This window comes from Eublepharis macularius, chromosome 1 (genome assembly GCF_028583425.1).
Source record: "Eublepharis macularius isolate TG4126 chromosome 1, MPM_Emac_v1.0, whole genome shotgun sequence".
NCBI classification, from domain to species: Eukaryota; Metazoa; Chordata; class Lepidosauria; order Squamata; family Eublepharidae; genus Eublepharis; species Eublepharis macularius.
Window position 1 is genome coordinate 43,912,612 of NC_072790.1, and position 72,089 is coordinate 43,984,700.

The 72,089-nt window shown below is 43.5% G+C and overlaps 2 protein-coding genes across 2 annotated transcripts; both read left to right on the top strand.

Annotated features, from left to right (window-relative positions):
• Window positions 1-23,469: 23,469 nt before the first annotated feature.
• NT5C1B (5'-nucleotidase, cytosolic IB) lies at window positions 23,470-37,906 on the top strand. Its single transcript, XM_054975154.1, has 6 exons — window positions 23,470-23,796; window positions 24,305-24,472; window positions 28,627-28,756; window positions 33,115-33,237; window positions 34,973-35,157; window positions 36,775-37,906. The coding sequence occupies exons 1-6, from the start codon at window positions 23,662-23,664 to the stop codon at window positions 37,135-37,137; spliced, it is 1,104 nt and encodes a 367-aa protein (XP_054831129.1). The 5' UTR covers window positions 23,470-23,661; the 3' UTR covers window positions 37,138-37,906.
• A 3,640-nt stretch (window positions 37,907-41,546) lies between these two features.
• RDH14 (retinol dehydrogenase 14) lies at window positions 41,547-48,925 on the top strand. Its single transcript, XM_054975155.1, has 2 exons — window positions 41,547-41,956; window positions 46,237-48,925. Exons 1-2 carry the CDS (start codon window positions 41,591-41,593, stop codon window positions 46,852-46,854), a joined length of 984 nt encoding a protein of 327 aa, XP_054831130.1. The 5' UTR covers window positions 41,547-41,590; the 3' UTR covers window positions 46,855-48,925.
• The last annotated feature ends 23,164 nt before the right edge of the window (window positions 48,926-72,089 follow it).

Consider the following 72,089-nt stretch of genomic DNA (forward strand, 5'->3'; position numbering starts at 1 on the left):
CTGGCCTGCCCAATGCTCACATGAAGCAAGGCAGTGCTTGGCCCTCCCAAGCTCCACGAGGCAAAGAGATGATGCCCAGCCTCATTTACCCAACCTACCTCTTCCTCCTACCTCAACCCTCCTCTTCCTACCTCCTACTTCTACCCACCTCCTCCTACCTCCTACCTCTACCCAACCACTTCCTCCTTTACCCTACCTCTTCCTCCTTTGTTCCTTTGGGGAGAGGAAAGAGCATGTTGAGGGTTAGGCTCTTTTCCATGGCCATTTTTCATTCCCATTCTACCCCTGCCTCCTCCCTCAAAGGCCAAAACAGCTTGGAAATGGCCGTGCCCTTCCTCTGCCTTTTAATATTATGCATCAAGGCTAGAAGGCTGGCTGACAGTATTTTGTGGCTGCTTAGCAACAACCACTGAGGGCATTTGTTTCTTAAAGTGACAGGAACTGCTTCTATTATTTGGAGCATGTTGACCCTACCTATGCATCCCCCCCCTTTCAGATTTTTCTGCAAACCTGGGGTATTACTCAGGTTTACATTGGGTTGCCAGCCTCCAGGTAGTGGCTGGAGATCTCCTGGAATTACAACTGGTCTCTAGGCCACAGAGATCAGTTCACCTGGAGCAAATGGCTACGTTGGGAGGTGGACTCTATGGAATGATGCCATGCCAAGGTCCTTTCCCTCCCCAAGCCCCTCTTTCTCCAGGTTTCTCCAAGTTGCACCCCCCAGATCTCCAGGAATTTCCGAAGTTGGAGCTGGCAACCCTAGGTTTGCAGAAAGATCCATCTTATCTGTCCATGGCCCTAGTCTCCAGATTTAAATATCCACATATTTGGCCATGTTGAAAATTACATATATTGATAGCTAATAATAATATTTAGTATTTATATAGTACCTTCAGTGACCAGAGTTCTTCACATATATCTTGTTTTAATACTGAAGGCTGCTGAGAGCCACTACACCTCCCCCAATTTCCTCTGTTCCCTCCAACACCTATACTATTGAAACATTATATGAAAACACAGGTTCCACAGCCCACCAAGGAGAAATATGGTCTCCTAACCCCGCCCCCCCCCCAAAACCCTGCCAGGTCTCCCTACCTTAAATCCAAGGGACAGGGACTGCCAGGTGAGCACCAGAGAGCACTGTGCACACCACCAGTTCTTCCACTCAGTGGGGCTTGAAGTGATATCACTTCTGGTTCAAACTGGAAGGGACAGTATCTTGGAGGAACTATTTCTTTAGGAATCGGCCCCAAACCTGAGACACTGTCAATTCTCCTTTGATCTGGACGTGACATCATTTCAAGCTCAGTGGGGTGTGTGCTCACCATTTCACCATGTGCTCCACCTGCCTTCCCACACCCTCCTTCCCTCACTGGCCAGGTGAGTGGGGATGCAGCAGCTGGGAGAGGAGACAGTGGCTTGCCCGCGTTCATTTAGAGAGTTCATAGCAGAGGTGAGATTTGAACCATGAACCTCCAAGATCATAGCTCATTATTTGAACCCCTTTAGCTATAGCAGCTCCTAAAACAAAATGGAGAAGATTACCTTATCACCAGCAATCAGCAACGCCATGCTACCTAAGAGCCACAATATAGGCACAGTGCTGGGAAGAATGCTGCATTCCTTGAAATCCAGTAATGATACAAGCTCACCTTTTGTTGTTGATGGTGACAGGTGAGTCTTTTTTAAATAAAGCGAAGAAATTGAGGAAGGTATCGGGACACCTTTGAAAACACATTCTGACCCTCTTCCATTCGTTCTGTGGCTGCTTTCTGTGTGTGACATTCTAGCCTCAGTTACCAAGAGATGAAATTTTGTTCTAAACTTCAGAAAAAGCTTCTTGTTTCGTCCATGTAAAGCACTCGGTAATTTTCAATGCAGTTAGCCATTAATCATTTTAAAGAGCTTTTAAATGAGCATGAAGTCCTTTGAGCCCTTTTGCATGTACAGGCATTGGATCTGGGACCTTCTTACAAATTGCTTTTGTCTGGCCTCCTAATGCAAAATCAACTCGAGAATGGGAGAAATATATCACTGTTGAGTTTTATTACGAGACAGAACTATTACAAACACATCACGGGAAATATTTTTGAGCTGTTCTATTAATAACAGCGGGGCCTGATTTTTTGATTTAAACTTACCCTCTTTTCACATTTTCTGTGATATTTTCCAGATATAAACTGTTATGATGAAGAGTCACTCAAAGGCAGGGGAAAGCTGCAATTATAGTGTTTTTTTCCCCCAAAGAAAGAAGGGAGAACAGAGAGATTGTTTTACATACATCAGTGAAGGACATACTAATAAAGATTGGTCTGGAACATTTCTTTTTAGGACGATTGACTTATCAGCAATAGCCATTGTAGCAAATCTGGAAATTACATAATTGCCAGAAACTGTAGATATTTAACTTGGCAACAGCTCTAGGTGTCTCTGATTTATTATTGTAACTATTTGGCTTTCCAGAGATGAAGACATGTTTAATGAAAGAACAGTAGAATACATGTGATCCAAGCAGTGAATAGTTTCAAAGGGGCTTTAAAATGACACTGTTGCGATCATGATAATCCAAATAAACTAACATGAACTTGTTCAAGATGGAAAACTAGAGCAAACTCGTCCCTGAATGAAAATACTGAAATCAATTACTCTATGCATTTTGCCAGAGAAATTTCACCAGAAAAGTGATTTTACCACAAACCATTTTTTGATTGCTGAGTAATATGGACGTGAGATATTAACTATAGATATTACAATATTGGTTTGGAACATATAATACTAATGTAGCTAGCAACTTGTTTTAAAAAATAGCTGTGTCATCATCTACCTCCAGACTAATTACATTTCAAGTTTATACCTAGTCAAATGACAGGTGATAACTTGGATACAAGGTGGGTTAATATTGGATTTTATGCTGTTTGCAATAATGTTTTATTATATTTTAACAGTATATTTTGTTGGAAGCCACTCTGAGCCTGTTTGCGGGAAGGGTGGGGTGTTAAGTCGAATAAAATAAATAAATAATAAATTGCTAACTACAATGGCACTGTATGTTCTAAACAAGTATAATAGCATAATATCTCATATTAAGATTATATTGCAATCAAGAAATTGTCAGTAAAGTCTCCGCATAGGTGACAAACAGTAAAATCCTAAGCAGAGTTACTCCAGTCTAAAGCCATTGGATTCAATGGGCTTAGGCTTGAGTAACTGTTAAGGAAGGATTGCCCTGAAAGTGAAGGAAGTGTCAAATAAAGTATACTTTAATTTTTTAAAAGTACAATTCATCTTTAAAGGGAAAGTATTTATTTAACATTTTTTTTAATTTCTCAGTAGGGTGAAACACCAAGAATTAGTCTTTTAAAAAATGTAGCCATAAATTCACAGTACCATCAAACACATAAACTGCATTCACAGATTAAATCTGGCACTTTCACCTCAATGAATGAGCTTAAATCTGCATGCAGGAATAAATCCCACTGAGTCAAAAGGGACTTCCTTCCAGGCACGTGTGCATAAGACTGCAGCTGTAATTAATTCTAGGAGCAATCTAAGCAGGTCTACTCAGAAGTAAAAAAGGTAAAGGTGATCCCCTGTGCAAGCACTGAGTCATTACTGACCCATGGGGGGATGTCGAATCATGACATTTTCTTGGCAGACTTTTTATGGGGTGGTTTGCCATTGCCTTCCCCAGTCATCTACACTTTACCCCCAGGAAACTGGGTACTCATTATACCGACCTCGGAAGGATGGAAGGCTGAGTGAACCTTGAGCCAGCTACCTGAACCGGGCTTCTGCTGGGATCGAACTCGGGTCGTGAGCAGAGCTTGGACTGCAGTACTCAGTGGAGCTTACTCTCAGGAGAATCAAAAAGAGTCCAGTAGCACCTTTAAGACTAACCAATTTTATTATAGCATAAGCTTTCGAGAATCATGTTCTCTTCGTCAGATGCATGGTACAGAAATTAGTCAAATATAGAAGAGGAGGGTCTCTCCTCCCCTCCTCTTCTATATTTGACCTTTTCTGTACCATGGATCTGACGAAGAGAACTTGATTCTCGAAAGCTTATGCTACAATAAAATTGGTTAGTCTTAAAGGTGCTACTGGACTCTTTTTGATTTTGCTACCACAGACTAACACGGCTAACTCCTCTGCATCTACTCTCAGGAGAGGGTTCTTTAGGATTGCAGCCTCTGTCAGTTAAACTGATTAGGGCTGTAATCCTAGGCTCACTGTTAGGACAGGGAATAAATCTCTTTGAAACTCAGTGGAGCTCGTTTCTGGGCTGAGTTCTAAAATTAGCAACCCCCTTGATAACCTACAATAGTAAAGCAGAATCTAGGATATTATTAATGGTGGATCACGCAGGACCAGAATTCCTCTTTGAGATATTTCTTGGCAGGTTCTGTGAATCCTTTGTGAGGCAAAGCTTCGAGTGGCAAAAGAAAGAAAACGGGGGTTAAAAGGTTACAATCCAGAACAATTTAGATGACTTAAATTATGAAAATGACAGCATCTGCAGACTGGGGAGATTGTAGAGACGTTTTTGACGTGGAGCATATGAAACGCATGGAATTACATAAAGATGCCTAGAGTATTATATGAGCCGAACTGTTAGCTTTGACATATTTAAAGTGCCAGGTTGTCAAAGACTAAATTGAATAAAATGTTTTTGTAATTCATTTTCATCAAAGAGATTTACTTTGGCAAATTGTTCAAGAGAAAGCTTTTCCTGTCCGATAAAGTTCACTCTTTGTGTCTAGCTTGGATATAGTTTCTTGAAAATACAGGTATTATCTCCTCTTTAATACCTCCTTATATTTCCCAGGCTTATCAGTTTAGAAGGTCAACTGGACTCAGCAGCTGCCACCTCTCATGTCCAAACTGCCGCAGAACCGTTGAAACCGTTGAAGATACATGCAGCTTAGAAAAGTGGGGTCAGAATTCCAAAGGTAGAGATTCTTTGACAGAAACCATCATAATCAAGCCAGGTTTAATCAGACAGATTAGGAATCCTCCAGCATCTTGATACAGATATCATTATCCTACCATAACTCTAGCAATATTTTAAATTAACTAAATAAGGAGCAGGACAAAACCAGGAGATGGAAATATTATGTGAGGAACAAGATGAGTTTCATTAAGGAGAGCAATGGTGCTCCTCAAAAGTGGTTTCTGGTGCTCCTCAAAAGTGATATTTAAAGTTCCACCCAAATTATGTCCCAATACCTCACCCATTCCAGCCCTTATTACCTATCTCCTCCCACTGAAGTCCCATCCTACATACAACTTACCTTTTCTAAGAAGGCGCTGCTCGAAAGGTCTCCTGGTGGAGGAGCAGAGGGTGGGGAGATTCTTCCTGAAGAAACTTTCTCTGGATCTACTTCATTTAGACTCTGCCTTTCTCCCAACGGGTCCCAAAGTGGCTTACAACATTCTCCCCTTCAACATGTTAGCCTTACAATAACTCAATGACGTAGATTAGGCTGAGTGAGCGCGTCTCCCAAGATCACCCAACAAGCTTCAATGGGCCAAGCTACAAGTGATGAATGACACAGGTTGGACACTTGTCAGGTTCCCTCAAGTTTTGATGGGAAATGTAGGCATCCTGGTTTTACAGCTTGGCTGTCCATTACAGCTGCAAGACCAGGATGCCTACATTTCCCATCAAAACTTGAGGAAAGCTGACAAGTGTCCAACCTGTGTAATTCGTCACTTGGAGTTTGGCCCTATGACAGAGTAGGGGTTTGAACTTGGGTCTCCCAGATCCTAGTATGATACTCTAATCCCTACAACACACTATTTATTATGTGCAAGGCCATAAAGAACCACATGCTCCCATATGAGCCTCCCACCGGTAAAGATCTTCAGCCCTTGTCTGTACACTTCTGCCCTCGTAGATGGAATGGATTGACACCAGAGACAGGGCCTTTTCTGTCATAGTATCTTGACTTTTGAACATCCTCCCTACTGCTCTTCACCTGGCACCTAGCCTTTCTAGTTTTAAGTGTCAGATGAAATTAGTCACTCAGGGTTTCTCTTGTCTGTTTGGAAGGAGTTTGGGTGTTGATTGATTTGCTTAGATTCCTTACTAACTTTGTAAATTCTTAGAAATTTTATTACAGTTTTAATTGTTGATTTATGAGAGCCTTGTGCTAAGAGTTTATGTGGGATATAAATAGTTTAATATGGAATAAAAAAAGAATCCATTCAAGTTAGAGGTACATAAGATTCTTCTGAAGTCTGTGTCTTTGTTTTTAATCCTGCTTTGCAGGCCAAAATTGTCACCCAAAATAGCTCACATCAGTTCAATATACATTGCTGGTGGGTGGTGCTGTACGGAATGAAAATGAGGAAGAAGCTCTGCCCTCAAACTTACAATCAAAGAAAATAAATATGCTAAGTAAAAAGGAGTTTAGAGAAAAGGCAGGAGGACGAGGGGAGAGATAAGTGTGACAATGCCAGAATGAAAGAGGTGAGCTGTCAACAGACTTTTGCACCCAGGCTGACCTCCTTCCTTTCTTTTCACTGGAATTCTTTGGGGGTGGGGTAGTGCAACCATACAGTAGCCCTTCATCTTCTGGCTAGTAGAAGAGCTTCCTTCTTCCAGCTGTGGAGTCACAACGCATCTGTTACTGACAGAGCCAAGCTACAAGTGACGCCTGACACAGGTTGGACACTTGTCAGCTTCCCTCAAGTTTTGATGGGAAATGTAGGCATCCTGGTTTTACAGCTTGGCTGTCCATTACAGCTGCAAGACCAGGATGCCTACATTTCCCATCAAAACTTGAGGGAAGCTGACAAGTGTCCAACCTGTGTCAGGCGTCACTTGTAGCTTGGCTCTTAGAGGAGAGCTCTGCCTGACAAAGGAGAGGGTAAGCAAGCTCCCTGTAGCAGTGTGTACTATCTGGCTAATGACTGGATGGTCTTCCTATTGAATGGATGGTCTTCCTATTGCTGTGGTGACCTTCCTAGGTGGGAGCATAATCTCCAAGTGGCAGAGGTCAAAATATCATTCTCTTTGTTAATGGAGTCACTGGCTTCTCTCTCTAGCTTTTGGAATGTGAGACCCATCAGAGCCCCGAGAAAAAGACGCTCCTCCAGTTAAAGGAAAGCAACAGAGAAACAGTCTGTGGTTCCTCTGATGTTTGCATTTGTAAAAGAAAGTGCCGATAATATAGCTGGAGTAAGCAGCGCTGCCTTGTACGGAAGGAGCTGCTACAGATTCTTTGGGGGGAAATCTGACGCAGGATTAGCACCCATGCTGCCTGTTTGAGGACTATACTTGCTCCCAATTGATTCTGCTTGCCTAAAACAGGTACTGCAAAGGCACCCCAAGTCTCTAGTATTCTCTCATCCAAAGGAAGCCAACACAGTAATGCAGGTGTTTGAAGGTATCATTTTGTGCAATTGACAGTATATGAGAAAATGATGAGACCAGCGCAGTTCCAAGGTTCATTCCCCATCCCTAGATGAATGAATGGGATCAACCATTAAGAATGGTTATTTGAGCATGTGAAGCTGCATTATACTGATTCAGACTATTGGTCCATTGAGGGGGGTTTGGGGCACGAGCTCTCCAGAGTCTCAGAGAGAAAGGTCATTCCCAGCACCTGTGATTTCTTTACTGGAGATGCCGGTGACTGAATGTGGAAACTACAATGCACACAGTAGATCAGTAAACTACTGAACTCAAACTCCTGTGCATTTGATGTAACACAAACAACAAAAACGTCTCTAGGGCTGTGAAATAATCTGCTTTGCAAAGGTCCCCTTTGGTTGTCTTGGCAATCTCTGTGAATGCAATCTGCACAAGCTATTACAAGGTCATCGTGTAGCAGGCAAACTTTGAAAGGAGCAAAAGGGAACAACTAAGAAGATACATCTTGAGCGCAATGCATCGGATGTTTGCTTCCAAAGGACCTCCTTGAGTACAGGGGGAAGGACTGGTCAAACACAGATTAACCACATGGCGGGCAACTAACACAAACATTCAAGCATCATGAAGGTTCAGCAGTAGATCAAGAGATGGAGCCCACTTGGACACTTCCACTAGATCAGCACTAGATGAAGAGGTGGAGCCAACTCGGACACTTCCTTGCCAGCCCAGTTGCTAAGCGACCCTGTCACCTGGCAACATGCTTGTGAAGTTCTCCCTTTCTCCTCCAATGTCTGCATCACACATTCCTTCCTTCCTTCCTCTCTGTGTGTTGAGGAGAGGATGGCACCAAGTACACCTCCTCCTCTGGAGCCTGAGATGCTGGAAGAGGCTGAGATTTCACAAAAGAAAGGGGCACCCTTGATAAGAAAAGAGATGGAAGAGCTGGTAGCAGCCCAGCGCCTTCGTGTAGCATCCCTAGCACCTCACCAGGAGCCCAGGAATCGGTGAGAACTATCATGGTGTACCGAGCCACACAAGAAAGCCCTGCCCTCCTTCTTTCCCTCTAGAACTGCTGTCCTTTTGTCTGGGGAATTACTCTTTCCCACCCTTTCCTTGTACCTTTCCCAAAAAACAAATCTTTCACCTGGGCTGTATCTCCCTCACCTGTGCAACTCTGGATGCTTCACATAAATTTCCATTATCTTTTTCTTACTGGGACAACTAGCACATCCAAAGAGTGGAATTCTACCAGGGAAACGACATGGAGAGAGGGTTAACTCTCCCTTTATCCAAATCAGAAGCCTGTTGAACGTTTCCCGGTAGAAGAGCTAATCAAGAGGTTGGATCCAGACTAAATTTTCCATCATTGGAATGGACCTTCCCTGCCCTTCCCAGCAGCAGCCCACTGATCGCCACTAAATGCTACTCTTGGGGAGGGCAAGGGACCTTGAAGAATGACGTAAGGGGAGTCTGGAGTGGGAAGGGAGAATTGGTGGAAATCGGCCATTTAGTGTGTTTTCATCTCGAGGATCTCCAACATCTTGCTTAATTTGGTCTTAAATTTCAAAGTAATCTCAAAGACTTGATTTTAAGATGATTTATTCCTGATCATTCAACCATTCATTAGTTTCTAAGAAACTAATTCTTAGAAACACAGACACACAAAGATGACCCCAAGGGTCATCTAGTCCAACCCCCTGAACAATGCAAGAAATTCATAGCTATCTCCTCCCCTAGTGATCAGCATTACCCTGGGCATATAAGAAAGTGCCACAAGAGCCTACCACTGGCTCATCCCTTCATGCCCTCTCTCTCTCCTGATCTGTGTACATTCATATTGTTCATTCATTCTTCAGCTGAACTCCGTTATGGCTACATATTAGAACTACCAATCCTGTCACAAGTTCCTGAAATCATTCTAGGCATCTGTTGTAGTGACAAGCAAGAACAAGTTCTACCGTTAGGCAGGATGGTCAAGCTTTGGGTGCCAGCCAAGAACTGCAGATCATTAGTTATTGAGCTTATTTTTTTAATACCGTTATCACAAAGGGGACACCATTTGGTATTTCTTCCTCAAACACCAATAGGTCTTGAGGCCAGCTCTTCTGATAAGATAGTCAAAGGCAAGTTCAGTCCTCCCTTCCTCAGTTGAGGCAAAATATTCAGCCACAGAAAGCAAATAAGTCTTACAGTAAAATCCTAAACAGACTTACACCCTTCTAAGCCAATTGACTTCAGTGGATTTAGGGCAGTCTACCTCTGTTTAGGATTGCATTGTTAGCCATCACAGTGACAGTTGGCAGAGTCTCAGTGCCCTGTGGTAAGAACCGCTTAGAAACATGCAGAAAATGTTTGTTTTAGATATTTCACATAAATATTTTCATACTCTTTCACGAAGGGTCATTTTTATAAATGCTAACATGTATTATTGTATTTGCCAAAAAATCAGCTATGAGAAACTTGATAACGTATCTAAAATGTCACTATTTCTGTATGGGAAGGAGGATGTAAGTGGAACAGTCTCTCCACCGCTATGCCCACCCACCTTCTTCCAAAAGTGGGAATTATATTTCTGTGACTGCTAACCTTCAATGAGCATGCATGCCCACCCATTCAAAACAGTGTTCCATAATAGGTTCTGCAGTCTCTCTTGGTCCCAGAAGAGAAGCCAGACATGGCTCTGGCAACTACACATTATCTCATATTCCATTTGCGGAACAAGAAAAAGGAAGTAAGGTAAAAAGCTGTGCAGACATAGCGCCATTAGTAATTGCCACAGGAAAGGATTAATAAAACGCACGGTATTTTTTTCACAGGTGTGTGCCACAAAGCAAAATGTTTGGAAATAACAAATATTTCATTCATTTAATTTGAGGATATCAACACTGTCCAGTGGTAAATTATGGGTCTTTGACCAGGTCTATAGCTACCATTTTGGTGACTGGCCAACTATAAATAAATAAAACTGACTTTATCCCACCTCTCATTTGAACACCTCAAGGCGGTGAACATGGTTTTTCCTTCCTCATTTCATCCTTACAACTAATTGACTGATTATTTGCTCAAGAGGGGGGAAAGGATGGGGAAAATGCAGTGGGGTGGAAAATGATAATGATTATTATGTTTATGTTTGTTAACCCATCCAATAATTTTTTTTTTAAAAAAAAGATCACTCACTCACCTCCACAGCAGTGTAGCAATTTGAACCTGGGTCTTCCAGATCTTAGCCCAACGCTCTAACCACTATGCAGCTTATGATTCTATCTTATTTGGGCATCTCAGGGAGCTGCAACCAGAAAGAGCATCAGAACTTTCTAGAAGTAAAACTGGCCACAGTTGGTTGAGCTCAGGCTCATAATTGCATGGGAGCATGTGAGGAAACAGACCCGAGAAATACATTACACACAAACACCCCCTTTGAAAATTCTCACTTTAATTTTTTTTAAGAGAAAGTGCGCCTGAAGCCCATTTCTTTATGGAGATGCAAGGGGAAATGTGCCAGTAATTTATCCCACCTGCTTCACAAGGGAGTGGAAGCTCCGCTGTTGGCTTCTGTCTGAACTCAAGGAAGCCTTTGTTGACTAGCAGTCCTAGACCACAACCACCTCTCCTTTAACCTTTTTTTTCTTTCTCTTTCTCTTTTTCTTTCTTTCTCTCACTTCCTCCCCCTTTTAATGTCAGTAGCAACAAGTGAAAGGACAAGCAGAAAGTGCCAGTGAAATTATACTACTCTGGAGTTGCTCAGTTTGTAGTAGGGAATTTTCCCTATTACAAACAGCAACTGCGTGATGGAATAAAGCTGGAAAAATAACAATAGTCTTATGGAGAATTACCCCCGTCTCAACTCATTCAAATAACGAATACGCAGCATTCTGAGTTGAGTTACACCCTTCCAAGTTCCACTGAAGTGAATGGGCTCAGAAGAGTGTAACGCTGATTAGGATGGCTAACGATGCCCTCTCTGCATAGGATAACCTGACACAGGCTTATACTACATTTCTCTTCACTGAGATCTGCTAACTTGGGACCTAGATTAGCTAGGAATATTCCTCACCTAGCTAAAAGGGAAAGCCTGCAGAAGCCATTATAACACAGACTAGCAACAGAGCCCCTTGTAAAAATACAATGAGCTCTAGCAGCAGGGCCTTGGGAGATCCGTGCCAAGGCCCCACAGCCGCGGCAGAGATGGCAGGAAGGCCATGGTTTGGGCAGGGATCCCCCATGCTGTGCCTCCCCCTCTCCCAGCCCCTCAGATGCCTGTAGGCAGCAGCACAGAGACCTGGCATGGACCTCCCAAGGCCCTGAAAAGGCTGTGGGGAGCCCTGCCCCAGGCACAGCCTTCCTGCTCCCCGGAGAAGCCCTGTGATGCAGAGTAGTAAGCTGCAGTACTGCACTCCAAGCTCTGAGTTCGATCCCGGCGGAAGCTGGGTTCAGGTAGCCGGCTCAAGGTTGACTCAGCCTTCCATCCTTCCGAGGTCGGTATAATGAGTACCCAGTTTCCTGGGGGTAAAGCGTAGATGACTGGGGAAGGCAATGGCAAACCACCCCGTAAAAAGTCTGCCAAGAAAATGTCGTGATGCGACGTCGCCCCATGGGTCAGTAATGACTCGGTGCTTGCACAGGGGACTCCCTTCACCTTACCTTTAGCTCCAAATGAATGCTTTGATAAAATATGAAGTCACATCCCATCCCAACCTTCATTAAAGCTTGAATTTTGAGGGTAGTTTTGCCAAATAGTGTGGGATCTCTGGACCGGGAGATACAGAGGAAAACAAAAGTTTTCAAAAACAGAGGAGATGGTGCATTAAGAAAGATTTTTGTTTTCCCTTCCCCAGAGAGACACATGAAGAGGGGGCTGGGGTCAGAACTGATGAGGAGCTGATCCGGGTCCGCAAGCATGTGGAAGAGAAGAAAAAGGTGAGAGTTTAGACTCTTGGTCAGGAGTCAAGGGTATAAACAAGTCTCCAGCAGGCAGTGAACCCCGTAGGTTTATCTACAGAGTTCTACTATGAGAAGTCCTGGGTCTAAAATAAGTTATTGTGTATGTGTTGCACTGCACATATGCATATCTTGCATAGTCATACTTTACTCAGACATGAATCAATACCATTGATCCATCAAAGTTAGTATTGCCTACTCAGACTGGCAATAGCTCTCCAGGGTCTCTGGCCTGGTCCCTTTTAACTGGAGGTGCTGGACATTTAACCTGGGACTTTCTGCATGCAAGCGGAGGGTCTTCCGTGGAGCCACAGCCCCTCCCCAAGTACAGAGTGTCTCAAGTACTCAAGACTCTTCCATGCTTTCAGTAGTGAGTCCTACATTCTTGTGAAGCTGGCTCCAGACTTTAAGGAACCTTGTGCAAGATCCACCCCTGTGCATCCCCTCCCGCCCGTATGCTAAGACTGGCAGCCTTTTTTGTGCACATGCTAAAGGAAGGAGAGAGCAACACTAGCAGGCCCCCTCAGCACCAGCAAAGCTAAAAATGTGACACAACAGTCATTTACTGTGTTCTTTCTGACATAAAACAGAAGATAATCCCCAAAGTCCCTGCAACATCACAGGGACAATATTACATTAACAACAACAACATTCAATTTATATACTGCCCTTCAGGACAACTTAATGCCCACTCAGAGCGGTTTACAATGTATGTCATTATTATCCCCACAGCAATCACCTTGTGAGGTGGGTGGGGCTGAGAGAGTTCTAGAAGAGCTGTGACTGACCCAAGGTCACCCAGCTGGCTTCAAGTGGAAGAGTGGGGAATCAAACCCCACTCCTCCACTTGAGTTCCATGCTCTTAACCACTACACCAAACTGACATTACTGGTAGAAGCAGGGCTTTTTTTCTGGGAAAAGAGGTGGTGGAACTCAGTGGGTTGCCCTTGGAGAAAATGGTCACATAGTTGGTGGCCCCGCCCCCTGATCTCCAGACAAAGGAGAGTTCCCTCTGTCTGGAGATCAGGGGGCGGGGCCACCAACCATGTGACCATTTTCAAGAGGTTCCAGAACTCCGTTCCACCGCGTTCCAGCTGAAAAAAAGCCCTGGGTAGAAGTAACTGGGCCAAGATCCTCTGTCAGTGGCAGATATTCTGTTGTGCACAAAGCCTTGGAAAGTGCCCAGCTTGCTGACCTTTGACACCAGCTCCACCCCTATGCACACATACCATAGGAATACAACAAACAATAAATGTAAATGTTGAAGCCATTAGTAGCCGTTCTACATTTACATACCACATTTGTTCGTTTTTTAATTGTTACGGTCCTTAGACCAGACATACATAAGGTATACATAATTTAAAACCACATAATTAAAAACAGTTAAAAACATTTAAATAAGATAATAAGAATATAAACAGTTTAACAATTAAATTACAATCTAAATACCAAAAAACTTCCTTAGCCTGAGGACAGAAACTGGCTACTTGGTAAGTAATCTCTCGACATCTCTATCGGATAGAAGGAATTCGTCTAGCTTTTTCTGAGAGGCCCGGGTTTTTTTCTAGCAGCGGGGTAGTAAACTCATTACGTGCCACCTTATAATATGGGCATGTGAAAGACATATGTTCCATGGTCTCAACCTCCCTTAGCCGACAACTACAAAACCTTTCAGTGAAAGGAATATTCTTGTACTTGCCTTCAAGTATGGCAGAAAGCAGAGCACCTTGCCAAAGAGAAGGCTCTTCTAAACCCATTTACTTCCAGATATGTTAAATAATTTGTCGGTTCTGCAGAATATTTCCTGTTTTCCCAAACCTTTGTATTTTGTAAGCTGGAACAATCGGTTTGGCGTACATACCACATTGTCCTCTTTGTTTCTAAAATTTGGCAGCATCCTGTCTCTTTCCTCATCTTTATGCAGGCAACTCCTACCACTAGGCCAGAGATACCAGATGCTGTGTTACTAAGATATATGAAACTATGAAAGGACAGTAACACGGAACGATATGTTGTACCCTAAAACCGAGTCCTTGAAAAAAGATAACTGTTAAAAAGAATAAAAATATTTCCTGAAGAAACGCTGTCTTCATTATCTCCCTCTTGCAGTGAATTTGGAGGTGGTTCTATTGTAGGCCTAAGGAGACACAGAGTTAAGCATATTTATGGCCATTGAGAGCATTGTAGCCAATGCTACAATGCTACATCCCTAGGCATTGTGGGCCTAGGGATGACACGGAGTTAAGCATATTTAAGGCCATTGGGAGCATTGTAGCCAAGGACTAGCTAGCTGTCTATCTACCAATTGATCTCAATCTAATACTATGATGAAGCTGGGTTTTTTTGAAAAGCCGTTTCACTTAATTGTTCCACGTTTTTGAGTTCAAAATGTTTTTAACATTTACAATCTATTATTATATATTATATATTATAAAACTGTAAATTGTTTTTAACAATTTAAAATATATTGTAACTTCTCTCCCTGTTACTATGCAGCATCACACACACATACCATTTTTATCGGTACTCACATAGTTCAGGTGATCAATTTTTATTTATTTTTACATTCTACTGACCCCGCCCCCCCGCCCCCCCCACACACAAAGGTTCTGAGAATCAATGGCATGGTAAAGTCTTGGGGCAGAGAATGGGGTTTGGATGCACATAGTAACAGAATTAGTCAAATGCTGCACCACATAGGTAGCAATGTGTAATGGTTAGATTAGGCAGGGCTTTTTTTCAGCTGGAACGCAGTGGAACAGAGTTCCGGCACCTCTTGAAAATGGTCACATGGCCAGTGGCCTTGCCCCGATCTCGACAGAGGGGAGTTTAGATCGCCCCTGGAGATCAGGGGGCGGGGCCACTGGCCATGTGGCCATTTTCACTGAGGTTGATTTAAACTTTAAAAAACTCCCCCCCTTGTTCCAGCTGACCCAAAGTGACATCATTGCACAGTCCCAGAAGCATGTGCGCACTTTGCGCTTGCACGTGGTACCAGGGTCACCACTTCCCGCCAGGAGTTGCCCCCTGTGCTGGCAACCCACTGAGTTCCACCACCTCTTTTCCCAGAAAAAAAGCCCTGAGATTAGGATTTGGGAGACCCAGGTTCAAATCCCCGCTCTGCCACTGATGCAGGCCAGGTGACTTTGGACCAGCCCTTTCTCTGTCCCTCAGCCTAATCTATGCCACAGGTTTGTTGTTGTAAAGCTAAAAAGGAAGAGGAGAGAACAATGTTGTAAGTTGTTTTGGGTCCCCGTTGAGGAGAAAAGCAGAGTATAAATATCTAAACTAATGCAAACCAATCAGGTTTGGCCTATATGTATCCACTATTCCAGGCCATTTTCTGAGTCATGTAGATCTGTCCTTACCTGGAAGTAATTTCAGTTGAAAGAAATGAGGCTGGGACTATTCAGATGAACCGAGTCATTTTCCAGTTAGAATGCGAGAACCACAAGGATCCGGACTGTGCTTATTCCATCCTGTGGTGAAGTTAGGTGTAATTATTTTAGGCCACGGACAACATTTCAGTCCATAGCTGCTCAATCCTGGCCTTCGGCAGAGTTCCAATTCACTGTCGCCAATTTGGCTGTGTGTGAACTGGCAGCTCTAAATCATCAAACGGAACATCACAGTGACAGCAGATCATCTAACAATCATGCCGTTTCCCTGTCACATATCCTAATTACTATCCATCATCACTACCCCCATAAAAGAAGTACTGAGTTCCAGAGACACTTCCAAACCATTTCCACCAATTATGGTCCTCTAGATTTTGTTTCAAATACAGGAGATTACACACTGCACTTCATGAATCCAAATAAATACTGGAAAAGACACCAACCAATTTTTGGCCAGCCAAACCTTTTCTTGAAGGAGATGGATACAGTATAATGATTCAATGAGGTCTGTCTGGCACGGGGCCATCTCATAATGACAGCAGTTACAGCCAAAGTACTCGCTTCTGGTATCTTCTGTTATTATATCATGGAAGTTCGTTTGCAGCATCACTTCTGGTCTGTTGTACAAGCACATTGTTGCTTAAGAATTAAAATCAATTCCAAGGCAATATTCTACAATGTTTTTTAAATCCACAGGCTAAGGCTGTACCTGCTTTCACCAGAGTCTTTTTCTGATAATGAATTAAAGAAAGAATTGAACAAAAGACATTAAAATGTTCTAAATGACATCACAGAATCTTTTTCTAGCATGGGAAGAGAATAATCTAGCATTCCATTCCTTTAGTGATCATAAGATTTGCAGTATGTTGATCAAGGCATTTCGTTAATCTAATGGCCAGGGTTCGTATGCATCCCCCAAAACAGCCATGTGGAATTTTCAGGAAGGTCGGGTGGAATTGCGCAGCCCGTTTTATTCTTTGGTCCTCCTGGTTATCACATCTAATCTGGAAAGCACCCTAAAGATAACAAGCACAGTTTACTTTAGAATATATTTACGCTAAAAGACATCACTTAAAAGGGCCAAAAGCTTTCCAGATAATTTTTCAACAAGGAATTTATTCATAGTATATGTGTTTACATTATTTATGTATAGATATCTCTATACCCCCCTTTTCTGCTTGAACAGGGACCCAAACTAGCTTATTGTATGATTCTCCCCTTCCGTATTTATCCTCAAAATCTTGGCTGTTTCTACACATCTTACCTGCCTGCGGAACATCGCGTGAAAGACCCGGAAGACAGCATCTCCTCACGTGAAATCACGCCAGGAAGACACTGTTAGCCGGGAGTTTTGCGCAAAATCATGTCTTCCTGGCACAATTTTGCGCGAGAAGATGCTGTCTTCCATGTCTTTCGCGTGATGTTCCGCAGGCAGGTAAGACGTGTGGAAACGGCCCTTGTGAGGTAGGTTAGACTGAGAGTGATGGGAGCAAGGTCCCTTAGCAAGTTTCCATGGCAGAATGGAGACTGAAACCTGGATGTCCCAGACCCTAGTCCAGTCCAACACTCTAACCACTACACCACACTGTCTCTCAATAACATTAGACTCATTCCAGCAGCATTATTATGCTACTCTATCCCCATGTTGCCCACACCAGAAGTCTCACTGGGTGGAGGCAGCCTTCTTGTGACAGGATATTGACACTTCTATGCTCAATAGCATGTATCAAAGTTCCTCTGACGGAACAGCATTTCCCTTTACAGATGATGGGGCGGTGATTTTCAGCCCTCCCCCCCCACACACACACACTGCAGACTCCCACATTGCCCTCTTTGAATTTGCTGACCTCCAGAAAGAAAATTTCAGGCATTTCAGTGGGCGACAGCAAGAAAATCCCACCTCACAAAATCCGCCGAATGGCTGGATAAACATCCATGCCAGCCAAAATTAAAAGGGTCTAACATACGTCTAACATATTAAACTGCCTCCCCCCATCGGTCCATCTATTTCGGTACTGTATATGCTGTCTGACAGCAGCAGAGAGTGGTTGGCAGGAAACTGTTTCAAGCCCTGGGAAAAGAGATGTCAACGCTTCGGGCTTAGCTTCCCTGGTCCACACAACCAATTTCAAAATAAGACTCGCATCTGCCACTGTTTACACACATGAACAGGAGGTTGGCTGTCTTTTTTTCTCTGCAGTTGCCAATAGCATCAGAAAAGGGAAAGATTTGTGTCAGCGATAAGATGTAGATGATTAGTGTCGATTAGGGATGTGCGTTTCGGCATTCAGAATGCCGAAAGAATGCCGAAACAAAAGTGTTTCGGCTTCTTTCGGGGAATGCCGAAACGTTTCGGGGAATGCCGAAACGTTTCGGGTAGCCGAAAGAAAAAAGCCGAAACGTTTCGGGATTCTTTCGGCTTTCTTTCGGCTTTTCTATGGGAAAATGCCTCCGTCTTCCAGGACGTCTGGAGGAGGCATTTTCCCACCGAATAAGCCCAAAATTGGTGGGGACCTTCCTCTAACCCTTCTCTAACAACCACCCAAGTTTCAGACAGATTGGACTTTGGGGGGCCATGTTATGGCCCCCCAAAGCAGGTCCCCCCATCCTCCCATAAGAAAGCGAAGGAGCAGCATATTGTTAGCATGCTGCTGCTGATCTTTCTTCATTATTTCCTATGGGGAAAAAATGAAGAGGCAGGCTTCCTTTGCCAGGGGTGGCATTTTGCATGCAAAATGCCCCCCAGCCCTCAGGGGCCCTTCTCCCACCCCTCCTCCCACCCCCCACCAAGGCTCAGCCTGCTCCCACTTGGGGGGGCCATTTCATGGCCTCCCCAAGTAGGTGCTCTAATCTCTACCACTGACAGCTGGGGGAGGCTTGTGTTGCCAGGGGTGGCATTTTGCATGCAAAATGCCCCCCAACCCTCTGGGGCCCTTCTCCCACCCCTCCTCCCACCCCCCACCAAGGCTCAGCCTGCTCCCACTTGGGGGGGGCATTTCATGGCCTCCCCAAGTAGGTGCTCTGCTCTCATCTCTACCACTGACAGCTGGGGGAGGCTTGTGTTTCCAGGGGTGGCATTTTGCATGCAAAATGCCCCCCAGCCCTCTGGGGCCCTTCTCCCACCCTTCCTCCCACCCCCCACCAAGGCTCAGACTGCTCCCACTTGGGGGGGCCATTTCATGGCCTCCCCAAGTAGGTCCTCTCAGCCCCTAAAGTCCACCCCTTACAGCCCCACACAAACCCAATTCCCCCCCAGCTGCCACACACAGACCCAAATCCCCACATTAGCCCCTCACAGACCCAAATCCACCCCCACCTGCCCCACACCCATAACCCCAGGAACAGGCTGGCAAAGGCCAGCCCTCTCCCTTTGTTCCCTATGCTGGGAACTTCTAAACTCTCTTTCCCTAGGCAATTCTGCACAGCCCAGGGGTGCCACAATGGTGGGCACACTTCTGAGTGCCAGCTGGTCCCTGTGAAAGAGCACCTGAACCACAGACACCCTCCCACAAAAATAACACAACTCACTTAACATCAGAGAATCACAAAAACACAATTCCTGGCAAAAACACTTTATTTCTTGAACAGCTTTAGGTTACACAGTAGGAGGGCACAACAGGGCATGATAGCAATGTACTGCAAAAAATAATACAACCCACTTCACCGTTTTTGACAGCAATTGTGTTTGTGTGATTCTCTGATGTGAAGTGAGTTGTGTTATTTTTGTGTAGTACACTGCTTTCCTGCTCTGTGGTGCCTTCCTAAAGCAGTTACAGAAATAAAGTGCTTTTGACAGCAATTTTTTGGGGTGATTCTTTAATGTGAAGCGAGTTGTGTTATTTTTGTGTAAGATAGTGCTGCCATGCCCTTTGGTGTTCCCCCCTGCTGTGTAACCTAAAGCTGTTCAAGAAATAAAGTGTTTTTAACAGGAATTGTGCTTTGTGATTCTCTGATGTGAAGTGAGTTGTGTTATTTTTGTGTAAGATAGTGCTGCCATGCCCTTTGGTGTTCCCCCCTGCTGTGTAACCTAAAGCTGTTCAAGAAATAAAGTGTTTTTGACAGGAATCATGCGTTGTGATTCTCTGATGTTAAGTGAGTTTTGTTTTAATTTTTCTGTGTGGGGGACTGCTGGTGTAATGTGTCATAATGCTTTGCCTACTTGTACTTTGGAAGGGAGAATATAATTTTTTTAAAACTTTATTTTGTGTTGTTCTTGTTTTATTCTTTGTTGTGCAGTTGGTTCCCATCATAGGGAACAATGGGGCTGGCTGGCCAGCCATCTCTGTAGGTGGTGGGGGAATTTGAGGGAGGGTGTCTGTGGTTCAGGTGCTCTTTCACAGGGACCAGCTGGCACTCAGAAGTGTGCCCACCATTGTGGCACCCCTGGGCTGTGCAGAATTGCCCAGGGAAAGAGAGTTTAGAAGTTCCCAGCATAGGGAACAAAGGGAGAGGGCTGGCCTTTGCCAGCCTGTTCCTGGGGTTATGGGTGTGGGGCAGGTGGGGGTGGATTTGGGTCTGTGAGGGGCTAATGTGGGGATTTGGGTCTGTGTGTGGCAGCTGGGGGGGAATTGGGTTTGTGTGGGGCTGTAAGGGGTGGACTTTAGGGGCTGAGAGGACCTAATTGGGGAGGCCATGAAATGCCCCCCCCAAGTGGGAGCAGTCTGAGCCTTGGTGGGGGGTGGGAGGAAGGGTGGGAGAAGGGCCCCAGAGGGCTGGGGGGCATTTTGCATGCAAAATGCCACCCCTGGCAACACAAGCCTCCCCCAGCTGTCAGTGGTAGAGATGAGAGCAGAGCACCTACTTGGGGAGGCCATGAAATGCCCCCCCCAAGTGGGAGCAGGCTGAGCCTTGGTGGGGGGTGGGAGGAGGGGTGGGAGAAGGGCCCCAGAGGGTTGGGGGGCATTTTGCATGCAAAATGCCACCCCTGGCAACACAAGCCTCCCCCAGCTGTCAGTGGTAGAGATTAGAGCACCTACTTGGGGAGGCCATGAAATGGCCCCCCCAAGTGGGAGCAGGCTGAGCCTTGGTGGGGGGTGGGAGGAGGGGTGGGAGAAGGGCCCCTGAGGGCTGGGGGGCATTTTGCATGCAAAATGCCACCCCTGGCAAAGGAAGCCTGCCTCTTCATTTTTTCCCCATAGGAAATAATGAAGAAAGATCAGCAGCAGCATGCTAACAATATGCTGCTCCTTCGCTTTCTTATGGGAGGATGGGGGACCTGCTTTGGGGGGCCATAACATGGCCTCCCAAAGTCCAATCTGTCTGAAACTTGGGTGGTTGTTAGAGAAGGGTTAGAGGAAGGTCCCCACCAATTTTGGGCTTATTAGGTGGGAAAATGCCTCCTCCAGGCGTCCTGAAAGACGGAGGCATTTTCCCCAAAAAAAACCCCGAAAGAATGCCGAAAGAATGCCGAAAGAATCCCGAATCCCGAATCCCGAAAGAGATTCTTGTTTCGGCTTTCGGCTTTAACGGTAGAGAATCTTGTTTTGGGTAATCCCGAAACAAGAAAGCCGAAAGTTTTTTCCTTGCACACCCCTAGTGTCGATACAAAAAAAGGTGTTGAGAGATCCTGGCTGCCCAGTTCTGTCACACAGAGGAATACCTGATCCTTCCTCATCTCTCTGCTCTCACGTGACAGTCAGTGCAATCCTAAGCAGAGTTACTCCAGTCTATACCCATTGAAATCAATGAGTTTAGACTGGCGTAACTCTGCTTAGGATTGCACTGTGAATGTCTTTTTACTGCTAGGGAAGGAAGTTTGGGCCTTCACCCTATTCCCCGCCCCCAACAATGATTGCTGATGATTTTCCTTTCTAGGTTAGTTACGATAACTAATGTAATAGGCAGGGTTGGTTTAAGTCAAGTTTATTAGCACATGCCACCATTCCTGGCAGCCTTGGGCATCACATGCAGGCTGAAGGAGAGAAGACCACCTTATCCTTTTATATTCAGGATGGACAAAAGGAAGTATTCCTTTTCTCTCTCTCCCCCATAGTACTAGAAGTTGGGAGCACCCAATGAAGTTGATGGGCAACAGGTGCAGGAAGAACAAAGGCAATACTTTTTTACTAGATGAGTCATTAAATTCTAGAATTCAATGATGGCCATGAGCAAAGATGGCTTTAAGGGGCTTGTCAGATTCTGGAGGTTGGGCCCATCAATGGCTACTTGCCATAGCGAATGAAGAGAACTTCCATGTTCAGAGGCAGTAAACCTCTGAATACCAGCTCTAGGGGCCAACATCATGGAAGGTCTTGGCCTCTATGACATTTGTTGGTCCTGCAGGGCAACTAGCCCATGAAACACGACACCAGACTAGATGGACAGATGGTCTGATCCAACAGGGCTCTTATTATGTTGTTATCTTATGACTGATTTCTCAACAAGGATATCTAAGCCTCTGTTACAGGCACACCTTATTCCTGACACAAGTGTCCATCGTTTGTAACCTTTGACTAACATAAACTTTGTACCCTATTGTTTCGATGTAACAAAATCTAACCAAAAGTAAGAAAGCAAACAGCCTCATCCTTAATTTCTAAAATGTATTCCGCCTGGCATAACCCCCCAGAAATCAACAGTGCCACTTGATAAACAGGACCCCAATTGCACAGTCAAAGACTATTAACATAATTGGTATAAAATCTTAAGTCTTTAATGTGCCACTAGATTCCTGCTTATTTTTGCTGCACCAGACAAAACTGGGTCAGTGGTACAGCATCTGCTGTGCATGCCAGGTCTCATATTCAATGCCTGGCACCAACATGAGATCCTAGAGAGCTGCTGCCAGTCGTGAGTACGTAACACTGACCTTGGCAGACCAACAGTATGATTTAATATAAGGCAGATGCACGAGTTTGTTATATCAGGGAGGGAGCACAACTCAGTAGCAGAGCGTCTCCTTTGCACACAGATGGAGCAGGTTCAGTCCTTGTTTCCTCCATTTAAATGGTGCTGTGAAAGACCCTGGAGAGCAACAACAGGTACCCGTGTTCATCTATGTACCTACATGGAATAGTTTCAGGTGGGTAGCCCTGTCAGTCTGTAGCAGAAGAGCAAGATTTGGGTCCAATAGCACCTTAAAGACCCACTCGATTTCCAGAGTATGAACTTTTGAAAGTCAGAGCTCCCTTCCCCACATCTGACAAAGGGAGCTTTGATTCTCAAGCTCATACCTGGAAATCTAGTTGGGTCTTTTAAGGTGCCATTCGGACCCGAATCTTGCTCCCAGTAGAATAGTTAGGCTGGGGATCTGCTCCCAGGCAAGCAAACTGGGGCTGGCGATGCAACCCCATCATATGCATACTCACAATGGAGTAAAGAGACCCCTTCCGCTCCCTAGGGATCGCTCCCTCAGTTAAGCGTGCTTTGGAGTTCGGGGGAAAGTGGCTTGTAGCGCAAAGGAGCCGTTTTGAGACGTGGAAGCGAAGGGTGCCTCCCGGCCGATCGTGAGCAAGGGGCCTACTTCTAGGTCACCTTCACCCAGTTTTCCAGGCCACCCCCCGGCTCCCATTTTTAGACCGTTCCCGTCCGATCCCACGCTTGGGAACCGGCTCTCCTTCCCCTCTTCGTCCTATGCGGGGCCCCATGGCGGGCAAGGCGGCGATCCTGGAGGGAGGCGCGCCTCCACTCCCTGCAATGCCGTTCCCGGGCCTTCCTCCCAGGTAAACGTTCCTTCGGAGTGTGTCATCATCATCGCAGCCTGCGGCGCCTGCAGGCCCAGCGCGCTTCCTTCGCCTTCTGGGCGCGGCATCCCGCCTCGAAAGAGAAACTCCGCCGGGGGCCGCAGCCACTTCCCTCTCGAGGCGGGCGGGGCGGCGGGAGGATGCCCGCCTCGTTGGCTTGCCCGCCCGCCCGCCGCTGACCGTCCCCTCCGCGCCCTTTTGTCTGCCCGCTCCGCAGAGACTCTCCAGCCCCGGTGGGCCGCCGCCGCCGCCGCCAGCCAAAAATATGAGCGGGACCAAAGAGCAGCCGGCCTCCGCCAAGGATCAGCTGTCCGAGGAGGAAGCCGCCGGAGCCGAGCAGGACTGGGAAGCGGCCAAGGCTGCCTACGAGAGCTTCACCACCATCAAGAGACCCCGGCCCGTGAGTGACTCCGCGCTGGGCCAGCCTCTTGCCCGCCCTCTAGATTGCCAACCTGGCTGGAGATCTCCCGGAATTACAACTGATCTCCAGCCAACAGAGATCAGTTCCCCTGGAGAAATCGGCTGCTTTGGACTGTAGAGTCTATGGCATTATACCCTGCTGAGGTCCCTCCATGCTTCCCTAGCCCAAATGTCCAGGAATTTCTCAACCTGGAGCTGGCAACCCAACATGGCTGCCCCTTTGTTGCCTTCAGGGCTCAGCCTGAAAGATTCCCCCCCCCCTTTTATTGCTTTGACATCCAGCCTGATGAAGAGTTCTGGAGAACTCGAAAGCTTGCGCAATTGCTTTGCCTGCATTTGGGTTGGGCTTGATTTTAAAATGTGATGCCTGGCTTTTGGTTTCTCACACTCTTCGCCATGGTGCCATCCTCTCATCCTCCCCCGAGCAACTCCTTCACGGTTTGTCCTGATTTCCTTTTTTTTAAAAAGCCCCAAATCCTTTCTCATAGCCCAAGCCTCAAAATGCCATCACCATCGCGGTGTCGTCCCGGGTTCTCTTTGATATGGTGGAAGAGAGGAAGATCTATGAGGAACACGGTGTGGAAAAGTACGTGGAGTATCAACAGTCGAATGAGAGCGTCACGCTGAAGCCTGGGCCGGCTTTTTCCTTTGTGAAGGTAACAGACTCGGAAGGGGGATACACAACAGTTCGCCCAGGCTCCCCTCCCTTCACAGCATCGCAAAGCAAAAAATGCATCTGTTGACCTCCTTTCCTTCCTGCCTCACTTGCTGCCTACAGCAGCCGATAAATAATGGAGCAGGATGTTACATAAGTTACGTAAGTGTTGTCAGAGGCACACAACTTGAAAAAAATGGCTCCCTGGTTTCTGCCGTAAGAGGGGAACTTCCTTAAACACAACATCACTGGAGGTGGGATGATGCTGAGAGCTCTCGGCCTTATTACAGAGGAGGAGTCTCAAATGAGCAAGACACTGAGGTGAATGTTAAGGTTCTGCCTAAAGCTTTTTCAGATCCTCACAGGGTCACCCCAAGCAGAGTTACTCCTGACTCCATTGGGCTCAAAATGGCACTGTAGGCTCTTGGTTTTCATGTTCAAACAGCCTAAGAGCTGGATAAAGGCAATGTTTTTTAAAAGGATCAAAAATAGCTGAAGAGAAGCTTTACTTTCTCTTGTGCCCTACAGTTGCTTTTGTTTAGAGAGGCTATTAAAACAAGACAAAAAACCTGCCAGATCTGTTTGCTGGAAATTAGAATACCACAAGCTGTCTCGTTGCTAGCGTTGCCAATTTGCCGGTGGTGGCTGGAGATCTCCTGGAATTATAACTTAGTTCCCTTGGAGAGAATGGACACTTCGGAGGGTGGACTCTATGGCATTATACCCAGCTGAGGTCCATTCTCTCCCCAAACTCTGCCTTCCTCAGGCTTCTCCCCCAAATCTCCAAGAATTTCCCAAACCAGAGTTGGGAATCTTGTCTATAAAGTAAATGAATCAATAAAACTTACATCAGAGTATCAAGTTATTAGACCATCTGAGGATTAAATTAGATCTGGTCTAGACATGCAGCTGAACAAGGTGATAGCCTTCTGAGGCAGTAAAATGGATTGAATTATTTGCCCTTGGTAGAACCGCCTAGTATGGCATGGTTAGTCTCATGTACGAATGGTTACACAAAATAGTAATACTTGGCATTTGTATAGCACTTTCAGCCTTCAGAGCACTTTGTATACAACAGCCCTGTGAGGGAAGCCAGCTTTAATATCCCCATATTTCAGCAGTGGGGAGTAGCAGAGAGAAATTGGCCTGCCTAAGGCTCCATAGTATGTTTGTGTAGCAGAGGAGAGATTCGAACTGGGGGAGTTCTCAGAGCACAGTTTATTCTCAAACCCACACCAGCTCTGCAACAGCTTCCTCGATTGGAATGCCACTGTTGAGGGTGGCCATAAAAGTAGTGAGTGGATCTTTATTAAAGAACAGAATAATTAGATTGAAAAAGCTCTCCCTTGTTTAACATTTTCCCAAATCCGCATGTTTTGTTCAAGAACTCCCTGGGATCAATACTGAAAATCCTAATCACTGTATCTCTCACAATTCAAACCTGGGACTCCCAGATTCTCCTAGTCCAGCTATTCTACCACAGGGGCTCTCAGTTTCACATATTGCTTTGTTGCATTTGAAACCCAGACACTGTAATACTGAATTGCACTGCCAAGGAGAATCAAGAAAAATAGACTGAAGACTCACCATCTGTAAGGGACATCCTATGTAATCCGCCTTGAGTCTGAGTGAGAAAGGCAGAATATAAATGACAAAAATAAATAAGTAAAGTTCTCCGGCATTACCTCTGCATATCTTAGAGCACTAACTCAGTCTTCTTACAGATGGTTTTCTCCTGCCCTTGGCATCAGAGGCATTTCTTTTGTGCTTCGTTTATGGCTTTCCCCCTATGATTAAACTACTGGATTACTGATAGAAAGGATAACAGAGACCCAATAAGGTATCTCAATATAAGCCTACAGAACTACATGTGAACATGTATAATTTGGACTATGCTAGAGCCGTCCTGTGTTTCTGAACAACATGGCAATATAGTAACAATCCTTTGATGTGCAGTTAAGTTCATGCAATAACTTCCGAAGGTAGCAGTGCTCTGCTTCAGCGTTTGCCAGGGCTGTGTAGACCGTTTCTGTTGTGATCCATAGGGATTTTGATGCCCATTCTTAGTCGAATTCACAATCGCTGCGAAGGAGGCTTGTTCTCTTTTTAGCAGCATTTCCCAATTTTCCCCCGTCTTGTCTGTGGCAATTTGTCCAGTCATCTGCTGCTGAAAATTGCAGAACCATATGGTGCAATCTGCACTGCATTGTGTGATGTGACACAGTGTAGCTCTCCATTTCTAGACTTCTGATGTGAAAGCCTGTTATCTCACTGAAGATAAAAAGTTCTCTCACATTGTTGCTATTCCAGGCCTCTTCCTATTTTTGCATCTTCCTGCCCCTACACTCCACTGAGTTTTTTAAATAATACATATCATACTCATACAGCCATTTGCCATTTTCATTCATTCAATATTACCTTTTTACTTCACAATATTAGAATTGTGCAAGTTCACAGGCCCTATGTGAGGGAGAGGGGTGGGGAGGCTGTATCTTTTTCAGCACAGAAGGACAAAACTGAAATGGGAGTCCAATGCAACCAGAGTGCTAGCGTGAATGCACACTTTGAAACAAATGTAACATCTGATTCCTGACCTAGAAGGAAAATCTTGACTCTTTGGGCTAGGATCTGAAAGATGCAGGTTCGAATCCTCACTCTGCCATGGAAACTCACTGAGTAACCTTGGGCAAATCACATTCTCTCAACCTAACCTACCTCACAGGGTTGGTGTGAGAATAAAATAGAGGAGAGGAGAATGATATAAGCTGCTTTGGGTTCCCTCAGGGAAGAAAGGCAGGATAGAAATGAAGTATGCAAATAAATACAATTCTTTTTTGTAACTCTTGTTGTACCTGCTCTCTGCCTGCTAGTCACCCCTGGCTCCCACAAACTTGAGATTAAACAGAATTACAACCATCTAAGCCCATAGATTTCAATGGACTTAGAAAGATGTAATTCTCCTTAGGACGGTGCAATTGGGTACAACAGAGTGGGAATTGGCTCCTGTCTAATATTTCCACAGCTCGAAGGGGGAGTGATTTTTGTCAGTTCCCTCCTTCCCGTGGCTTATCTCCAGCCCTCCCAAGCTATTCCTGGTGGTCCCCCTTCCCCTAGAAGCAGCATTTCCGGGGGCATTTGGGACTGCACTGGGAGGGGGAAGTAGAGAAGTTGTGCTCCTTGGCTGGAAAGCCTTCTGTCCATGGAATTGTTAGTAGGAATTCAAACGATTTTGTGGCTACTGCTGAAAGCTGCTGCCCTCCATCTTCTCCTCCTCCTCTTCTTTTTCCCTATAACATTTTATTTATTTTATTTGGTGGGGGAGGAGGGATATATGCCACCTCTCCAAGAACCTGCTAAGGTTTAATAATAAAAACAAAACATTAGAAGATAGTAATTAAATTCTAGCATTAAAAATCCGGCCAGCATAAAAACGTGCACCATAAAAACAGGCCACAGAGAGCTTAAAACAGTGGTTTCCAAGCTAAAATAGACTTTAAAAGCCAACTTTTAATTAAAAGCTTGGGTGAAAAGAAACATCTTAGTCTGGTGCCGAAATGAAAGCAGTGTGGGTGCCAGGTGAGCCTCAAGGGGCAAGGTGTTCCACAAGCAAGGTGCCATTACTGAAAAAGCCCTGTCTCCACACACCTCACCTCTGAAGGCAGGGAATAGAGAGCAGGGTTTGTGAGGCAGATCTTAACTGGCTAGCTGGATAAAATGGGAGGAGGTGGTCCTTCAGATATGCCAGCCTTAGGGGGGTTTGGGGGGGGCTTTAAAGGTAAAACCCAGAACTTTTAATTTTTCCTGGACAAAAAACTTGTCATATATTTCTGTTTTGTTCATTGTGTACTGTATGTTTGTGTGACACTGTATGGTAACAAAAGTTAACATTTTGAATTGTATGTTTTAGAAAGACTATAAAATGCATGATTCACATTCTGTAACTCTCAAAGGTTACGGTAGGGTTTGTTCCTTTTGTAACACACCCTAGTTGGCCCCCTTGAGAGGCCAAGGCAAGGCTTTTGCAGAACAGGTTTTTCAGGTTGGACCAGCAAGTGCGGTTTTTTTGGGCTGAGCCCCCAGCCATCATCCCATCAGATCGTCAGATGAAAAAGTTTACAACGTTTGCACGTGCACTCAAATATTTGTTACCCACAGGCACTGGAACATGTCAATGCCCGTCTCCGGGAACTTTACCCACATGATGAAGATCTGTTTGATATCGTACTCATGACAAACAACCATGCCCAAGTGGGTGTGAGACTTATCAACAGCATTAACCACTATGGTGAGTGAGTCTGAAGAATAATGTTCTAATCTGTGCACATGGCTGCAATGCTCTCAACCTCTCTCATGTCATATGTTGCAAGCCTCCTTTTTTGTAAGAACAAACTCTACACTTTTCTCCTCTCCCATTAACGCCACTCAACACAGCTCATTCCTTACACCTTCCCACTTTCCTAAATAGGAAAACAACAACAACTGCAAATCAAATGTATATGCCACTCTGTCCCACAGTAAAGGACTGTTACGAAGATGATGCTCTAACAGTCACTCTCCCTACTAAAATCAAAGGCCAGGTTTCCCTACTCCTCCATCCCAGCCAGACCTTCATAAGCTTAGTGATAGAGAATATCCAGATTTGATCCGGCAGCTTGTTGATGCTAGCGGAGGACCACCTCCGATTGCTTCATGGTCTTCCTGTCTCTTTCTAGCCTATCTGTGCTCTTTCTCCCGCCTTCTCTTTGATGGCAGATCCTCCTTGTCTTCAGCTTCCCACTGATCCAGTTCTTGGAAGGTCTTGGTTGGTAGCTTTCGTCACTTCTTCCTGAAGATCTTCTGCCTTCTAAATGCCTTCCAGCTGCCTCTCTCTGCTGCCTCCCTCAACTGTCACTTATATACCTTTTCAGGAAGGTTCTGTCAGATCAATTGCTGACATTATTCCAGTCTTGTTCTGATTGGTTCTGGAATTGTGGACTTTAGCAGCCCCCAAAGAATTCCTTCTAGTTGAAAACCTATTCTGAGCTTCTTCTTTTTTTTTTGAAATTTTTTTATTTTTAATATCTAAAACAGAAATCTACAAAAAAACTACAAAAATACTAGGAAAGGGGAAAAGGGAAAGAAGAAAGAAAAGGGGAAGGAGGGCTGGAAAAAAGGGGGGGTTACATACAAACAATAAACACTACACTACAATGTTTTCCCTTCATACTGCCATGGTTAAAAATTTAAGCCTTCATAAAGCAATGATGGAGTGGTTGACCTTGCAAAATACAAAATACAACCCATATTAAATTTTCTTCCCCCCCCCCCCCCGGGCCTCGGACGCAGTTCTCTCTGAGCAGCTACAGCCACTGCGCTCACTGCCTCCCCCCTCCCTTCAGGCTTCGAGTCTTCTTCATTTTGCATGGTATCTTGCCCGAATTCTTGATTTTTGTCCACAAAATCCCTTAGCTGATCCTCTGAGTTTATCTTGTAGGCTTGATCTTTATAATTAAACCAAATTCCTTCCGGAAATAGCCATTTATACTTTATCCCTCGTTCCCTCAGGAGAGCTGCGAGTTTTTTGTACTTAAATCTTCTTTTCCGAACTAGAAATGGAACGTCCTTCAGTATCTTGACTTTATTTCCCAGAAAGTCCAAGTCCGCATTATATGAGTTAAATAGAATAGTGTCTCGGACCTTCCTGGATGCAAACTCAATAAAAATCTCGCGAGGCAGCTGCCGCTTCATTGCATATTTTGAAGAAGCCCGGCGGACTTCCAAAATGGCGCTTTTCACCTCTTCCTTAGTTGCCCTCGCGGGTGACGCCAATAATTCCGAGGCAAGCTCCCTTAGATCCTCGTTTTCCTCCTCTTTAACATTCTGGAGACGCAAAACAGTCTGTGTTCGTTCCACTTGCAGCCCGATCAGCTGGTTTTCCACCAGCTTTAGCTCCTTGTTCATTGCTCTCATGAGTGACGCATTTTCCCAAGCAGACTTCTCTGCCCCCCCCACTGCTTCCTTAATGGCTTTCACATCGCTCTCAATTAAGCCCACCCTTTGATCTGTTTCATTCAGCTTGTCAACAAAGGGTTTTATGGCTTCGATGACCGATCTTTTCACCAATTCCTCCAGCGACTCCACTTTCCCCTGCAGGGCAGCCGAAATTGACTTGCCCAAAGCGGGACTCTGTTTTTTCGCTGCCATTTTAGGTGGGGGGGGGGGGACCGCCAACCTTCTGAAACTCAGCGAGGGGGAAGAAATCCGAGTCTTCTTAACTTCAGATCCCACCACTCCTTCGCATACGCTTGTAATAACAGAAGGGATTCGCTTACTTACAGGCTTCCGCCTAGTCCAGTTCTTTGCCGTTTTCCGTGGCCTGGCAGCACACAAGGTGCCGCGCACGTCTGCCGGCCTCCATGGGGACAAACGGGCAATTTACCCCCTGCCTCGATTTGCCAGAGGGCTCTTCCTGCAGCGTCCCGGACCTTGACTCCCTCCCTGGGAGTCCTGGGGGCTAATCTTTGCAGATCAGCCACCCGGTCAGGCTGCTCGGACGTTTCCTCTCGGGCCTGCGAAGAGGAGCGTCCGACATGGCCGCGAAAACGAAAACGAATCACCTATTCTGAGCTTCAAAGCTCTTCTTAGTGACCTTTTATCCTCCTGTAAGAGTCTCTTGCTTCACCAAATGAAAATACACCACAGCACCTTGAAACCCTCGTGCTAGTCACTTAACAGAACCTGTGTACATTAAAGCCATGATCTTAACATTGCAGTGAACACACATGGAATCCATGTACACTGTATGCTTGATTTTTCTTTATATGTGTATTGAGTAATTCTCACGTTACATTCAATGCATGTGCAGCTGAACATGTGATTGAAACTGCACATTTATCTAGATACTGGTCCCTGGTTTCATTTGTAAAGTGAACACACGTTGGCTTTCTCTTATGAACAGATGTACACATGTACAGGCAGGATGTATATGCGTTCATTGTAACATGAGCAGGGCTAAACAAAGCAAAAGCAAAAGATAACAATAATACATATTCTGGAATTATTACAAACAGTATTCTTGTCAGAGCATTTGTTTCTCTATCAGCACTCCTAATTCCACTATTTCTAGTCCTCCAATTCACCACTATCGATGTCACACTGAGGCCTAGTGGTTGGATGAGGGAGCTGAACTCCTTGTTGAGATCTCGTGGCAGAAGATGAAATTAAGCCCTCTCAGCCTGTGTAGGTCATTAGGGCAGCTGAAAAGGTGAGTGAAGTCTTGTGGGATACTCTAATCCCTCAAGAGTTCGGGCACCATTTCAGTCGCCTTCACAGCCTCTTCAGACAGTGAGGTATCTTCACTGAGTTTCAGTGATTGGCCTATGCTTATTTATAATCCTGGCAATTCTTTTTGGGGGGTGGACTTCTCCAATATGGCGGCCATGAGGAAAATCCATATTTATTGGGGTATTTGGAGGTTTCCTTGGATATGTACAACCCAATATGAGTTTAATGTCAAGAAGGGGGGAGGGGTTGAAAACAATCCTCATATATATGTCATACATTCTGAAAGGTAACAGATTTTATAAGTTTTCCCCTTTCAACATTTCCAGTTTTCCTTTTGGAAAAAATGGGGCAGGAGGACATTACTTGATGAAAAATCCTGGTTCCCCCTAGGGTAATAGCAAAGTATTGGAAATCTGCAGACTTTTAAATATATTATTGGTATTCTGAGCTACGGCAAACCACTATGGCAGAAAAATTGACATATCAAAGTAGTTAAAGGTGAACTAAAATGTTAGATTTCTGTGAACCACATTATTTTATTTCAAATATAAATCAGAAAGGTATTCAGCATCAACATCAATCTAAGCCCTTCCTCAAATTATGGGGGAAGAATTAGATATAAAATATACAAAGAAATACTTTTTAAAAAATCTCCTGTGCTAGTAATGATTTCCTCTCTTAGCTATGTCTTGTAAGATAATTTGGAAAATGTGTTAAATATTAAAGCCCCTGTCAATAATTTAACATTGTCTATTTTTGGTTTTTTATATATTTTTTTGTAATTTCGTTTTCTATGTAATTTAGACAGTGGTTATTTTTCTTCTTTTTTTTTGGTTTGAAAAATTAATAAAATAATTTTTTAGAAAAGAAAAATCCTGTTTCCCTCCCCCCAAATTTTGGAGGGTGGGATGGTATATTTCAGGCCTTCATATCTCTACATTGAAGTCCTTGTCAAAGTTGCTTCACCTCCTGGTAGCCTAAGTACTGTCTTGGTAGACCTGCCTGTACATAGATTTCTGCTTTGGAGGGAAGCCGAACTTAACGTATGATTTTTGCAGCTTTGCTGAGCATGGGATAGAATGTGTGGCATATGCCTATTAAGTTGTACTCTTCGTCATGTATTGTAGTTCGAGCTGCTTCCAACGCAATGTTAGAAGAAAGTCTGTATCAAGTAATCACTGTGATATCACTATGCATGGCCGGATTAAGCCGATCCACACTGTTGAACTTGGCATGATGCCAAGATCATATTCTATTTTGAAGAACAGATCATTGGATCCATCCCGTAGTTAATGGGTCTGGGCATTCCTTCTGCCCTGGAACTTCACCACAGGATGGATGTGTCTGCTCCCCAACTGAACTTTTTTTACCCCCAACCAGGTCTGTTAATTGAACGGTTCTGTATGACTGGAGGGAAGAGTCCCGTTGGCTACCTGAAGGCATACCTTACAAATCTGTACCTTTCTGCCGACTCTGAAAAAGTTCAAGAAGCCATAGAAGCAGGTTTGTATTGAGACTTACTTACGTGATAAGAGTACTGATTAATGCATGTATCTTTTACAGGAAGCCACGGTTGCAGTTTATATATAGTTTCAGGCTGTGAACCTTAGATTGACTCATTTTTTTTAAAGACTGAGTCACCTTTGTTCTTTATTATCTGGTCCTTTTCAGGCTCTATTTAGTAGCTTCAAGAAGCATTTAAGTACGTGGCATAAACCTGAGCTGCCAAATTAGCGCTAAAGTCTAGAGCATTTAAATGGCATTTTTATTTGTAAAGCAGAGAAACATTAACACAATACAGGAGAAGTAAAAATAGTTCAGAAATAAGCTTAGTTGTGCAACACTAGTATTCAGGAGTTTACAAGATTACTGTTCTAGGAGACAGAATGCTCAGATTGCTTTGATGGACTCATACTGCCCCAGGAAGGGTAAAGACTGGACTTCTACCACTATTACTCAAGTACACTTCTTTTTTAAATAATTACTTGTCAGTGGGCAGAATTTTCTTTTGAGATCCTGGACCAATCAGGTTTTGGGGGATATGGGACTGAATGTTACTTGCAGATGTGTTGTGAGCCAATGAACAACTGGGATTTGAAACTGACCTTCTAGGAGGTCGGAGAGAGGTGGGGGGAGAGACAGAAAAATGCTAAAGGCAGGGAAGATCAGGAAAAGAGGCCAACACCTGTCCAGAGGAGATGATGTCACAAATGCTTTGCTTGAATATGGGGATGAAGTGTACAGGAAGTGAAAGGACAATAAAGGGGAGGCAAGGTCCGTAGGATGCTTTTTCTGTTTACTGAAATCTGATTAAGTTAAGCTACTCTTGGACGTCCCGTGCACCTTTATTACAGCTTTGTAAGGGTCACCCACCGAGAATCAAACAAGAAGAATATCCAAAGAAAGCCATGAAGGATTAATGTTAATAAACCAGAGGCGTGGTCCCAGCATGCATAAAGCTGGATCCAGGAATGGGATGGATCCTGGCAACTTTTCACTCAGCCTTGCCAATTCCTCTCCTATTACATCCCCCATTTCACATGGCTTTTTGTCTGCAGAGGACCCATGATCCCCAGCATGGCCTTTTCACCAGTGGAAAAACTGGTTGGATCCAACTCAGAAGTGGATGCAACTCAGAGGCTGAGCAATAATGGGGCCTCACAACATGTAATAAGCACAACCCAATGGCTTTATACATAACTACAGATTTTCAGGTCTACAGTTACAACACTGTCCTCCTGGACTGTCAGCAGACTATTGTATAGACATCGGTTGTCACAGCCATATTGGTCCAGAGAATCAGAAATACCAAAGTAAGCTGGTATCTTTCATTGGACTGACGTGTGGCCAGTGTTATAAAATGCAGTGAACAAGAGTAATCATATCAAGATTTAGGAAACCTGATGCCATGCATGCTCACCTGGAAGTAAGTCCCACTGAGCTGAATGAGGCTGCAGTCTTACGCCCATCTACCTATGAATAAGGCCAACTGAACACAGTGGCTCTTCTGAGTGAACCTGCATAGGATTGAGTTTAGTCATTTTAGGAAAGTAGTCCAGAAATTTGCACCATGTTGAACATATATAAACAGTGCAATTCTAAGAAGAGTTTTAGGATTGCACTGATACTGATCCAGAGGAACCCTTAAGATTATTGAATGGCTAAGGGTCAAAGTAGCACACACACTCCCATCTTGCACAGAATACCCAGTCGACCATTTTTGTAATATTTTTTCCAGGAATTGCAGCTGCCACGTTGTTTACAGGAAATAAAAACATCCCTCATGATGATAAGCAACTCCGAGTGGCCTTTGATGGGGATGCCGTTCTGTTTTCCGATGAGTCTGAAATCATTGTGAAAGAGCATGGCCTGGACAGGTTTTTTGAGCATGAGAAGATAAACGAGAACAAGCCGCTGGCACAGGTATGGTGATGCATTTCCTTTACTGCCTCTCATGATGGCTGTTGCCAGGTATAATAGTGATAATATCCAATAGCCATAAATACCTACCAGAAGTAAAAGAGAAAGGGACATAGCCGATGTTATTCAGCTGCTGCTAACTAGCAGAATCTTCCCTGATTCCTCTCCTGCCTGTTTTTGCCTAATCAGTTATTGGAAGCATTGTTGAAATATTTGTTGAAAAGTCTAGATTCTTAAAGTTAGAAACCAGTTGTCTTTGATTCCAACATTCTTTCCTAAGACAAGATGCTGAGTCCATCCCTGATAAATGACTGTCCAAATTTTTAGTCTCCAAGGAAAGTGATCCCACATTCTTCACTGACAATTTATTTAATGAATTTATTAATGAATTAAGGGGAAATGGTGGTTTTATTACCTAAAACACAATTCAAGATGATATGCATCATCTCTCAAAAATGATAAATTTAAAACCCAGAAAATGAAACCCCGAACCAAAACAGACCATTGAAAACAAACAACTTCCAGTCAACAGATTAAAGAAAAAGCTGTTTGGAACAAAACAATCTTATGGTCCAGGAAGGGGCTCTGTACATCAACCTCTAGTGGTGGCCTATACCACAGTGTAAGGGCTATCACAGTAAAGGTGTTGGAATGGGCTGCCACTAACCTCACTTTTGTATGCCAAAGGACAACAAGGAGTTGCTGCTAGGGAGAGTATTGCAGGTTGGTGGGCATAAGCTTGGAAGAACTGGTTCTTCAAATGCATTGGTCCCAGTCTTTCTAGGTATAAACCAGCATCTTAAATTGAGCCCAGAAACAAATATACAGGCAAAGCAAATCTTACAGTTTCCTCCTGATGTTCAGTGCCTTTCTTGTGATTTAACCACTGCTCCGTATCTTGAATTTAGCTAAATATCTTATGTGTAGAAGAGCTCCATTGTCGGGACAGCATTCTGTATTCGCCATTAAATTTATCAGATGGAGTAGCTTTATGCATGTATTCATTGTTGTTTTTGTGGAGTTGTGTCCCTCTGCTGCAGGCTGGAGCCGTCCGGGTGTAGGCCTGGTATCTACGTTGGGTAAAACATTGGTGGGCAGTTGTTCTCTCTCTCCTAAAACCACACAGAGGAGATTCTGGGAGCATTGGTTTTGTACTTCATTACAGATCTTAAAGAGTTTTAAAGTACACTTTAAAAACATGTTGTAACCCACTGCGAATTACGGAGTCTGGATAACAAGCTAAAGAAATGGGCTTGGATCCAGACTAGATGTTTCCACAAGTGCAAGGATTTCTCCCTGTGGGCAGCAATTTCTTCACATCCCTCTTCTCAAATTCTCCACATCGCTCCTCTCAAAGCCCCAAATTCACCCAGAAATCCTGTTCTTGGGGAATTTCCGGCTGCTGTGGGAAGCAGGCAAGCTGCATTCCGTGGGTGTGCAATACTTGTGCCTGTGGACACATACGTCTGGATCCATCCAATTAATTCCATTAAATATGGTGGGGAGGGACTTTCAGCTCCTCTTGCCCTCCTTTTCAAGTTCTTCGCAACCCTCACATATCTCTTCTAAATCAATGGTAGCCAAATGCTAAGTATGTTCCTGATACATTGTGCTTTTCAGGGTCCTCTGAAAGGTTTTCTGGAAGATCTTGGAAGACTACAGAAGAAGTTCCATGCAAAGAACGAACGTTTGGATTCCCCAATCAGGACTTTTCTGGTGACAGCTAGGAGTGCTGCTAGTTCCGGAGCACGAGTGCTCAAAACTCTCCGCACCTGGGGGGTACAGATTGATGAAGCCCTCTTCCTCGCTGGGGCCCCCAAGGGTCCAGTTCTGGCAAAAATCAGGCCACATATTTTCTTTGATGATCAGATGTTTCACATAGAGGGAGCACGGCAAATGGGTACTGTTGCCGCACACGTGCCATATGGCATTGGGCAGAAATACCACAAATCCAAACTCAAAGACCCTGCTGACAAGAAATAGTTCTCTTCCACTTTAGCGTCCAGTGGGCTGTTAAGTTTCATTTTTCATAACTATAGGAACCTTACATTGTGAAAGCATTGCCCCATTTTTTGATCCATTTCCAGGTATTTTGATTTTTTTTACTCTACAGACGGTTTTGGCAAAAATAAAAACACGTTATAAGCTGCTAAACAGATTAATGTGTTATTCAACCTCATTCTAGTTGGGGATTTTTAATATTAGAAAACATCTGCACTGTACTGTATCTCTGTGCTCGAGAGAAACCCTGAAATGGCTCACTGGTACGTTTGCACTGCTGTATGATCGGATAGATAGTGCCTAATGCACACAGCTGCATACAGACACCTTCAGTATGGGGTCTTGTAGGTGTTGTTGAATTGTTAGATGTAGTCTGCTCTTTGCTGTACAGCAGGCTTTTGCATAGGCAGTAGATCAGATCATGAGAGCAGCTCAGGGTCAGGTCAACAGCATGCAATCCAGAATTTTATTGATTTGAACCGTATGTTGATGGCTTAGTAACTCTGAATAGATTCTTAGTGCATTACTTTGAACTAGATCACTACTGCCTTAAGAAAACACTCTCCCTGCAAATACAAAACAGTCACCGGCTGCTGAGGGAACAGTGTGTCAGTAACTGTGTTATGTGTCTTACTTTGTGCAATCGTGCTGTAAATCAATTAGGAAATGTCGGAATTGTTGATCTTGTTATTCGGGAGGGGCTCTTTTTCAAAAACTATTTTTCCACTTTAATAAAAGCTGGCTTTAGGAACTATTGTCATTTTGTGCTTTTTAAAGTCAAAGCAGTTTTGTAATTCCTGTTCAACTGTCGCACAGAAGTCCACTATACCACTTCTGTTTGAATCTGACCAGATGGAATGAGGAACGAATGTCTATGGAAAAAATTTAATTAGACAAAATTATTTATCCTTATATGGGCAACGGTATTTCTGACCAACATTTATAGTGTCTTTTGCAAGTCTTGTATAGACTGCATTCACCTGGAGTCACATGACGTAACACTTCAAAATCGCCTCAAATGGTTTGTCCCAGGGGAACAGAATAACCACTATTTGCTCCCCTGCTATCATGATTCCACCTTCCTCATCTTACGTAGGAAACAACTCGAGCATCTGTACAAAAATCCAATTTCCCTTCCATCTATTAAAGCAGTCTTTCTGGCGACACACAGCTAACATGTTTACTTATTTCTTAATTATAATTCAGAGAGCAGTCCTAAGAAGGTAATCTCAAAATCCTACTCAAGGCTATTCAACAAGGTTTTTACAATTGCACTGCGGCTCACTGCACTCCACGGGGCTTATTCCCAAGTATATGTGCATAGGATTGCAGTGCTAGAGCCTACAAAACACAGGATTGGATCCAGCAGGTCTGTTCTACTAATGAGGGTACTTTCCTCAAGTGCAAGGAGCCTTCCCTTGACACAATACATTCTTGCACGAGAGGACGTCTTCCATATGAGGAAAGCATCTCTGCTAGTGGAACGGATCTGCAGGAATACACAAGAAGGAGCAGCATTCCCTCCAACTTGATCACATGGAGGCGGGGAGGGCATGCTTATGCTTACTCTCCCTCCCCATGTGGCAAGTTTTACACCCAGGTAGTCTGCACAGGCCTTGTATCACAAAGGTGGCCTGTGCCACCAGCAGCAAAACCAGGCCACCCACAGATTAGGTAAGCGTTTTTATATACTTCCCAGGTATAGAGAAAGAGATGACTCTGTGAATTAATTCAAAAGAAAAAGAAACCTTCAAAAGTCTAATGAAGAATGAGTTTGCTCTGGGACTCACAGATCATTGATAGTGGTTGAAATTTAGAAGGAAGGCAGGAGACACGGGAATTGGCCTACTGAAGTTCCTAAGAAGACTTGGGGGTGTATAGGGGAAATTTCCATTTAGTTATTTCTCCACACACATGCACACTTTTTTTTTTTTTGCGTAGTTCCTCAGATTGACAAATTGGCCTGCTCGAGCCTCTAAGATATTGGAGGAGGAAATTTAGGGATGTGTGTGCAAAATGTCTACTATTTATTCTCACCTACACACACATTCCTCACGAACTCCAGCTTGTTCCTTGCTGCCAAATTTGGTAGTCTTGTGTGTGATCCAGTACTACAGTAACAAAATGGGTATCTACGTGGGTGTACTTGGCTTGAGAGAGAGCTCTTTAAGGGGGCAACACATGAGTAAAAACTTCTTATAGGAGTAAAACACCAGAAGCAGTTAAAAGAAAGCCCGCATAGTGACAAAAGAGAGGGGGGGACGGGACTGACACTTGGGAAAGACTGTTTACAACTGAAACCTACAGCTGACCTAAAAAACTGCAGCTAACCTTTCAGAGCTATTCAGACTCTGAAGGAAAACTTAAGATTAAGCTCAGTTAACAAGCACTAATAATAGTCCAATGAAAACTGGCAGAAAGGTATATGGAAAAAAGAAATGTGTGTTTTCTCAACCAGACTAAGATATCTGAAAATGTGGTGGTATGCGATAAAAATAGTTTAAATTCTGACAGAAACTCAGAATTGGGTGAGGCACCTTAAGGTTTCAGGATCAGCCCTCTTAAGTATCTAGGGAAGGGTAGCAAATTTGCCACTCTGTAGTAATGCCTCTTTGCCTCTATCTGTGACCTACCTGTGAATTTGTAAATAAACCAAAACTTACATGCACACAAACAAACACAACACCTTAAGGCGCCAGTGTTCCCTAGCCTAGATAAGTGCTGCGAAGTATGAAAATCATAACACTATATTGTCAAGCAGAAAACAATGCAGGTTTGTACAATATACGGAAGGGAGGCAGAAGGAATCGTAGAAATATCCCCTAAAGAAAGAGGTGTGAAAAATCGGCCCAGCAAAACATAAAGCACTTGAAGCTATTCACTCATTAAGTTCAGGCTGCACCACTATAGACCACAAGCAAATGCCCCCTTATGAAAACATTCCTCACAAACAGAAACCAGTACAACAAAGATATAAGACAGAAACTTGCTGTGCTAATTCTCTACTTGCTGGGAGGGTTTTACAGGAAGGACCATCCAAAGCTGGAACCTACCACCTTTGGTCTCAAGTAGTGCAATACTGCCGGAGGGTTCTTTCTAACATCTTATTACCTTGGGTGTGTGAGTTAGATCTTAGTAGTATGCATCCAGTATGGTGTAGTAGTTAGTCAGACTAGGATCTGGGAGACCCAGGTTCAAATCCCCATTCTGCCATGATAAAAGCTTGTTGGGTGACCTTGGACCAGTCACACACTCTCAGCCTAACCTACCTTACAGGGTTATTGTAAGGATAAAACAGGGGTGAAAAGAATGATATGAGCCACTTTGGATACCCTTTGGCAAGAAAGATCAGGGTATATAAATGAAGTAAATAAATAAATCAGAAAGATCTTTTCTTCCAATTGTAAATGGGATAGTCCTCCTGATTGCAGGCTCTCCACTGAAGGGGGAACAGAGGTTTAAGAAAAAAAGTTCAACAACCCTTCTGTTAAACAGATAAAGTAGGATTTATATAATATCTACTGCATGCCAAGAAAATAAAACAGGAAGTTAACTGGGGGGAGGGGCTCATCCACTCTGAATACTTTTTCTTAGATCTTATTTTACCCTTGCCTCTCTTTGTACCACCACCCCCTCCCCGGAAAATAAAAGCATCATCAACCTAATCGATATGGACGCCAATACATCTGATGAAGTGTGTTCTGAATCACGTAAACCTATGATGAAATAAAAATTGCTAGTCTTCAAAGTGCCACTGGAGAATTCTCTTTCACTTAACTATTTCCATCGGTCGTGACTTGCAGTTCCTAGGAGAAAAAGAAAACATCACTCTCCCCAACCTTGCAAACGACACCTCAAAATTGTTCCAGCAAAATGTTTCTTAAGCACATTTCCAACCGAAGACAAGCTCTTCACTTAATACAAGTTAGTTTCAGATAGGCAGATGAGTTGGCATGCAATAGAACAGCAGGATTTGAGTCCAATAGCAACTTAAAAGGCAACAAGATTTTCAGGGTACGAGCTTTCAAAAGTCAAAGCTCCAGATGGATAAAAGATGGGGGGTTTGACCCTCGAAAGCTTATTCTCTGAAAATCTTGAGCTTTAAAGTGCTACTGAACCTATGGTTGCCAACCTCCAGAACGGGCCTGGAGATTGCCAGGACTTACAGCTGATCTCCAGACAACGGAGATCAGTTCCCTTGGAGAAAATGGCTGCTTTGGAGGAAGGACTCTATGGCACTATACACTGCTGAGGCCCTCTCTTCCTCAAACCCCACCCTACCGAGGCTCTACCTCAAATCAACAGGAATTTCCCAACCTGGAGTTGGCAACATTGAATAAGAGCGCAAAACGGAAGTTCGTAAGGACAACGGAAACGAGGGCGTGCGTGGGTGCCGCTCTAGGTTTTTCCTCTCCATGGCCCTGCCGTAGCCCCGATGGCCGCCACGGCGGTCGTGCTGGCCGCAGCTCTGGGCGGAGGGCTGCTCCTCATCGCCCGGCGCCTCTGGTGGGCGGCTGGGAAGGTGGCTGGGAGGGCGTCGATGGAAGGCAAGACGGTGATCATCACCGGGGCCAACAGCGGCCTGGGCCGGGCCACGGCGGCCGAGCTGCTACGGCAACACGCGAGGGTCATCATGGCTTGCCGGGACCGCGGCCGCGCTGAGGAGGCGGCGCGCGAGCTCCGCGCCCAGCTGGGCCTGTGCTCGCGGGGAGGGGGCGAGTGCCGCGGGGAGCTCCTGGTGCGGGAGCTCGACCTGGCCTCGCTCCGCTCCGTCCGCAGCTTCTGCCACCGGGTACTGCAGGTAAACGCGGGGCGGCGGGGGCACTAGCAGCGGGTGTCATTGGAAGCGGGGAGCAGGGAGTGTGGAGGGCTAGGGGGCTGCTGCGGCTGGCATGGTGCAGGTTTCTAGTCATTGAGTTATGAAAGATGCGCCAAATCAATGAATATGATTGACCGCTTTTAGGGTTGCCAGCTCCAGGTCGGGAAATTCCTGGAGATTTGGGGAGTGGGGCCTGGAGAGGGTAGGGTTTGGGGAGAGTAGAGATCTCAGCATGATATAATGTCATAGCATCCATCCTCCAATGCTGCCATTTCCTCTGGATCTGTTTTCTCCAGGGGAACTGATCTCTGTGACCTAGCGATCAGTTGTAATTCCAGGAGCTCTCCAGCTACCACCTGGAGGCTGACAACCTAGCCGCCTCTCTCACTGAGACCCAAGGCAGATTGTGCAGCACAAGTGAATACAATAAAGCTGAAGCGTTTGAGGTCGTTTGTTTAGAGGAAAGGATGGCTGGGATGGGAGATGACAGGTCAAGTCGTACAGTTTGGGGCAGTGGAATGTCCTGGAAGATTAAAATCCAGTGGCACTTTAGAGACAGACAGGATTTTCAGGGGGTAAGGTTTGGAGAGTCAGAGCTCCCTTCTTCAGATGCGAGTAGGAATGGAGATCCTGGAGCCTTTATATCCCAGCCAAAAGTGGGTGGGGTGTTACAAGAGAGGGCATCAGGATGTAAAGGTACAGTGCAGCTTGATTAGAGCAGAAATTAGCATCTGTAGTGAGTGAAGAATCCTGAATCTCTATACCAGAGTGTCCATTGTTCTGAATTCGTGAATGAACTTCATTTCAGCAATCTCACATAGTAATCTCCCCTTGAAGTTTCTCTGTTTGAAGATAGCCACTTTTAGGTCAGCAGTGGAATGTCCTGGAAGATTAAAATGTGCTCCCACTGGTTTTTGAGTGTTGTGATTTTTAGTTTGAGGCAAACTGATAGAGAGAGCTACCCATCTGCCATTTCTCATAATACTAGAACCTGGATTTGCTCCCTTAAGCTGGGGATCAGTGGATTTAGGACAGACTGGGGGAAAAGTACTTTGAAACAGGATGTATAATCAATGTGCGGAATTTGCTACAGCAAGATGGATGTGCTGAGGAGGACACTGTGGTTCTTCCATCTTTAGAGGCACTGTGAACTGTGAACACCAGTTGCAATTAGAAAGAGGGATGGTAAAAGCCTTGCCCTGCTTTGTGGTCTTCTGTCTTCTTGGAGGAATGTGGTTGGCTCATGTAGGAAGCCGAATGCTGGTCTAGATGATCCTTTGGCTTGATCAAGGATGGGTCTTGTTAAATTTCTTTTGTGTTCATTTTCAAAAGCTTCTTAAAACAGGGAGATCTGAGTTGCAGTATAAAAAGACTGGTAGGCATAGATCTGCAGACTATATCTGCACTATAGGAGTGTCATCCTCGGGGTTGTGGGTAGGGCCCATTCGCCTGCCAAGCTGCAGTTGCTTAGTACGGTACAATAAGGACGGCACCATAAGGACTCAGCTTGCTCTTGGCCATTGACAAGATGGGAAGCCATGGAGATCTGTTCTTCCAAGTGATGTGCTTCTGATGTGCTACCTTCCATGTTATTCATGTATAAATTATCACGTACATATATTTTGGGTGTTACACATGTTGGTAAAGCAAAATCAGCTGTGAACTCTAAATTTAAATGACAGCCATTGTGGATCTGGGTGTACGTGCAGGTTTCATGCATTAATTTTCACAGAAGCACTTTCTCTGTAGGCATGCAGTAATGTTTGAGGCGGCCATAAGATACTGCTTTCAGCATCTGAAAAGATGTGCAGGAAATAGAACTAGCAATAATTCTGGCTTTCTATGTCTCCTGCCCTTGCTTCGGAAGGTGATTGTTCCTTAAATTTGTGGCAGTCCCCAAGGAAACCCATGCAAACTTAAAATGGGAATGTTGTTTTGTCAATGGTACTAAATTGTTTGGGGGGGGTATTTGCCTGTGGGGATAAATTTACTCAAAAGAGACTGGTGCCACCTTTGCTCATCCACATTTCTTTCCTATTGGTATAGCTTTTTTTCATGGACTAACTAAAGAGTTTTTATCAAAAAAATGTTTCTCAGAGTTCAGGAAGGAACACATTCAGGCATTACCATGCCTTCACCCCAAGCCAGTCTTCATTTAACAAAAAGTCTCTTGGCATAGCATTTATTTTTCAGTATCTCTTTAAGGCAAGGTATAATCTGATTATTTTTTTTGGCAGGCATACTTGAGATACCTGTAGCCTTTGATTCCGTTGTCAGACTGCATGTTCCTGCAGTCCAGCATAGCCAGTGAGTGTTTCAGTTTAACATAAGTAACCCCTTCATCAGCACATCAAGCATTTTTTCTTTTACAGTGGTCGCATTAGGTCCGATTTAAACATGAAGCTAGCAAAGCAAGAGGGCGTCATTGTGGGACGTTGTACAGGCTCCAGGTCTAGTTTTAAGTGCTGCACAGCAGTGGCACTCGCTTAATAGGTATACTAGCACCTCTGCAAGATCTATGAATCTCTGGTGTGCTAGCTAAGCATTGATTGCAGCACAATTAAACATGACCTTGAGTCAGTTTCATCACAGCTTAGAATCCCAGTTTCTGGGGAGTAAACAAAATTCCAATTATCCAGAAGCCTGCAGCCATACGTCATGGGGAGCCAGAGTGTGTCTCAGACTAGGAATGTTAAAAGCAGGGCTTTTTTTCAGTGAGAACGCGGTAGAACAGAGTTCCAGCACCTCTTGAAAATGGTCACATGGCCAGTGGCCCCGCTCCCTGATCTCCAGACAGAGGGGAGTTTAGATTGCTCTCCGCACCGCTGGCAATTTAAACTTTAAAAAACTCTCCCCTTGTTCCAGCTGACCCAAAGTGACATCATTGCACGGTCTTGAGTTCCACCACCTCTTTTCTCAGAAAAAAAGCCTTGGTTAAAAGTGTCTTCCTCATGAAAAGGGAGGGGATGGAATGAGGGGAGCTACATTTGCGTCTGTCACGGCAAGTTGCGACTTCGGGCAACATCTGAACGTAGCCTGGGCTTTGGTTAGAATTATTACCCCAAACTTCAGAGAGTAAAATTTATGTTACTTGAAAGGGCAGTGATAAAAGATAGATCAACACCTTTTGAGAGGAAAAAATGGCTGTCATTTAGACAGAACGTCTCTCCAGACAGTTATTAGCATGGCGCTACCGTATAACAGTGGCAGGCACTGGAAGCCAAATCCCTAAGCTGGGTTTGCGTTTTCACTGCTTGAAATGTCCCTGGAAGTTCTCTTGTCACTATCGAAAAGCGGCACCATAATACATTATCTTTGGGAAGAGCCGCAAGCTATTTCAAACAAACTGAGTAAAGGATTTCCCGATGAAAACTTCCGATGTTAGAGATGCAGGAGTGCCTCTTTTGTGGGGCTGTATAATGGAAATGGAACATCCTTTTATATTTGATGAGATTCAATGTTCTGGAATAATGGCCAGGATGGGACTGGCAGTTTGCCACAGGCTGGCTGAGTAATTTTGATGAATACACAGCGTATGCTTTAGCAGTGAGATGTTCTCTTATGTTGTGTTCTTTATATACATTTTTTAAAATGGTTAACATTTTTTTCATAGGCTGTGGCATCTACATGCATTTGTCTTGGACTTGACAGCTCACTTATTGAGCCATGCAAGAATATGTATTCGTGTTTGTTTGTGTGCTTGCGTATGTATGTAAGCACCAGGGCAGGAATGCCTCTGTATTCGTGTGACTAATTCTACGGCGGTAGCCATGTTAGTCTGTTGCAGCAAAATAAAACAGGAGTCCAGTAGCGCCCTTAATAGACAGCAAAAATGCACCCCAGCATAGGCTTTTGTGAGTCAAAGCTCACTTTATCAATGTGTCTGGAATGATTAGCAAAGAAGGCGCTGTTTTTAGCCCTATGGCGTGAAAATACAAAGCTCCTACCAGTAAATGTAAGGTAGGAGCATGGTGTTTATTTGCCGTGGCTTTCACTTTGGGAAACACAATTTTCCTGGTTTCTCTAAGGAACTTTGTACCTTTGTTATAAAGACCATATAAAAGGAGGACAAGATCAAAGGTAAGGTGTGGACAAACTCAGGAGTGTTGCAGACGTTGACAGGGGGCAGAAAAAGGATCGCCCTTCCCTTCATCCTCTGCGAGGCATCTGATTTTTTAAAAATCTTACTTTTCTTTTCAAAAAATTGAAGAGTATTCATATGTCCACGTGCCTGACTTTCTCTTTCTCTCTCTTTTGTAAAGGAAGAACCTAAGCTGGACGTCTTGATCAACAACGCAGGGATCTTCCAGTGTCCGTACACGAAGACAGAGGACGGCTTTGAGATGCAGTTTGGCGTCAACCACTTAGGCCACTTCTTGCTCACAAACCTCCTGCTGGGGCTTCTGAAAAATTCTGCCCCCAGCAGGATCGTAGTGGTTTCCTCTTCCCTTTACAAATACGGAGAGATCAACTTTGATGACTTGAACAGCGAGCTAAGCTACAACAAAAGCTTTGCTTACAGTCGAAGCAAACTGGCGAACCTCCTCTTCGCCAGGGAGTTGGCCCGACGCTTAGAAGGCACCGGAGTTACTGTCAATGCCCTGCATCCTGGTATTGTCAGAACAAATCTAGGCAGACACATCCATGTTCCTTTACTGGTCAAGCCCCTCTTCAATTTGGTGTCTTGGGCTTTCTTCAGATCCCCACTGGAAGGAGCCCAGACATCTATTTATCTGGCCTCTTCTCCTGAAGTAGAGGGTGTATCTGGGAAGTATTTTGGAAACTGCAAGGAACAGCTGCTACTGCCTAAAGCCACAGATGACTTAGTGGCAAGGAAACTGTGGGATATCAGTGAAGTGATGGTGGGGCTGCTAAAATAAAGGCCAAGGGGAGGCACCAAATGTAAATGATTTATTTTAAGACCTTGCCATTTCCTGCCTCTTTTCCCTGTTGAGAGGCAGGAAGCACAGTTTTGTGCCTGCGATTGGGAAGCAATCATCGCCAGATCTATAGAAGCTATTTATTCTTGGTATTTAAAAAATGTAATATTTAAAGAAAAGATTTAGAGTATAAGAAAAAAATCCAGTATATTTATGATCTGAGAAAAAGATGTAGCTGTTTAACAAGGGGGGGAATGTCTGGTTTCTAATATATATGCTGGTCATTCAGAGTTTCGTAGTTTGAATCAGCTGTGCATGATGCTGTATTTGAAGTATGTGGCAGCTTTGTTTCTGTATTCTCAAAGGAATGCTGAACATTGACAGGAAAGAAATGTCTTGTGAGCACAATGTTTCTGCTTTGGTGAGCAAACCCAGCACACGTACACATGCAGAGTATGGGGAAACCTGACCCGCAGTGAAGTAACACCATTGCATGCTGGTACGCCAGATACTTTGGGAGCAGAATCCAGGACACAGTTAAACATTTTAAAGTGTTGCACAGGGTACAGGTCAAAAAATGTTTCAGTCTATTGTTGCCTCATCGCTACCCTTCCCCCTAAAAAAAAAAGAGCCCTGTTGAGACGACCCAGTCTTATCAGTCAGGTGCATTTGGGGGGCATCTCAGATGTTGGCTTAAACCTTGACATCTATTGCACGTCTAGGGTAAAGCTTGCTGCATTGGAAATGCTCACCCAAAGGCAGATGCTTAAAAGCTGTTTAGGTATGTCAAGTCTGCACATATTAAGTAGATGATTTGTATTTCCTGAAATCCGCGACTGATTTGGGTAAGCAGGCCTATGCAGCATAGCCTATAAGCATTGCTGAAATCTACAGACACTGCCTTGACATAAAATATGTAAGAGTGGGAGGTGGCATAAGGTTCTTCACAAATGCAAGAATTCACCTGTCCAGAGCCGTCTCAAAGTTTAGTATTCCTGAACCCTGAAATCTTCCAAGAAATTTTTTGCTAGTATATTAATAAAGGTGAAAGGAATACCATATTAAACCGGAAACTGAGAACTTGGCCTCTGTGCACATAATCAGAAATAAGTGAAGTCACTGAAGAAGTATGTGTAAACTACAAGCTCCAAACCACCTAAAGTTGCCATCTGTTACTCATTATAGTAGTACCAAGTGGTTTCTGTGGTCTCAATGAGCGTGCTTCCATTTGACAACTTATTGCTGTTAAAGACATTGAGTTAGATCCCAGAGTGCCCTTATGTGAGTGAAAGAGATTTCCATACACACACAGAAGTGGGGATGGCAAGATTCGACACCAGTAGCACCTTAAAAAGACCTACAAGATTTCTAGGGTATAAGTTTTCAGAAGTCAAAAGCTCCTTTGGTCAACCTTGACTCTTGAAAGTTTATACCCTGGGAATCTTGGTGGTCTTTAAGGTGCTGTTGGACTCGACTCTTGCTTTTCTACTGCAGATCAACATGGCTACCCACCTGAAACTATCTTCAAGGGGAGGAGAGTCTGCAATTTCTACTGATTTATTGCTAAAGATGAAGCCCTCACCTCATATTGCATTGTTCCAGAGCCTCAGGAGTAGCTTTTTGGATGAGAGAAGATAGCTGCAGAAGACAGGGAAAAGCGGGGAAGATCTGTCGTGCGGGGGGGGGGGGGGGACCAGAGCTTACAGTTCAATCGAATTGAATTAACACTGATCCTGTTTCATAAAAAATATGCTGTAGTGGATCTGGGGCTAGTGCGTAATTGGTCTGCAGTGGTTTCTGGCTTCCTGCCCTAGGAATGTAGCCTAAGTCTTCCTGAGCCACTCTATTAGAAGTTGATGTCAAAGATTGTGTGCTTGTTCACTAGGACTGGCATGATTTTTATATGTATACACACTCACACACACACTACTAAATGTGTCTAAACTTGATTTGTATTACACCAGCTAGAAGTTCTCTATATAGACTCTCAGAAGTTTTATTTACATAATTGTGCCTCATTTGTTTTTCTTAAAAAGAGGATGTATCTGAAATTAAAAGTGTAACAAAATGACGTGTCGACATTGTTGTTTCTTTTTTAAAAAATGAGGTTGCTGAAAAATGTTTAATTGGGATAGAATAGTGTTCTCATGGAAACTAAAACTTTATTTTCGCAAAATCCAACAGGGAGGTTGCCTAGTTTAAAAACTTACAAGGAAGCCACAGGCCTTTTCTGTACCAAGGCCCAAACGGAGAGTGTGGGTTGGTGATGGTACTTTTGAGAGCATGTGTGTTCTGACTGCAATGTTCAGTGGTTTTTACTTGTGAGTAAGCATGCGCAGGAGTTTTTTGTTGTGCTCTAAATCCTAAACAGATTTATTTGTAAGTAATTCTCCTGGGTTTCATTGAAGCGCACATCAAAATCAACATGCGTGGGGCTACAATGTGCTGTGACAGTTGTGTATAGTTGTGGTGACATGGCCTTATCCCATTGCCAAATAGACCCATAACAACTCATTCTACTACTGCCCTGTTTGCCTAGGCATTGAGTCTACATAGAATGCGTCAGTCACTCCTGTCCTACCACTTGTCTCTACTTCTATATCTGCTGTTGCAACTTGGAGCCATTCTTTAAACTGCAGGTGTGCAGTATGCAATATCTGCTTTATTTAAGCTGATTGTGAAGTTCCAAGTTGGGGGCAAATCACTTTCTTCACAAAGTCCCTGTTAAGTGGGTAATAGTCACAGGAGGTTAACAAGATACTCCAAACCAGTTTCTTTAAAAAGAAACTACTGGCTTGGATCCCACAGTAAATCTTTGCTGACGGAAAGGATTTCCATCAACATAAAGGACTTCCTTACCTCCCTCTTTCTGCTGAAGCTCAAAAAGCCCCCTGAAATGCTACTTTTGGGGGGGGGGGAGGCAGGAACAGCATGTAGGAAGAGTTGAATGCCTGCAATGGGAGGCGGGATTGGTGAAAATTGCTCCCTTTCTGTTAGCAGAAATTCTCATGAAGAAAAAACGATTCAGGCCTATAGTACTGTTAAACAGTTTCAGCAAATTAAGCATGTGGATTCTGAAGTTAACATACAGACTTCATCATACTTGGTCATCATTGCAAATTACTGTATCACATCATAGTAAATTAATTTCTTTCCAAAGATGATCCTAGATATTTGTCATTCTTAACTGTCCCTCTTTAATAGGCATTCGTTAGCTGCACCTCCTAAAAGATTGTAGGGCTACCCATTCAACCTACTCTATTTATACCGGTTCTTTCCTAGCCCACTGACACGTATAACAATTTTAAATAATAGGCCTTAATATTCATTCTGATTTTTTACATAATAAAGCCAAAATGTACCTTTAACACCTAGAAAACAGATTCAAAGCTGTGGTGAAGTGATTTCATCACAGTTGTTTCTCTTGGAATTGTGTGTGTACATTCACAAATCTTTCAGACATTAGTATCTTTAAACTTTGGCTTGTTCACTTGCCATGAACAGGAGAGAGGCTACGATTATATACTTATCTGCCTAGGTCATTTTTTTCGCACCCTTGTGAGGAACTCAGTACAGTCTGTGTGGTTCTCCCTCATTCTCACAAAAATCCTGTGATGTAGGTTATGCTGAGTGTGACTGGCTACCCAGTGAACTTTATGGCAGAGGCCGCATTTAAACCTAGTTCTCTCAGATCATAGTCCCACTAACCACTACACCACACCTGCTCATGCAATCTAAGAGCTATGTCAAGCTCTATTTTTATTCTCCCCTCAAATCTATGATTGCTCTTTCACTCTTGCAGTGATTGCTCTTTCACTCTTTTAAACCTCCACACTTTCTGGATGCCATAGGTTGGGCTGCTGTGATGTCACAGTAAGAGTTTTGCATATGGGAATATTGTAGCCCTGTAACTGCCATTGGTTTTGTGGTTATGAAGTCATAGTTAGGTTTTGGAAATTGGGTGCAGTGAAGGAGGGGATCTTATAACTGAAACTGTGGAGGTTGTGATAAGTTTTAAAAAAACAAAACCCTAGCAACAAAGCTCATTGGCTTTTGAAGAGCACATCAAAATTGCACTTTGGGGCTTTTTGATGAAAAGCAATGTAATATTGGGCTGCATGTGTTTGCATTGTTCATTTCTAAGGACAAGCTATGGAATTGTTGAAATAATGCCGCTTCTAAGTAGTAGGTTTAGAAACAGGATGTTAGGAAATGAGTCTTATTTCCTTCTTGAACTACCTTGGTTCCTTTCTGTTGAGGGTGGTGTAAAACAAAAATAAACAGATTCCAAAGGTATTTCAAATACGTTTAAATTATGCTGTCAGCCTTATGCCTTGCCTTTCATATAAACCTTTTTTCAGGATGATGTTACAGGCATTCTTCACCTGGCAAAACACTGAGAAACTTAGCAGAATCTCATGATTGCTGAAAATGGAGCTGTTGTTTTCCATAGGAGAAAAGGGCATCATTCCATCTCTTCTCCCAGCAACCAACACCATGACCACTTCCATTTCTGCTTTTACTGGCCTCAGATCTAAGTGCTTATATATGAATAGGTTCCAAACATCCTAAGCAACCCCTAGAAAGGAATTAGGGGATGGGGAAGAACCCATGTTTCCAATCATTCCTGACAAAATAAGCAGAGCAGTGATTTTCCAAGTTCAGCAAGTGTCTTGTTCCAACTTCTTAACTGTGTCTAATGTGACTTCTAAAACACTAGATATTGTGGTGAAAACAGATTTGAAGGTGGTTGGGAATTAAGAAAAGCAAAGAGTTCTCGAGCTGCACTGGGGCAGAATGCTCTATATTCACCCAAAGTTTGTGCTAATAACTTCTCAGGGAACAGGGAAATGACCGTTTTTGCTGATTTTCCTTTCTCACAGCAGCCACCAATTTCAACCCCCATGGTTTTTCAAGGTGTCTAATAAGCCATAGTAGAACAATTTTTGAACGCTGTGGGAATGGGGAGGAAGGAAAATTCACCTTTAATGTTCTTTTTCAAGCCATGATACTCATTGCAAACACTTCAGGATAGCATGCTGGTCATAACAAATAATAGCTCTACATGACCTCTGCAGAAGAATGTGCTTCACTGATCACCCTAGAACCATTCCCAGCAGGAACTAGCATCTTCCAATGTAGCTCAGAACACAGCCAGCCTTCTAAACTATTGATCCACTGAGTTTTTCCTCAGACTACACAAAGACAACAACAGACCTTAAAGAAGGCGAATGTCGGCGGGTGGTTAATAATTGAATGGGAGAATGGGAATGGGAGACCTCCAACGAAGACCAGAGTTGCAGAGGCAGGCAATGGCAAACCACCTCTGTTAGTCTCTTGCCATGAAAACCCCACCAGGGGTCGCAATAAGTCAACTTTGACTTGAGGGCACTCGCCACCACCAATGTTTTGGAGGATCCATTCGGGTGTAAGTCCCATGTTATTCAATAGTCTTTACTGAGTCCCAGGGAAGCGTCTTTAGAATTGCAGTCTTCCAGGGCTTTTATCAAGTTTGATTAATTGAACAGACTACTTGCACTCGCGCACGCCCCGCAGCACTTTTCCTCACGGTGATTGACTGTCAATGCTCGGAGAGCACTACAAAACAAACCAAGATGCACATTCCTTCCTAAACTGGTCTACTCAGATATAAGTCACATGTTATTCAATAGTGCTTACTCCCAGGGAAGTGTCTTTAGATTTGCTGCCTATAATTGAAGTCTGCACATTCCCCCTTCCAAACATTTCCAAAGCCAATAGGCGGGAGGAGTCTCCCCTTGTGAGTATCCAATTGGCGGGGAGTCAATGCCATTGCCTGGGTAGTGATGGGCGGGGGGAAAGATGCACTCATGCATATTGCACACATTCCCCCTTCTGGTCAACAGGTTAATTAATAATATAAAGGCTCTCTCCCCTTGGGTTCCGATTGGTGAATGCTGTTAAGAAAAACAAGATGCTGCCATGTGGGCCCAGTGTCTGCCTGCCTGCTGCCACCACTGCTGCAAAATAAGAGCCAAAATGAAATACACAAACTTTTTGATGGGAAGGCGTAGCTATAATTTGGTTTCCTGGATTCAGTTCACTGTTCGAGAAGCAGCTTTAATGAAATGAAACAGTGGTTTCTGGGTGTATTTCCAGCTTGTTTGTTTTGTTTTGCCTACCCCTATGAGATGCCTGTGTTAAATATCCCCCCTACACTTAACTAAGCATTCCCCTTCCCCTCTTAGGAAAGCCTAACATCTAAGTAGCCAGACTCTTTCATAAATAATGAGTACAATCCTTTTTTCCAGTAAGAAATGGCATCATATTTATAGCATATCAAAGTATAAAATTACTGCAGTTGGTTTATTACACTGCAGCTGAAAGCTGAAGAATGTCAGCAGGGCAGTTAGAGCTTGCACCTATCTTATGATTCTGGGTAACATCTTAAAGATCTCTAGATGGAAGCTGTCACAGGAAGAGATGTGAGAAACTCTTAGCTTTTGACTGTGCTTCAGATAACTCGTACTTGTTCTACCCAAGCACCATACCACAAGCAGACTTCCCCCCTTGTTTCTACAAGAACTCCTCCATATACCAGCCCTGGCTTATCAGGAGATGAGTGCTCACCCGGACCATCACACCAAACATCAGTTCTCACAATGTAACAGGCTAACCAGAATCTGGTGAGACACCAGTGTTATTTATTAGGCACTGAGATATTCCTTCTAGAATAAGAACAGTTATCAACATGTTAACTGAAAACTCAGCAGAGAGGCAAAGAGAGTTTCTATGAAACGAGTTAAAATGGGAGAGGCCATTCCCTGGTACGTATGATTTTCAGATGAGATTGACAGGCCTTCCTGTCTCCAAAATGGAGTTTGGTGGGCCAAGCTCAAATCCTTCACAGCTTCCAAACTGGAACTGATGCTTTAAACATTTCTTGGAATTTATCCCTGGTGGGAACAGTGGGGAGTAGAAAGTACCTCTATCACACACAAATTACTGGCAGTTACTTTTCAAAACAAGAACAAAATCCATACAACACCTTTTCCTGACCAACCAAATTAGCTAATTTGTTTGGTCCAATAAAAAATATTATATGGCTTTTGTTCTTGCTTTGGGAATTTTGCATGGACCAATACGGCTGTGCGATTTTTTAAAAAAGCTGTTTCTAGGTCTATGTATGTAGAAATAGGATGTGCCAAGGTAAAATTTGGTTGACCCGTCAGTTTGTGTTGCCTCTGATCCATGCATCTGAAGAGCTTTTTTTGCATTGTGAAAAGTACTGTTTTTCTGTCAGTACGCATCACGCTTCTTTTGGAATCCAGAAGACCGGATCCCTGGCTTTTATTAAACTGATTAACTTAAACACAACACTTCTATCATGAGTTTGGACCTTTCAGCAAATTGAAGCCACTTGCCAGTACTCCGGAATGAGTGAGCAAACTCACTGCTTCATGTTGTTTGTTTTAAAACTGTAGCGGGGCATAGCTGTGTGTTTGCGCATGGGCTTAACAGAGGGCTCTGCTTTATATCCACAAATTACAACATTGTTTCTTGTTCCTTCTCATGTACTGATCTTTTGTTCCTGACGTTTCTTTTGTGCCGCTGCCATTTTGAAGAAGGATCGTAATTGTTTACTGCATAGAGGGGCTCTCACTCGCTTCCACTGAGCTCACTGACAATGCCAAAGAGTCTTTTCTGACTTTTCATCAAGAGCAAAATTGGATTTGTATTCTCCCTGTTCTATTGTATATTTTTCTGCCTTGGCCGGTCCTTCTGTTTTTGACATTGTAAATTAAGGGTGTGATGACTCCAGTTGGTCCTCCTCACACAAGGGTGGGCCTGCCTTCAAATCCAACCTAAAAGCCAAACCAGACAGGATGAGAGGGCCTTAATTTGGGCACAGTCCTTCATGTTTGAAGAGGCTTAGTCCTCCCTCAATTTTCCCCCCCTGAGCTTAACCCTCCCCTCAGCTTATATTTATTTCACTGGAGAAAACATAATATTGGTAATCTAGTGTTTTCCCCAGTGGGAGGAAATAACAGCTTCGGGGTGGCATCTGAGGGTCAAGAAAATAACACAAGTGAATGGCTAATTCTCTCTCCCCCATAACATAGCCCTGAACCATATCAACTTTCAATGGCTGGTATCTACCACTTAAAAACAATCCACTGACAGGACTCCCAATTTCATCTAAAGTCTGACCTATACATGCTGCAGAATGAAGTAGTCATAGATGACAGAGTGCTGAGGTGATAAAGTGGACTGTACCACTTTAGATTATAACAAGATAGTGAAAACATTCCTCTAGATTAATAATTCCCTTTAAGAGGAAAGCTGGGAGAGCATGGAAAAGATTAGGATAGTATGTGCTACTTTTAATTTGCAAGGATTTTTTTTTACAAGGGCAAATAATTCAATCCATTTTACTGCCTCAGAAGGCTATCACCTTGTTCAGCTGCATGTCTAGACCAGATCTAATTTAATCCTCAGATGGTCTAATAACTTGATACTCTGATGTAAGTTTTATTGATTCATTTACTTTATAGACAAGATTCCCAACTCTGGTTTGGGAAATTCTTGGAGATTTGGGAGTGGAGCCTGCAAAGGGCACGGTTTGGGGAAGGATGGGACCTCATCAGGGTATAATGCCATACAGTCTACCCTCAAAGCAGCCATTTTTTCCAGGAGTTAAACCAAAAAGCTCGGAGGTACTAATCCTTATTAAGTATAAATTATGTGAAATTTAATAAAGTGCTAGGTGCTAAAAACAATTTGTGCCAATCAATATCATAAATACTTCATAAATAACAATTCATCTATGACAATTCATAAATAGCCAAAGAGTTACAGAACTAGCAACAGTGTAACAGTCCATATAGTACATTCAAATATTTAATTCAGAAGTCCAACCGGTGAAAAGTCCATATCCAAAATTTCAGATGTTATTTCCAAAATACAAAATCAGGTGGAAAACGACCTGGAGCTGAATCTCTTCTTCCAAGAACAGCCAAAATATCAATCAGGTGGAAAATGACCTGGAGCTGAATCTCTTCTTCCAAGAACAGCCTACGGGTCTAAGAGCCAAGCTACAAGTGACGCCTGACACAGGTTGGACACTTGTCAGCTTCCCTCAAGTTTTGATGGGAAACGTAGGCGTCCTGGTTTTACAGCTTGGCTCTCCATTACAGCTGCAAGACCAAGATGCCTACATTTCCCATCAAAACTTGAGGGAAGCTGACAAGTGTCCAACCTGTGTCAGGCGTCACTTGTAGCTTAGCTCTAAGCCAGTAATTTTGGCTTATGACAGTGCCTTCCCCTATGCAAGAGGCTTATCAGGGGAAGGCACCTTGCGCCAGGAGAAGGTATTGCTGTGGGAAGAATAGATCCATGGAATCCAGTCCATTCGATTGCCATTATACAAGATCCCTTCAGTGGCAGTAGTGTAAAACAGAGGAGGCCACCAAGAATCTTGATTAAAATCATGATGTTTCCCAATAAATCACTAGTTTAGAGAAAGATCAGAGACATTTGCAGGGCTTGCTTTTGCTATGGAAAGTAACTGATTTATTGCCTCTTGCCTGGAGTAACTTGAAACCAGCCCCATTTGAATCGGCTCGTCCTGTACCACACAATGCAAACCTTGTACTGTAATACTAACAGCCATTCAAAACACCAAGCCAGCACAGCATCTATACCAAATACTGGCCTCAAGGACGTGACCTAAAAAATTTGGGTTGTTTCCTCCCCTCAATTTTAATTTTTTTTATTAAAAAAAATCTGATTTGATAAAGAGTTCTTCTGGTGAGCTCAAAAATTGGCACACTGTTGTGTCCCTTTGGGTTGGGCCTAATAATAGGTGTTAAAGGGACTATGTTCTCGTTTTTGTGACTTTTACTTTGGGACTGACACGGCTGTAAACAACTTCTGCCAAGAAATTGCCCAATGGAAGTCGGTCCTTGTATGACCTCACAAAGCAATTTCATTCATCCCAGCATTTCTTCCTAAAGATTCTCTTCATTAAGCTGATTACAGCAGCCTGCACTCAGTCGTGGGCCTTTTCAGCAGTGGCCCCTGCCATGAGGGCCCAGCATGCTTAAAATGTATGGAAGGTAACAAATCTACTGATTTTTAGAAAGCACTATATAGCGCTGATGTTTATGGAGATATTTGTAGGCTGTTGAAATCGGTAACAAACATTTTAATAAGTAAAAAATAAAACAAAAGCAGATGAAAGTCAGTACTGCTAGCTAGGTTGCTTAAAACTTTTAATTCATTTTACAAATTTTGACCCATAATGGAGGCTGTTTTCTTTTTCAGCCTTTTGCTCCAAAAAACTCCTTGAATAAGCAAATCCCTCATGGTATGTTCTTCAATTAATCTTGTGAAAAACAGTGTCATACTTTGGGTTCATGCGGTCTTTTCTTTAAAAGCAGGGTGGAGGGAGGCACAAGGCAAAGTCTCCAGCCCTTCTTATATGTCACAAAATAATAATTAAAAAATCCTTGAGAGATCACCTTTAAGCCTTTGTGAAAAACCTCATAGGCACAGGGCAATCAAAATGATGGGGACCAGATACGTTAAGGAGACACTCTATTAAGTTATATTCCCATGGGGCTAAACTAACTATTATTAATTCAGTGTCTGAAGTATTACAAATGTACCCCATTAGTGCAATTCACCATCTGGCTAGACTCACTGGGTAGGGGAGCTGGTCCATTCTGTGTGTTCGGAGCAGGTTACTGTGTCAAAAAGACTAACAGCAGCTGTTGGCATGGAAACCAAAAAGCTGGACCAATCAATGATAATCAAAACCGCAACTTCAGAAACCATGCAGAGAAGGCAAAACTTGTGGCACAACTAGATTAGGAGCGTATACTTCTAAAATAACTGGAAAACTAAATGAACAGGTCACATTTCATTTATTAGTTTTTACAAATAAAGATTAATTAGAAAAAGCAAAACAGATGAGAATTCTCATTCCTTTAATTTTTCATCCAATGTTTTACGTTGGCAAATCAAAGCAACGCAATACAGGCATATTGCACTGGATACCTTGCAGAAATGTTTGCAGAAATGTTACAGGGATTGGGAAAGGCGAGAGTGAAAGTAGCATTGCTGACAGATAGCCAAATTCTCCAGTTCACAACAAAGACACATTGGAGCAACGGCCACCATTTCTTCTGTCTGCCTGAAATGTAGCAGATTGAGAGAGTTGTAGAATCTCTGAAAATGTCATGCTATTCGGGTGGAAAACACCACATTTACAGGCAGGAGAAAACAGGCTAGGTCTCCCATTTAAATCAGTGGGAAATGGAAATGAATGAGAAAAACTAAAAGGAACGAATTCATAACCAATAAAGAACTAAACCAATGTAATAAAGTGAATGAAAACTAAAATGAACGGGGGCTTTAAATTAAAGCAAAGGGAGAGATTAAAGCATACCCACTCATGCATGCTCCTAAAATAAACTAGATTTATTTTTTGATGAGGTGTCTTTTATACACAGAAACATACAACGCCAGAAAATGAAAAGGCAGAATAAGGCATGGTTTTTCTGTAAAGAAGGGGGGAACTTTTGAAAACACAAATAATTTTTTTTAAAAACTCATGAAAACTGCTATTTAAATCAAAGTACATAAACAACACTTTGTATTTTCAAATATAAAAACCCTGAGGAAAAGTCATGGCAGATGAACCCTTCCTTATAAGGGTTCTCTCCATGAAGTCATATAGTTGTGGGTATACTTCTGCCTCTATCTATTATTTTTTAATATTATTTGTTTTATTTTACTTCATTTATACCCTGCTTTTCTCGACCCGCATCAGCTTACATCATCCTCCATTTTTCCTCTCACAAAAACCCTGTGAGGTAGGTTGGGTTGAGACTGTGTGACTGAAAGCAGTTACCCAGCAAGGTTCTATGGCAGAGCTGGGAATCAAACCTGGATCATCTAGAATAGATCCTAGTGACAGAGCTTTCAGGGAGGCAAAGAGGAAATTAACAAACCCTCTGAGGAGCGATCCTTGCCGGCTCTGCAGAAAGGTGAAATTGACAGAGCCTTCACCTCTGTCTTTTTAAACTATGCTTTCCAGCGAACATTGCTTCTCTCTACACTTGAGCGTTCTCATGTAAGACGTCTTGTATAGAAAGACTCTATAAGGAAGCCTTACCACTTGGTAAAGATCCCAAGCTTTATCACACAGAACATGTGGAGACGGGGGGAAATGACATCACGTTTTTAGATATACAGACAATTAAACAAATGTGTGGTAAAAACCCTCCCACATGGTAAACTAGTCACATCTATTGGCTCAAAACTGATCCAAATTTTTAAAATGTTAAAACTAAGGCCGATTCCAGATGGCCCTCCCCATCCCGAAACGTTGCGCGGCGTCGCGCGGAAAACGTGAAATATCGCATTTTCTCGCGTGAGTTTTGCGCGACATCGCGCAAAACTCGCGCGAGAAAACGTGATATTTCGCGTTTTCTGTGCGACGACGCGCAACGTTTCGGGATGGGGAGGGCCGTCTGGAATCGGCCAGTGTTTTAGGTTCAAGTCTGAGTCATTGCAATATTCCATCTTTAAAAATATTTTCACTTGGAAACTTTCAAAATAGGAGATTTGAATGTGTATGTTGTTTGCTATGTAGATCTCCAGTTTGGGGCCCTCCGACTCTGCATCTCAATAGCCTGCTCTGCGCCTGCAGCAGAATGAGTTGGAAGAATCTGAAGGTGATAAAATGGGCTGTACCACTTCAGACTGCAGGTAGGAGGGACATTTTCAATGCTTTGCAAGTTTTCCATTGACAAAGCACAACTCTGCAAAATGAACTTTCCTTACGCAGTTCCAGTCCCCCACCCCATTACCACTTCATTTTGCCACAGGCGTAGACCAGGGCCATCCTCTTCCATAATCTTCCCTTTTCTACTCTATTTTCGTGACTCTATTTATTTACTTACATCATTTATATACTTCCTTTTTCCTCAATGGGGACCCAAAGCAGCATATATCATTCTCCTCCATTTTATCTTCACAACGATACTGTGAGGTAAGTTAGGCTGAGAGTCTGTAACTGGCTCAAGGTCACCTCACAAGCTTCCATGGCAGAGTGGAGATCTGAACCCAATAACCCCAGATCTGAGTCCAGAGCTTTCCCCACTACATCACTGTGGCTCATTCTACCCTTCCTTCTCCTCCAGTATATCAATGTCTTTCCGTTTTTCCTCCCGTTTTTCAGAAAATTTTGGGACTCAAAACCTCCATGTCCTAAATAGCATCAGGCTGGTTTCAAGTACCACAAAACATAAGCTGGTATCCAAATACATCCTTCAGATCAAGCTGTGAATGAAATAATCTCTTGTCAGTGTCAGAGAAACAGAATGTACACCAGGAAGATGCCTGAGTTACATCACAATCTTCAGATCAAACAGAACATATTATAGATATTATAATAAACCTAGTGATTTCTTTTGAAAGAAAAGGATTTGAAGTTGCAAACATCTGCTTGAAAGCCCGTGGAGATTAGAAATGCCCAGTTCTAAAAACATTGTTGGAAAGCTTTGAATAGTTTTCCAGCTATGTAAGTTGGCGCAACTGATAACACAGCTCGACATGTTTTGCATTATTTCAACTCTTTTATTTGAACAAGGAATAGATAAACAGAAAGCACCATTTTAATTTTAAAGCTATTAACCCAAATGGAGGTTACTTAATGTGCAGTTAATATGGTTTGACTAGCAGGCATTGTGTGATTTTTTTTTGTACATAAAGTTATGGACACACCACATTTCAAGTTATGAGAAAATCCAGGAACAATATTTACCTGGGTAGGTTCCCTTTGGATGAGAAAGCAATGAAACTTTATGGGGGTCTTTGTAATGTTTACTTAATTTACAAATGAACGGGTAGAACGTAGGTAGAGGCACGCACACAGGGAAGACGATCCACCAAAGCATATCAGATCCCCAGAAAGAGAGATCTTATACCCCCCAAGGAGATAGTTTTAGGTAGACAGCCATATTGGTCTGCAGTAGAACAGCAGGATTTCAGTGGCATCTTAGCAACTACAAGGTTTTCAGATAACAGCATCTCAAAAGCTTATACCCTAAAAAATTTGTGGGTCTCTAAGGTGCCACTGGACTCAAATCCTGCTATACCCACCAGGGAAATCAGTCAAGTCACAGCAATGGCTCCCTGCTTCTCTGAGCCAAGCTACAGGTGACACCTGACACAGGTTGGACACTTGTCAGCTTCCCTCAAGTTTTTATGGGAAATGTAGGCAGCTTGGCGGAATGTTGGACAAGTGACAGTTGAAAAGTCCATTGGACAGCAGTCGGAGAGCCAAGCTGTAAAACCAGGATGCCTACATTTCCCATCAAAACTTGAGGGAAGCTGACAAATGTCCAACCTCTGTCAGGCGTCACTTGTAGCTTGGCTCTAAGTATGTCTCTTCTAGAATCTTGTCTATGTTTTCTTTTCACACAGACCCACCTGCCCCCTCCCTTCAGCTGAGTGGGCAGGTCATCTCTTCTGAGTCCTGATGCATGCCCGGCAGAGATATCTTTTAACATTTAAGGCCATTTAGGTAATACCTACAACCATTAAGACTCACTACCATTGCTTTTCTTATGAAGAATGGGCTGTCCCACAGTAATCAGCGTTCAAGCCCACAACATTTATATTTAATTTTGCTAACAGGATTGCAGTACCATGAAGGTATGGGATCATTGCTGAACCAGCAAGCTATCCCTATCAATAGCCAGTATTGAAAAATGCCTATTATTGCTTTCAAAGATTCTGAAAATATCTACTCCAATAACTGACAATCACTCTTACCAACTCATGAAGGCACATTAGAGCAGCTAATTTATTCATCTATGTTAATGTCATTAGGAGCAGATTTTTAAACCACTTTACAACCATGGAGAATTTAGGTGACTTCATGCCAACTAAACACGGCAGGCGTTAACCAAGATGGATAAAGCTGCTGTAATGCACCTTTATGAGTTGCTAATGGTTTTACAAAATTTTTCAAAACTCTAAACTTTATTCTTAATTCAGCTTCAGGGGAACGGCGTTCATCACATTGAACAGCTAGTGGCACTACATAGTGTAGTGCCACTAGCCGGGCCTGGATTAAAATTGGGTCTGGATTAAAATTGGGAGCTAACAGGTAAACAGATGCATGGCTCTTCATTCCTAGAATGGGATTGTAAGTGTGTTGAGAGCAAATCAAATTTTATGTGAACCATGGAAGTTATTCCTATCTATGTGTCCTGGTGTATCTTACACACACATTGACCAATCAGTTGTCAGCATGAAGCCCCAATGGCAGGGCTCTATCATTTTTACAAAGAAACAGTCAAAATACAAAAATCAGAGCAGGAGATCAATGAAGAACCAGTATAAGAAAGCCCATATGCTAACTGAAAGTACACACCATAACAGTACTGATAATCAGGGCTTTTTTTCAGTGGGAACGCGGTGGAATGGAGTTCTGGCACTTCTTAAAAATGGTCACATGGCCAGTGGCCCTGCCCCCTGATCTCCAGACAGAGGGGAGTTTAGATTGCCCTCTGCGCCGCCAAGCGGCGCAGAGGGAAATCTAAACTCCCCTCTGTCTGGAGATTAGGGGGTGGGGCCACTGGCCATGTGACCATTTTCGCCGAGGGCAATTTAAACTTTAAAAAACTCCCCCCTTGTTCTAGCTGACCCAAAGTGATATCATTGCGCAGTCTTGAGTTCCACCACTGAATTCCTCCACCTCTTTTCCCAGAAAAAAAGCCCTGCTGATAATTGACATGTTGCTGATAACTGAAATGTTGATTAATAATCCGTTCAGTTTCTGCAGTCCAAACACTGATTATTGTGAGTCCTTTATTAAGGTGGCGCACGCACAAGGTCCCACAATAAGGATTAAATATACATAGTAGCACCCTACACAATTGTTTTAGTGCACTATCATAAATCTGTAAATGGTTCCCACTACGATTCCTGGCAACTGATCACCTCTATCATTTCCTGTTCTGCAAAGCATGTCTAAGAAGTCTTTTAGTCTCATAAAAATCTCTGCCTGCTATTCTTTTCAAATACCAGGTATTCGAGCAGCCCACCCTCTACTCCAATATACTAATACAATCTATTTTGTTTGAGGATCAACTGCTCGTTTTGGAAAGCTTGTCCCTGATCAGTTGTTAATTGGCAACTAATAGGTGTGACAGTGCTACAGATGTTAGCAGTCAGACTTGCTCTCACAATATTAAAAAGGTTTATGAAGATAGCATTGCCATAAGTCCCTTCCAAGGAAGCCAGTTTCCGCCTGGGAGACAGAATGTTGTTAGCATGTGAGATGACAGGTGAGGCCAGCTCAGCCTCCCATGCCCCAGAGATACGCTAAGGATCCTGATACAAATAGGGCCTTCCTAGAGTTCCTGAATTAATCCCCACAACACACCCTACTAATCTTCCCTTAACCACTTTTCTATTCATAGGCGACTCAGGGAGCTGATAGACTCACCCACTGTCAGGTCTGCTGCCCACAGTCCTTCCATATTGTTTTCGCTTGCTGTACTTTTCCAGTAATATTTCCTGTGTGTGTGTGTGTTAGCAGGAGCAGCTTGGTTCCCAAGACAGCCTTATCTGAGATGGCTCACCACAGCGGCCTTGGGACAGCATCTTTCACTTTCCCACCTTCTGGACCAGCTGGGTAGACACCGAGGGTGGGGGATGGTTTAGAGGGTTTGATATACTGTAGCAAGCCCCTAATACGTCATTCTCAACAAGAGATCTATGTACATCCAGAAGCTTGCTTTAGCCTTTGGATAACCTATGGACACTTGTACTTTCTGAATATATAATCTCTCAATAAAGAACCTTTGACTCAAGAGACCTTGGATTTCTTGCTGCAAGGGATGGAAGACGAAATCAGAGTATCCTGCTCTCCATAGACTGACACCCACCCCGACTTCGCAGATCATCAGTCATTATTGATAACTTTAGTTCCACCCAGGAAGATCAAATCAAACTTCCCTAATTCATTGTCCCACCCAAGAGACAGTTTGCCAGTTCATTGTCCCACCTTGGAGACAGTTCTCCAGCTCATTGTCTCACCCCGGAGACAGCTTCTCAATCCTTTGTCCCACCCCAGGATCAACCATTAAGTCTTTCTTTTGGGGCAGAAGATGCAGTCTTGCTTCTGGGTATGTCCCACAGTATAATTGGACTGCACCTCCACCATAGCTGTGTTCATGCTTTCAGATCGAGCATCCATCCAAGCATCCATCCTTGAACTCTTCCGCCTTGACGCGCTGGTTGCTCAACGCTTTCTCTCCTGCACACCCTCTTCTGGATGGTAGCTATCACCCAAATCCCTCAAATTCTATCCAACTTTCACCATTGCTTTCTAGTTAGCTCTGAATGTGTGCTGTGCGTGTTTCTGCGTTCTCTTGATCTTTGTTATTTTTAATTTTAAAAACCTCTTTTTGATTGAAACCTCTGTCTGGTAATTAAACATGTTCTCTAGTCAGGACAATCCTCATATACACAGATGCCGACATTACCCCTTCTCACTGCCTCTCCTTGCATGCTAATTCCCACAACTCACAAGGAGACCTTCTCATTGGGTAATACAGAGGTGTTGCTATTTAACGAGCTTATTTGTGTCAAGTTTAAAACAAAGGTGGTCCTTTTTCGTTGTATATACTTTTCATCAAAAATATGCAAATTCCTCCTACAATAAACAATAACAATATATATATGGAGAGAAAGCGTCTGTGTGTACAGCTCGACTAACGCCACCAAGTGAGTTCACTTGCTGAGGTAAAATCTAAAGCTTCAAGGGTCACAGGTCATATTCTTAGCCACTATCCTATGTCACTCTCTCAGACCAGTTCTGATTCCAGTGCAAGGGTCCACAGCCTTTTTAAGCCTGTGGCACCTTTGCAATTCTGGCACAGGGTAGTGGGAGTGTCATGATCTGGCTGTGCCAGGAAGGCCTAGCAAGGCCTCAGAAGCCTGTTAGCAGTGGGAGTAGGCCTGCCTACAGTTCCCATGAGCCCCTGGGCTGCTTTGGCACCCTTTTTGGCCAATCAGAACACTGGGGGCTAGTGCTATATAAGTGGGGAAAGGCTTGTGTTCTTTCTCCCAGGGAGCATGCCAGAGGAGGTTTCTGCTAGGGAGAGAGGCCCTCATCCAGGTAGGGCGAGAAGGCAGGCCTGGCAGATAAGTGAGTTCAGTTGTGCTAGGGCCTTTTGTTTATTTTGCTTTCACCCATCTATTGTTGCTAATGCACCTTGCTTGCTTGTTTGTTTGATATTAACTGGCCTCCTTGCAAATAAACTATTTTGTTTGTTGTTACTCTGCCAGGTTCTCACGCCTGTTTATTGGCCAAGCTATGGTGGTCGGAAGGGTTGGGAGGGTACTCCGGGCCTTCCTAAGGGACCCTAAATCCCAGAGTGGTGGCAGCGTAAGGTGGCTCACCCTACCTGAGGCATGACAGGGAGCAACCACAAAATGGTTGCCTCAGGAGGCAGAACTAGCAGCAATCACTTCCCAGAAGTGACATCATCACACAAACGCCAGGAGGGTGCATGCACAAAGCGCTTGTAGAAATGAATACACAGAAGGCCCAAAGTAAGTGCCAGGTCATCACCACCACCAGAAGGTGACTTGGCGATCCTGTGTATTCTCTAACCACATTTAATTGAAAGTAAATTCCACTGAAACAAATAAAGCCTATTTCTGTCTAAATGAATGTGTCTACGGCTGGGGATGCAGTGGTCACCGGCTCACATTTCTGTCTTTATGCCATAGGTGGTTTTGCCCATTATGCCACAAATTCAAATCCCTTTTCATAAAACACCTACAACGCTGTGGAAAATCATGTGCATACTTATTACCAAGAATGGCTTCTGCTTACATTTCACAGAATCCTGCGTACAATTTGGGTTCAGAGTACAAGCCTATTAAGTGAAATGGAACTGCATCCTAATTGGATCACAAATGAAACACCTTATAATCGGAGAGTATAGAAGAACCCACAAGGTATATGTAGTGATTTATCAGGCACTGAAATAATACATTAAATTTTTTTATTTGATTAAAATTAAATAGTAATATCTCCATCTCCCGCTATTGGAAGAGGAAAGTTTAAATAAATTTTCAGGAGGAAATTTGTAGACAGTGTTTAGAAAGCCAAGTGATCTGATTGGCTGACTGAAACCAATTACTTAATAATAAGATCAAAATGTCACATGCCAAACAGCTGCCATGGCCAATTCCTGCTTTCTTAGAAGATGGGGCGATGTTAAACAACTGCACAGCACAGGCAAATGTTTTGCTCCATATTTAACCACTTTCACCTTTGATAAACGGATAAATCAATATTTTGACATAAAGGAATGGAATGAAGACTATGGATACTAAATGAACAAAAAACACACAGAGGGTAATGAACCTCAGCCTATAGAAGGAAGAGCCAGTGCTTATAGATTACCATCAGGCATGACGTCCCCAAATGAATATGCTAAGCTTGCCTCTTTGTAATTCTTCCACCTGCTATCGCTGTAAGTAAAACTCTAAGTATAATTTGGAAAATTCACATGCTACTTAAAATATGCTACTTCAAATATTCCAAGTCTATCTGGGCCTCCTCTAGCACTTACTTTTTACAGGGCAGGTGTTTTTTTTTTTTTAAAGGAATTTGTATATTTAAATAGTATGGAAAGTTTCTGTTCTTAATATGGAATAATTTGTGATAGCCAGTACTCACTTTCTCAATTTTTCCAAATACTAATGAAAGGCACAAATCTAGCCAAAGCAAAGTGCTTTGAAGTCCCATTGATTTTGATGGGAGAAATTTAAACACATGCTTAACAATCCCCCTAAAATCAAGTTAACACCGCCATCCATGAAGCGAGACCATTTGTCTATCATGCATGAAGCTGCCTTTTATGGAGTCACACTGTTCATCTTTTGAAGATGGTATTGTCTACTTTATCTGAAGAGGCTCTCCAGGGTCTTGGGGAGAGGTCTTTCACATAACCTACAACACGAACCTTTTAACTGGAGACATGAAGGATTGGACCCAGGACCTTTTCTGTGCAAAGTAGATGCTCTTCCACTGAGCCATGGATCCGTCTCCTATCACAGGAATTTAGCTAAGTCATGTCCACGGGCATGACATAACTAAATTGGTGAAAGTTGATGAGAAACCCATGGCAAGTGAAAAGATGAATGCAGATATTTGACGGCTTATGGCTGGCTCAGGCCGTTCCTCTGGAATGCGCCCATTGACATCTTTGGGGAAACAAACATACCGGCAACAAATGTCCTCTAGAATGAGGATTCATTTTGTCTCCAGCACCCAGTTACTTTTCATGTAGTCATTTAGGATGCAAATATGCTCCTTTCCCACCTATGTAGGTCCTCAAGGCAGCTAACAAATCTAATTTAAAACATACAACAAATCAAAATTAAAATGTACAATAAAAAAACCCAAATACTAAATCAATCCATTGACAATGTCCAATGTTCATAAAACATCAGGCATGCTTATGTATCTGTTTACATTATTTACAGTCTGTCTTTTTCACTGAGAATCAAGGCGGATTACATAGCCAAAATGATCTATGGTGGGGACATCTAATAAACAAAGCAATAGGTTTTGGAATTTGAACTTTGAAACCAAATAGAAATCTGATACAGAGCTCAAACAATGCTGAAAGAAAGCATAAGAAATTAAACATATTAAATGTTAAATGATGCATACTTCCTGTGTTATTTTCCGTCATCTGCTGACTCATCAAGTGCGGTATCAGGTGGATTTGAGACAGGGAGGTGAAATCCTTTTCATATCTCACAGACTCATGCAAACTTTGTTTAAGAGGAGAATAATTGGCTCATATGCTCATACCCACAGGATATGGAGAAGCATGGTGTCAGACTATGGAATGCCAGATATCTAGAGTCCGTCTCCCCCCTTCTGCAAGAAGCACAAAGTTTCTTGATTCCAAAAGGTTTATTGAAAGACAATGCTCAGGATACGAGTGTCCATATTCCAAGGACTAGGAAAGCCTTGGCTGAACGAAAGCTTTGTTGAGAATGACACATAAAATGAAAGTAACAACATTTCAAACACCCATTCCCAGCCTCCGCCCTTAGTCCTGTCTAGAAGGCCTGGGAAGGCGGGGATGTCAAGGTCGACCGGAATGGGCTGATAAGAATTCTTCGCTCCCATGGATATATGCGGCCTGGGCAGCACCTGGGCCTGGAGGGAGAAAACTAAACAACTACAGATTATAACATGTGAACATGGCGTAGCTCTGGTTAGAGAACTGACAAGCAAACTGACACTCGGACACATGGGGAACTGTAACAGTTATTAATAGGGACTCAGTCCTTTAGGATGCAGAGGATTTCCTTTAGGAAATTTCCTTTAGGAAATTCTCTTGTGCATGACCCAATGAAATGAAAAGTAGCTGCATGAAAGCATGGTATGGAAGAAGGAATACCACTTGGATTGTCCACCTCATTTGCTCCCGTGGCTGTTCCAAAAAGCATAGGAGATATGTATCTTACACTGCAATCCTAAATTTACCCCTCTAATTGGATTGTCCTCAAGTGGATAATCCAATTCAGAAAGTCTGGATTGCCCCTATGTGCTATCACTTAAGCTGCCATCAGAAGGTATGGGGGTTCCACAGTCAAGAACTGTGGAACCCTCACGTGATTTACATCCCTGGGCATGTTGGGCCTAGAGTATGTCCTAAGGGTGCATGGGGTAGCAATATAAGTGAAGCTAAGCAGGTCTGGCCCCTGATGTGGATACTCTAGGCAAATCCAATCTCACCAGCACTCAGGAGCTAAGCAGGGTCGGCCTCGGTTAGTAATTGGATGGAAGACGTCTAAAGAGGAACAAGGTTGCTATGCAGAGGTAGGAAATGGCAAACCATCTCTGTTAGTTTCTTGCCTTGAAAACCCCAGCAGGGGGGTGGAGGGGTGGGGGGGTATAAATCATATCTCAGCTGTGACTTGACAGCACTTCATACAACCAAGCAGGCCCAGATCTGGTTTGTGCTTGGACAGGAGACCTCTCAGGAAATCTATCCATTCTGCCTCGAATTACATGATAAAAGAAAGGCCTGTTATAAATTTTATTTATTTATTGAGAAAATGCTGCCTCTCCAGCGTACCTGCTTGAGGTGGCTTCCAAAACAAAACCTAATAAAAGCATACACCATCCAAGTGAGCATTGCACATGTAATAAATAAATGTTCTTCCAGCTCTTTCTTTCTTTTCTTTGATCAAAATGGGGATTTTCCCTTCACTGCAGTGAGTCTTTTTTCTTTCTTTCTTTCTCCCTCTTTCTATTGTGGTGATTGTGGGGTTGACTGTGCTCCCACGATCATCACATTCTAAACTTTCAAGGCATGAAAGAACAATGGGTAAGAATTTTTGGACCACGCTCAGAAAATGATGGCAGATAAAGCACTGAAGCTTTAGCAAATTCCATTTTCTAATCCTGACTAAATTCTCTTGGAAACTAGCCCTCCTGGGTAAACTTGATTTCAGAGATAATAGAGCCTTTTGGAGTTGCTCATAACTTTTAAGTTATTATAAACATGTGTTCTGGGAAAGCTGAAACATTCGGGGGTGGTGGTGGAAATCATTAATAAACTGAGCCGTTAGTGTGGAAAAAATGGGATTTTGAAAACCCATAGATCTGACTCACCAAATACTACTGAAATTAAATGGGTTTCTGTAGAACTCTCTAAGACAGCCGCTGGCGATCTCAGGATTATGGCAAAAATCTTGTTTAAAAATTGGAAGAAATTTCTCAATTGCCTGTAATAGATCCCACATTTATGGCTACCTCTAAACAAACATGGTTATAGAAGTCAAGATCCAGGACTCAAGAAGCGCAGAACTCAAGAAGTCTGGATTTATTCCCAGGTTTACAGTGCAATCCTAAACAGAGTTACACCTGTCTAAGTCAACAGGTTTAGAGGGGTAAGTTTAGGATTGTAGTGTAAACTACGTAAATCCTATGCTTTTTTGAACGGCCACAAGAGCAAACGCTTAAGGCTGTTGCATCAGTTTTTCAACGTACCCTCGTGCCATCTCCTTCTTCTCTTGATTTAGTACTCAGGTATTGAACTGAAACGATGAGGAGGCAGTAAATATAGTTCCTTTAAAAATGCAAGTGGCTACAGTTATAGTGTCACATGCAGGGCTTTTTTTCAGCTGGAACGCAGTGGAACGGAGTTCCGGAACTTCTTGAAAATGGTCACATGGCTGGTGGCCCCACCCCCTGATCTCCAGACAGAGGGGAGTTGAGATTGCCCTCCGTGCTGCTGAGCGGTGCGGAGGGCAATCCAAACTCCCCTCTGTCTGGAGATCAGGGGGCAAGGCCACCAGCCATGTGACCATTTTCTCTGAGGGCAACCCACTGAGTTCCGCCACCTCTTTTCCCAGAAAAAAAGCCCTGGTCACATGGATATTCCTGCCATGATCATGACGCTGGATTGAGTGCTATTTGTGATGTGGATAGATAGATATGAGAATGGGCAGAAGTTCCCTATGCATGCGGATTATGGAGGACGGATGTCCCTTGAGATTAAAAAAGTACTATTGATGGTGTAGCGTAATAGCCAGTTTTCTAGAGAAGAGGCATATACTTTCTTTCACTCCAATGTTTCCCATTTGTGATTTCCCTGAAGACGAGCAATTTGTTCTTAGGAATGATAATGGCTTCAATAAATCTTTCTATGCCCATAGGAATGTATTGCTTGTTGGCATAGGGTTACGCCAAGGATTATGCTGTGAAGTCCCCAGATGAAGATAAAGTTTATAAATCTATGAGCCTCTGGAATAGCCGTGCATTAAATAACAGTTAAGAACCAGGCATACATCACTTTCTTTACACTCTAATAGAAACAGCACGTTTGAAATTCATAACTACCATTTCCTTTTGAGTTGAACACCCCTTCCTATTGCATGATATGTTGACAATTCAGAACGAGCAGTATTTGGAACAGTTTTGTGTCTGCACAGTGGGCAGGAGTTAGCAGGACAGCTGACGAGGTAACAACTTGTGGAATATGCTTCCCGACTAATGGACTGCTGGCCTCAGGGTCATCAGTGGAAGATCATCCCTCATCTACATTCAAGTTTTTTCCAGTACATGTGCTGTTTTCGAAACTTGTGCAGTTAGCAGCAGTTCCTTTGAAATATTCACCGTCTTGGTGCACGCTCAGGGCTTTCCCTCTAAAAGGGTTGGGACATTTATTATATAGGGAGAAAAGTGCTAGGAGTTGCACAAGATCTTGTGCAAGCAGAACTATGCTAAGTTAATTAATATTTTTGCTTGCACATCTCCAGATCCAAGTCATTGTTTGTAAATGCAATTTTGAACCCTTTCGAGCACAGCTTGCAATTTGTGCTCAAACACCAGGAGTGTTTACACAATCCTAAAGAGAATGAACGTTTTGGTCAAATTTTAGGCTAAAAGATATGAAAGCTTCAGTGTACCCTTGATGACAAGTTACAGTGAATGCATGTACAATCTGTGTACTGTGTACTTGATTTTTCTTTACATGCATGTTGAGTAATTCTCAAGTTACATTCAATGCATGTGCAACTGAACATGTGATTGAAACTGCACACTTATCCAGGTACTGGCCCCTGGTTTCGTTCACAGAGTGAACACGTATTCATTTATTCTTACAGAAGTATGGATGAAAAGGCAAGATGTATATGTGTTCACTATTTAAGTTCACTATTGACATGTCCTGTGCTCAGTCATTAAAATTTCAAGTGAGGAGGACTAGCATGGCTGACATAGATGAGATACTAGCTTGAATCTACCAGAGAGTTTCCATGGATGGAAGGATCCCTGCACAAGTTGCCTTCCCAGGCTCCACTCCCAAATCTTCAGGAATTTCCCATGCTGGATCCAGCAGCCCTACCTCAACCCCTATGCTGTTCAACCATTGCAGTCCACAAATTCAGCTACCAGTCACTGAGAAACACAAGAGAGCAAGTGACCTATGTGCATCTACGAATCTACAGGCATCTGTGAATCTGTCCTCCAGTATTGCAAGCATTTGGGAGACCTCTATTACTCTACAGGATAATGGAATCCTATACATAAAAACTGAGCCGTATTCGTGACGACTCACTTTTTATCCTGGTGCAGGTGCAATGAGAGCCCTGCAGTGTGCCTGCACCAGAATAAAAGGAGAGTT

Excerpts from the sequence above, each read along its gene's own strand:
- NT5C1B (XM_054975154.1), top strand. The coding sequence starts at position 23,662 with ATGAGCGGGACCAAAGAGCAGCCGGCCTCCGCCAAGGATCAGCTGTCC. Across the intron at positions 24,473-28,626 it reads CGGCTTTTTCCTTTGTGAAG|GCACTGGAACATGTCAATGC; the intron begins GTAACAGACTCG and ends TGTTACCCACAG. Across the intron at positions 28,757-33,114 it reads CAACAGCATTAACCACTATG|GTCTGTTAATTGAACGGTTC; the intron begins GTGAGTGAGTCT and ends ACCCCCAACCAG.
- RDH14 (XM_054975155.1), top strand. The coding sequence starts at position 41,591 with ATGGCCGCCACGGCGGTCGTGCTGGCCGCAGCTCTGGGCGGAGGGCTG. Across the intron at positions 41,957-46,236 it reads TCTGCCACCGGGTACTGCAG|GAAGAACCTAAGCTGGACGT; the intron begins GTAAACGCGGGG and ends TCTTTTGTAAAG.